A 72,089-nucleotide genomic window follows, 5' to 3' on the forward strand; every position below is an offset into this window, starting at 1 on the left:
CCATATTGTATGCTATGACATTTGTTGTTGTTGTTGTTTTCTTGTTTCAGGTATTCGAAGGAAAGAAACAGAAGATAGCTGGAGTGAGGAAGTAGGATCATCACCAAGCAGAATAGTGTTCTAAGAGGTAGGCCCTCTTAATTGATTCTAGCTTAAGGATATTTTCCATAGATTGTTTGTTTGTGGCTAGACCTGCTCTCTTGGGCTAGAGGAATTGTTTGTGTCTGCACTGAGAATTTACCTGCACCACAAATTGGTGACCATACTGGGGAGCCAATCCTTCTATTTGATGGATTGTCATTTTATGGTTTTGTGTGAACTTTTCTAGTATCACCATTTCACTTTAGTGTTCTCTGATTTGCCCGGTTTACTTCTCTAAGCCTGAAATTTATAGTGGCAAGTCTGGTCTTAGCATTTGATTTTTTTTTTCCTCGAATCCTCAGTCAACGCGTTTATTTTTTTGACAGTGGTGCTGATCAGGGCGAGTTTCTCAAAAATAGTCGTGCCGACCCCCTTTTGGTGTGTGTTGGTATTTAGGCCATCGCGTCGATTCTTGTAGGCGAAGATCAGGGTTTACCCTAAATCATACCTAGTGTGTCTTTCCCTTTTGATTTCTGTCTCTCAGCTTGTTTTGACTGTGTTCTCCCTGGCTGGAAAGCTCTTTTAGCTTAGTTTGTATGATTGGTTGATTTGCATTTTCTTCGCTTGGTTTCTTGAGTTATTGGATGGTGTATAACTCTAGGGTATCCAGGTCATCACCCATTCGCTTGTTTTCCTACTCAGAAAGTCAAGCTGATAGTCAAATTTTCTCCTTGCATTTCATTTGATTAGTCCTTTTGTTGCTTTGATTTCCATTTAACAAGTTTGAAAAGTTTCATTTAGTGTTTGAGCATCTCTTTTCGAGCATAGATCACATTGCCCATCTTGTTTTTGGTTTAGTCTTTGCTTCATTAGTTTTGAAAGGAATTCTCTTTTGTGCTTTGTGTTTTATTGTGATTGATTGTATTGAGAATATTTCATTGAAGTGTTTGTGAAAGATTCATTCCGTCATTTTAGTGAAGAATACATAATTCTAGTTTGCTGAATCAATATTTTATGTTAGTTAGCATCATTGAAGGCTAGAGTTGCATCATCACTTGCATTGGAAGAGAAATGAATTCTCTTTACTAGTGAAAGGGCTACTTGAAGTGTATTTGATAGGAAAGTTAGGAATTGGAAAGAGTTTTTTTTTCTCTCATTTAGCTGCATATAGGTGTTTTTGAGTCACATTGGTAAGGCCTAAAAACTGAGACATAATTTCAAAATAAACTCTAAAATGTACACAATTAACCTAAGGCGCATTTGAAATCTAATGATCACATCTTAGAAGGTCTAGGCTAAAGACATGTTTTGGCGTCTTAAAACCTAGTAGTTGTCATTCGGTTTGGCACTCGACAATGCTAGTACAGACTTTTTCTCCCCGTACTGTCAAGGGAGAACCCATTAGGCTGCAATTATTTATCCATAGGAAGCTGAGTCTACCGCATTGTAAACATGATACACCAAACACATCATTCGAGGAGATTGTCTACCCGTACTTCTCGGTTTGCCTCAAGGTATTCTGCAGTTCATGGTTACCTAGTAATTCTTTTTACCTAGATCATCCTGAGTAGTCATTTTGATATTTTTGATGCCCTAAATATAAAAGATCACCTGAGTGCTTTTCCTTTCAAGCTTGTTTCAAACCGAAAGTAATAGAGTCACCATTGCTTCTTTCTCGTCTCTTAAAACATGAAAGAGCACCAGTTTGTTTTTGCATCTTAAAAAATTGTTGCCCACGATCTTTTAACATCCATGTTATTATTTTTTAGACCACATCATGAGTATACATTTAAATACATTTTAAAGCCCTTGAAATCAATCTCTCTTTGGGTTATTTGAGACAAAATCATCGTGGCTGAACCAATTGGTTCACCTAGTTCCTCTCCTCTATCTAAATGATTGTCTGAGGAGCCTTTTCCTGAATTTCCATAGTTGCTTGAGTACCAAGGTGTTGAGCTTGGAATTGTTGTGAGTATTCAACCTTTTTCATCTCGTCCTCCCCCTTCAGATACTGGGTCACTTTCTGACATTAGCCCAGAATATCTGGATAACCCTATCCAGACTCTCGAGAGTCCACCGACTTCTAAAGGTCAGCTTGGACTGGTTGTTTATCCTCTAAATCCTTTGTTCAATCCTGTTGTGATATCACTATATCTTCATTAGTTCGTTGTCGTCTGTTTTCACCCATGGAATCAGAAGGTGACATCCTAGTTTCCTCTCCATGTCACTCGAAGTTTTCCACTCCACGCTCAGTCGAGGAGCAAGAATATCCCTTCCCTCCTGAAGGTTTCCCTTACACAGGAAGCATTCCGACTAGTGTTCATCCTGAGTTATCGCGTAATTACGCGACTTTAGCTCAGTTGGTTTCAAGCATGCCTACTGCCTCATCATTGTATCACTACCCTATTTGGGCATCTGGCGCTATGCCTACCACAGGTCCATTCATTCATATTATGCCCTCCCAATAGATGATGATTTATGTAGTTACTTCAGTATATGTGCAACCCACCATTCCCAATCCTCTTGTTTCGCCAATCAATGTAACCTGTCCGGTTCAACTAATGATCTCGAGTCATGTCATTGTCAATTCTTCGATCCCTCCAGTAAGTGGATAGGCTATCCCACTACCTAGGGGGTAGAGTCCGAATGTTTCTATGATGTCTGGCACAACCAATGTGAGTGGCTCACAATCTCACATGGTTGGGATGAACCAACCCTCTTTGGGTGCCATTTCAAATCTTGTTGGTCCTGCTAGATCAAGTAATGTCCAGTACCAATAACCCAATGTTGGTTTGTCTGGGTCAAGTCATGTTGAGTACCAATAGCCCACTGTTGGTAAGTCTGGATCAAGTCACATCCAGTACTAGTAGCCCAATATGGCTCAAGGTCAGTACCAACTTCCTTATGTTGAATATGGTTCACAAGTGATGGCTAATCCATCATACATCCCTCAGCCTGGACCTTATGTCCAGGCTGGTCCATCTGCCACGCCCAGTGGGTATACAACTCCTGTAGTAGCAAGGGCAACCTTCATTGCAGCAAGGGCCATCCATGTAGCAACAAGGCTAGATCATGACATAGCAAGGACAATTGCAACAACCGCAGGGGCAACCCTCACAACAGTTACAACAGACCATGCAGCTGCAAATGTAGTATGCACTGAAATCCTCCCAGCCTATGCCTTTGCAAGGTCAACCTCTATAGCTGTAGGGATAGCCTTTATAGCTGCAAGGTCAACCCTTGTAGCCACAAGGTCAACCCGAGCAGCAGTAACCCTTATACTCTTATCAACAGGGTCAAACCTTGCAAGGACAAGGCTAGGGTCAAGTCCTGTAGCAATAGGCGCAGAATCCTTATGTCCAAGGGCAACAGGTTCAGCCTTGTTTTGTCCAACGACAGAAAGTCTAAAATCCTTATGTCTAAGGACAAAAATTGCATAATCCTTAAGTCCAAGGGAAACAGGTCAAAAACTTGTTTGTCCAGGGGCAGTAGGTCGAAAACCCTTATGCTCAGATACGTCATGTGAAAAATCCATATGTCCAAGGTCAGAAGGCTCAACAACCTTTTAGCCAGTATGTTGCTAATCAACAGCCTTGGGTTGGATAGTTTCAAGGATTTCAAGGTTAGAATACTCCCTACGGGTAAGGTAACCTACAGTGGGGAAAAAATCAAATGCCTTATGGAAAAAATATTTACCAGCAAGGATGGGCCCCCTTATCGACCTCAAATGCCTTTCAAGACTTAATTGCCATCGTTGTCTACGCTGGAATTACTAGATGTGTCTAGACTCACGAATGACCTGATTCTTCATTCGCCATACTGGCCTCCAGTTCCATCCAAGATTCTGAGCGATTGTCCGAAGTTTGAAGGAAAAGCGAAAGAGGATCCTCAAGCCCACGTGATGACATATCACCTCTGGTGCTCCTCGAATTCCTACGTTGATGATTCCATTCATCTTCGTCTTTTCCAACGAACTCTTATAGGGGCTACAACCAAATGGTATATCGAGCTACCTCGGAATACCTATCATGACTTTAACACTCTCACCATGGCCTTTCTCACACATTTCCAGTTGTCGGTTCACTATGAAACTGGCACCCATCTGTTAACGTCACTCAAGCAAGACACTGCGACTCACATCTCCAATCACATCCATGAATGGAGATGTAGGTGTCATCTGATTAAGTTTGAAATTGCTAATCAGTTGTTGACTGATTGGTTCACCAAGTCATTTGTCAACAAAATTGTTGAGGACATTGCTATGGGTGGGTACGTCATTGAGGACAATCCATCGCACATGCCCAATTTCTAAACCTTGTCTATTCACAGTCTGGCATGTTACATGATGTGTTACCTGATGCGCCCAAACCATCATCTGATCTGATGACATCTAATTCTCCAGCTACCCATCCTGTTGATGGAGTATTTGGTTCAGTGACTCAGACCCCTGCAAAATATTCTTCCAAATAGAAGTCGGTCTCCACCACTGCTCCCAATGATTCCTCTCGCAATGCATATGGCCTTGGTAAAACCTCGGAGGTTCACGTTGTCTAGTATACTGCAACGGAATAATCCTCTAAAGGTAAGAAGAAAGGCAAAGGCAAGAGTAAAGCCGAATGCCCCAAAAAAAGGTCCTCCTAAATCATCTGCTGGTGATGTTTCCCAACGGAAACGCAAGTGTCCATGCCTCATCTCTGAGGAGGATCACTATACTAAGGATTGTCTGAGATAGTCTGAAGTTAGTCGTTTTCTCAAAGGAACCCTAGTTGTCCTGAAAGAGCCCTTTCCATCCCAACAGACTCAAATGGTAGACCAGCCTCATTCATCCGCTTCCTCAGGTTCACAAGTGTTCATGATGAGTACCCCGATCAACATGGCTACCAGGTCAAAATATTATCAAACTCCTACCCCGTCAGCAGGGAAAGAGAAAGAAGGTACCCCTTCTTCTTCCACCCTGTCTAGTTCTGGTCCTCTCCATATAGAGCGACCTAATCCTAATTCCACCATTTGACCACCTTCTCAAGGTGTGCTTCGAAAGTCCTCGTACAATCCCAATGCTCGAGCGCTCAACATTATAACATAGTTCTAGATTTGGCTCAAGCGCCATCATCTATGTTTTCTCTCGAGGTCCTTCAAAGTTGTCCTTCTCAGTGGAAATCGTTACTGTTGGCTATTAGGGGTATTGATCCAACTGCTTCTAATCTCATTTGTTTTGACCTGGAAAACCACGTTCCACATTTACCTCATCAAATTACCTTTCTCATTCAGGTAATCATAAATGAGAAAATAATTCATAGGACCGTCAGTGATGAAGGTGCTTCTACCTACATCATGTCTGTCACTTGTTGGAAGGAAATTGGTTCTCCTACTCTGAACTAGTCCCCTAACACTTTGGAAGCTTTTGACGGGCGCGATTCATGACCATTCGGTGTCCTTCTCAACCTTTCCATTACATTGGAGGGCAAGATGGTACATGTTGAAGTAGAGATCGTTGAGGGTAATCTCAACTACAATCTCCTACTCGGATAGAGCTGGACCCATGACAAGCATGCTGTAGCCTCCTCCCCTTTTCGCGTGATTCATTTTCCCCATCAAGGGAATTTTGAAAATGCAACAAGATGATGGAGCTTAGTGGAAAGGAGTCGCCTTCACTAAGTGGGCTCGCATGCTATTTTTGGCGCAAATTCTATTTTTAGACTATGTCTATTTTTAGACATATGGATCATGGTCTATGAGTTGCAGGATGCTATTTGTGGATGATTGTTCATGTTGGTAAAAATAGATGGACTTCTATTTTTAGACATATGGGTGGAGTCTATTTTTAGACTGCCAAGCTAAAAATAGAACAGTCGAATATTATTAGCCCTTAATAATATTTGGACTATAAACATTATCTTATCCTCTTGGAGCACTTCAGTTTGAGCTACGGATGTGGCACATGCAACTGTAAGAAGGAAATACGCTTTTCTTATGGGTCGGTTAAGCTATTGCATGATGGACTTCAGTTAGAATTCAAGTGGTTGAGTTTGGTGGAGTTGATGGAGTTGTGTTCAGTTTGACTTGGTTGAACTAGTTGTATTTAGTCTAATTGCAGAATACACTAGTGATGAGTGATGTGAATTAATTATTAATTAACTCACTAATTATTAAATCATAAAGAAACTAAAGAATACATCAGTTCACTCAGTGCACAGACAGTTCAGTGGAGACAAGTGTTAGAGGTGGGTGAAAGAGTGAAACTGCGATTAGTTGTGACTATAGTTGTGCATGAGATTTGCAAATGCATTGATGGAGATTGCCAATGAGGATTGTGCAGTAAAAGCCAAGGAAAACGAGCTTGGATCATTCCTATTCTTTCTTTGGATTGCGCAGTAGAGGCAGGTAGACAGCGGAGGAGATTTGAACCTGTGACTTGATTCAGATATGAGCTAGTTTGTGTGTAGCAGGTGGAGAGAGTACTGAGTACTTGTGAGGAGTATTGTACTATGTATTGTTACATGTTCTTTATCATTATAATATACAGATAGTTGGAGGTTTTCAGCTATATGCTTTCCCGGGGTTACATACTGTGTTAATGTGCGCATGCGATTGATGTTTCATTGTTTTTAATTCCACAAAATTGATGATCAACATAGAGGAGGTTATGTATTATGCATGCATTCTGCAATAGTGTATAATCAGGATAATCTCTGTGAATAAGTGTCATATTATTCAAAATTTCTACGGGGAAGATAGTCACAGTCGACCAACTATCCTTCTTTTCCTCTCCCTCCTCGGATGGCAATGTTCCATATGTCAAGCACATCGGTGCCCCTTATGAGAGTGTGGGTGCAGGAATTTTCAAAGATCCTTCCTTGATGGGCATATCTTGCTCCCACCTTCTCATGTTGCCCCTGTCAACATGATTTCGGTCAAGTTTGATCCTTGGGTCATTCCTTCGCCGGATCTTGTTGATACATGGGGTGAGGTTATGTCGTTAATTCCCACCAAAATTGATTATGTGGAAATTGTTTCGGCTTCACCTTTGATATCCTATGATCATCATGTTTCGAGTTCATCTCTCGACATGTATTCTCATTCCCCATGGCTTAGTTCTGGCCGAAGGTCATGTCTATGTGTCTTGAGAGGCTCTCTTCTCTGCTGCCAATTGACATGCCAGTTTCTCCTGATTTTGTCAAGATCTTTCAACTGAGAGCACCTTTATCTCTTCATGGATTCAGGTTTTTCCCACTCCCCAAGTTTTTACCGATTGCCGATTATTGCAATGGGGTTGTCATCTTCTGACCCGTAACCCTCCCTCACCTAGGAGGCATGGGGGCACAACCTTATATGAGTTCTACTCCATTATTTGGCCGAGTCGATGCTTACTCGTCATGTCAATGGTAAAACTATAGTTTTCATCTGTGTTGATTGATCAACTGAGTCTGAGCATGGAATCTCTCAAAAAGTACTATGCTTAGGTCATCTTGCATGGTTACATTTGTACAATACTGTGTTATTCATTTTTGTACAGTGTGTTTTGGTGTGTTATTTTGCAAGTAGCTTTCCTTCTTATTATGTTTTTCCTACTTTGCAGATGTCGGTGTCTCCTCACATCGATTTCGCTGATGGCGCTTCCGTAGTACCCAGTATCTATCATCCGTGGCGTGGGCCATTTATGACCCCCATGATGAGTTGATTGATCTTCAAGGTATTTTTCTAGGTTGAACAATGAATAACATCGCTGAGTATAACACAGTTATCAGATTATTTTCAGAAGCTATGACTCTTGGCATTTGACAATTGTTGTCAACGTTGATTCACAACTTGTCATCCTTCAACTCAAGAGGAAACATTCCATCAGAAATCCTCAGATATTGAGAATGTATCTACGTATTCATCTACTAGAGAGAAATTTTGATTTCATTACATATCATCATATTCCTAGACACATGAATACGTTAATAGATGCATTAGTTAATTATGTGCTAGATAGACATTTGTGAAACATGTAAAAACTCAAAAAAAAACATTTTTACCACAGTAAGCAAGGAAGTACAACATATATATACATGTGTGCCGGTAATTTTTGTCATACATCAAAACCCCAAAAAATAATGTGTGTTCAAAATACATCGGTGACTTGCAGGCCTAAAAAATGTGGAATGCTAGACCTATGCACTAAACAGCATGATGCTCATGATAGCATGTAACTTCTCAGATTACGTGAGTCAGTAGTCGGTGGATCTAATCTGGCACGCCCACAGTATGTCTCTGGTATTGGCGTGGGACATCACCCATCCAGGCATACTCTGGGATCCCATGTGTTAAACCCTTGATATTTAGCGCAATCTCCTCCTCGTTGTCGCTTCCCTCCTGATAAGGAAAGACATCAAACTACCAAGCGACATGCCTGGAGATCGAGGACATCCTGGTAGGGCATTCTGGTCCAATATCTGCATTCATAAAATCAAAATTTGATGAACACATATATCTCAAAAATAATAAAAAACATCAAAAAATTAAAAATTGTTTGTTTTTTACCTCCATCATCATAATCCTCCCCCTCTAGGAGAGGCATATCTGGATCTTCGTGGAAGTTGGTACCGCTGTAAGACCAATCCTCCACTACGATCAACTATCGTTGTAGCCATGAGAAAAAGGCAAGCTTATAGGACATCTGTTGGCCCCCGGTAACCCTGGGCATCAACTCACTCCAATGGACCATCCGTGGGTCTCGTGACATCGGCGGTTCCACCTCAGTCAACTGGTATTGGAACAACGGAACCCTCTCCAAGAAGAAGATCACTAGCACAAAGCCGAAGCAAAACTACTTTATCTCCTGCAATCTGCTCCGGAAAAATTAGGGCACAAGTGGGTAAAAGGATCTTCACACAAAGGTAAAAAGGTAAATGGTAAAAAATAATTACTTTTGCCTCATTTTATTCATTTTTAATGAAATATTAGGGTTTTTGAGTATTTTTTTTTTACCTATTTTTCCTAAGAACTGGATAATGCATTTACCTTTTTTATGCAGCGACAGGTGATGGATTGTTGATGATGGTACTGGAGTCGCATTTCATCTCTTTTCACGACTCATACAACTCAAATGAAAATATCACCGAGTATTTTTCCCTTTTGCACTCATAAAAGAGAATAAAAGGTGGGGTATGCTTTCAAGCTCTTTTCCGGATCTTTAAACATGAAAAGATTGTTGAGCTCTTGTCATTTTGAACTCATTAAAGGCTGCAAAACATCATTCACCTAGTATACATTTACCCCTTTTTCGGGTTGGGATGCACTATTTATGAAAAAGGTACTTCTTGACTAAAATGGTCAAGCGGTTCTCTCAAGTATCGTTTTCTACCTTTTCGGGCTCGAGAGACACAAATCTACGAAAATGGACCATGTGGAGTTTTATTTTCAGTGTCTTTTTCAAACTCTCTAAACATGAAAAATATATCGAGTTACCCCTTTGTCGAACTTGTTAAAACTTTAAATGACACTGGATTTGTCGCCATGACGAATGTGCGATTCTCCTTCCTAGGGCTAATAAAACTTACTAGGTCAGATTCGTATGAACGATGAACTTACAGGTGCAAGCAAATTCTATCCCCTTCAAGCTTGCGATAAAAAAGAATTGGGGTACCTGCCAAAAATGGTGGGGGGAAATTGGAAATATTATCAGTCGTGTCGACAACTCACTCTTGAACATGACACTTTTTGCTTTGTGGTGGGTTGGGATATCCTCCTTTTCATCATTGACCTTCCTGGGTTGGGCTGTTTCATTTTTTCCTTCCATTTGATCTCTGCCATGTCATCATGACCACCAATACTATGGATCCAAAAACTGCCAAAATATGAAGTCATGTCGCGTTTATGTTCAAGAGTTAGTCCTTCTGTAGTTACACTTACTCCCGATTCTCTGTATCATCTGAAATCATTTGCATCCATTTGTCTTATGTCGATGATGCAAGATACATCACGGCCTTCCTTCAACATGGTTGCTTCTTGTCGACTTCAACTCATTATCCAGGAAGTTGGCCGAGAGACTCCCTTCCAGCACCTTAGAGCTTGCATGCCCTAATGGTAAGTTCTTCACACTCGACGTAAGTTCCATCATTGGCTTTCGATCGTGTGATTTCACGAGTGTTTGACATCAGTTCCTTTATTCACATTTCGTGAACTATGCGGCCAGTACCTTGAGATCCATTGTCATTATTGGTGGTTTCTCTTGCACTTGTTAACGGTTCACATCATTGACCGATAATTAAGTGACTTCCTAGCATGTTCGACTTCAACACATTCATTCACGTGTCCAGATTTGTACTTTGATTATGTTGTTTGGAGCGCAAGACCCTGGGCTAAGATTACACAAGTCCAGGTTGTGAGGCGATGTGACATGGTCATGTTGATATACATGTCTCGTTTAGATGGATGCCTGAGGCCATACCATGAGTTGTTATATGTGATACTTCTCATTGTTGGATGGTTGCGACCATACCTTGGTTTCGTTATGATCCTTTCTATTGGAAGGATGCGCCCATGCCTTGGATCCATTTACATGATCATTCTCTTGATGGCTGTGTCCATACCACGATTCATGTATAATTATTCAAATATTTCAGTGATGTATATGTATCTATGCTTGCTTGCAGATTTTCTGATGACAGAATTCAGTTCCCCAAATCACAGAAAAACCCAGAAAGAGTTTCCCTTGGTTCCCACCTTCGAAAATTGACCCTTCATAGCTTAGCCCTCCTTTAAATATGAATTTTGTTGCTGTGACTAATTGTGTCAATATCTGCACTCCCAACTCTAGCAATCCTCCTCAAATGGCCCTCCAAATGATCTCCCATCTCCCCAGCTCCAAAATTCCCGGGATAATGTTTTCCCAACAAATCTCACTCCAATCACTGCGTAGTGGTGGCTCCTGAGTTGTGGGTTATGCTCCAGAAATGTGTATGACCTGCAATTGATGCTTCTTTCAGTCTCGGTGGTGAAGGAAATCCTTCCTTAGGTGGCACTCAAAGTCCACTGAAAAAGGTTGAGCTTCTCTCCCTGGGAAGCTCTTATGCTAAACAACACAATGTTGGCTTAGCTGAACAGTTAAGGTAATTTCAATTTTCAAATAGACAAAAGACCCCTCTTGCTCCCTCATTCCTTCCTTTTATAAGTGATGGCCATGCATTCCTTGTGGGTCCCTCCACAATTTTGATTTTTCCTTAAGGAATTTGAATTCCCTTCCTCCAAAGTGTGTATTTCAAGTGGGCTCCATATTCCACTAGCATGCAAATAAAGCATTCCTCCTATTTTCTCCACCAAAATTTGCCTTAGGCTAGTATTAACCAAAATTGTCAAAATTACTTTTCCCAACATTAGGAAAATTTAGGAAGGAACATTACAATATCTATATTTCCACATTGACAACTTCGGTAACATAATCAAATAACACTTAAAAATAGGTTTCTTATGCATATAACTAAGATAGTGATTTATTTAAGTCAATGACATTTCTCTTGCGTCTTGCATGGGTGAATGAGTTTTACAAGATATTTCATTTCTTTCCTCCACACTTTTACAATGAACTAACTCTCAAAAAATAACTTCTTTACTAATTCCTCTTTTCATTTTCATATGTGTCAAAGTGAGGGTCCATGGAATCCTTGTTTATGTAGATTGTCATGAGTAAAGATTTTGTTGTGAGCAAGAATCAAAATGGATATATGGATATGTGGTACTTAATATCTCCCTTCAACTAATTTCTAGATGAGGGAATGGGGTGATAGGTTTTCGTTAATTAAATATTTCAAATATTCTATGCTCATAAATAGGTTCCCCCTTGGGGGAATGCATCCTCTTCAATATTTGGCTCATTTAGTCAAGGGAGATGCACCCTTTAGTTGAGATAGATGCTAGTTCATCTTATTGCGTAACTCATTAGGGGCATTTAAATACTTGCATATGGTCCATTTCGAACTTGAAATTAATTAGAGTTGTCCCATTATTTATTTATTTTTATGTGTGGTTCACGAACATTGGAGATCAGTGGTTGTTACATCCACAAAAAATATTTAGGCATATCCACCTGAAGGGATCACTTCCCACCAACTCAGTAGTAGAGCCTAACCCCAAGAACATCGAGGATAAACAACCATGTGATGTTCCATTACCGAGGTGCTTTAATGATGAGAACTCGAACAATTGAGCTAATCCTTGGGGCTATTAGAGTTTTCCCATTAAGAAAGATCAAAGAGAAATTTGATACCCTCATTTAATATCTATACTCTTATATATTCAAGGAAAATCCCTAAAGAAAGGGATGGAAACCCATTATATTGTCTTCCCATACTTTGGTTTGTTTCATGATACCTAGAATCCATGTGAGATTCTTTTGGATGGAGGGATGAATGCTTTCTAGAGATACTAAATATGGAATCCAAAGATCATTCCACTTGATCATCCAATATGCTAATATGTTTTTCTCTAAATTATCTACACTAGAGAACTTCTTCCCACTATTTATATTTTACTTCTCACATATCCCCATAAAGAGCTTGGCTCCCTTTGCTTCATTAGACAATATATGATCTCTTATTTCCAAATAACATCTATTTGAGGGACCATGAACTATTTTATAGTTGACTAGATGGAATTTCTTTTTCTTTTCTTTATTTCCACATGAATATTTTAATCTCTAAATTCTTAAAGATTGTGTGAACCATATTGGGGCTAGAGCAGTTGAATTGAGAAAAATGACTAGAGTGGACATGATGATAAATTTTACAAGGATAATCCAATCAACTAGATTGTGCCACTAAGTTCCTAAATTGATCATCTTAATCGTAAAATTTTAAAGCATGGGGGACTAATATGAGATTCTTTGATGGGTTAGCACTACAGGGATGCCCAAATATGAATGTCTTCCAATGACCTGGAACTAGGAATACCATCTCTCTTACAATATTATGGAGGGTAAACGTGGAGCTATTCCAACTGGATATGTTGCTTTTGTTGTTATTTATTTTCTTTGTTGAGGCCTCTAATTATAATCTAATGCTAATTTGAATCTTTGTGATATTTTCACTAAGGATTCATTAAGGAGGAGAATATCATGTACGAGTTGAGAGTGGTTTATCACTTTTGTTCCAGTAACGATTTCCACTCTAGGGAGAATTTCTATTTCTCTTTCTTCTTCAATCCTTCTACCAAACAATTTTTCCGTTAATATGTACAAAATGATTAAATAGGAAAACCTTCTTCTGGGAAGGTATGCAAACTAATATATAGGATTACATAGCATCTTGTGATGCTTTCTAGAGAAGTAAGGGAGAGATGATGAAGATATTTCAACCTCAATCAATCCTAATATAGATCTAGATAAACATTTCAATGGATTTTATCACAGGACTATCCAAAAGTGAGCAATAAATCAACACAATCAAGATTTATCATCCAAGTAGAGGAATTTATAATAATGTATTTAGATATACTTATTAGTCCTTCTAAGAGTTTCTTGACTACAAATACCCGATTTATAGTAAGCGTCCAACAAGAACAATCAAATTTGACACACTACAAAGTAATAACATTCTTAAAAGTCTTCAACCATGAATTGACTATGAATTTGTGCTCACCAATCATAGAATTCCAATAGTATGGTATTATTTGTAGGTAACATAGTGCCTTCCTTAGAGAGCTTGTCCACTATTTGGTTCCATTCCCTAAAGATACGTGAAAATTCTATTTGAAGAAATAATCCAACAATATAATGAATATGGTTTGCAAATGGCCTAAGTTGATATTCTGTTGTTGGATGTTGCTAGATACATGGTTCATGACAAGTCCAAAATCTCCATATACTCTAAGTGTACCAAATCATGGAAGAAGTGATAATTTTAAAACTAGGAAGAGAGAAATGAAATCATAGAAATTCTTAGTACCCCTCCCTACATTTACTTTGAGTAGAAATAATTGGTAATCAGATAAATATAAAACTTTGATTTATATCAAAAGTAGTTTGCCTAGATTCTTGCCCCCCTACCAGTTGGTCAAGAGGTTGAAGAACCAATGGCCTTCAATCCATGATATTAATAGGTCCAAAAATCCCACATACACCATATAACCCTATTTTGAAAAAAATTAGAAAAAGAAAAGACACCATAAGTTGATAAAACATAAATTAACATCTTGTCATTTCCTATCTGCATAAAGAAAACAAAGCTTAAAGGCCCTACACATTTTTTATATCTTAAATAAATTAATATTATTGTTAGAATAATATTATAATAATGATAAAATATCAATAATATTTTTGTTATATCGTATAATAATAATGCTAAAATAATAATGAATTTAATCATTATCATATGATGAGACATAGGACAAAAATCAATCTACTATTTAAAGGCTGAGAGAGAGTCATCACTGGTTTCTAGGGTAGTACAATAGTATTCAAGTGAAGAGAGGGATCCACGATCTCATTCTACTTCTATTAGGATACCTCAATTGTTCAATCAAACATTGATGGATTCTCATGTGCATGTTGAGAGTCCTAATAGCGCTTTTAGAGAGAACAATCCTTTAAAGAAGTTTCCAAACTATATGACATTGATGAGAAGCATTCTATATTCCAATTGTTCTAGTTTTCAAGAGGCAATAGAACAATATGTATGGCAACATTCCATGTGGAGGAGCACACCTCCATCATGAAGAATGATTTTTGGGACAAGACCAAAAGGGAAGACAACTCTTAGTTCTTGGTGGATCTACAATATCGAGCATGTTGTAGATGGTAGCATTGAAATGTTCAAGGTGATGTTTGTGGTGAGAGGGTTCCTCGAGAGAAAGGGAGTCAACTATGGGGATAAATTTTCTCTAGTCGTCAAGTACACTTCTATTATTGTTGTTGCATCCTTGGTTTCATTTATGGTATGGAAAATACATTAGTTGGATGTGATGACAACTTTCCTTAATGGGATCATTGGGTAAGAAGTGTACATAGAGCAACCTCAAGGCTTTGAGGTAAATGGGATGGATTCCCATTTGTGTAGGCTAAAGAATTCCTTATATGGACTCGAGTGGGCATCAAAAGCATGGTATTATAGGTTTGATGCATATTTACAGATTATGGCTTCACCAAAAGTGAAACAGATTCTTAACTTATACTACATATTTGTTCATATTGAAATATTTACTTTAGTGTTGTATGTAGATGACTCTTTTTTATAGGTGTAGAGAAGCTTATTACATGGTGCGAAACCAATGTGGTAGTTGAATTCAAGATGAATGATACTAGGAAGATGCATTAGTTCTTGGGGTTGGTGGTTTGGTAGAGACTATGGGAGGTCTTCCTTAGGTTGGATAATGATGCAATTCAAATTCTAAATATGTTTTAGATGGAGGATTGAAAACCAATGGCCACACCCATGATAACTAATTTGAAGAAAATGAAAACTTTAGATTCGGAGTTGGTGGATCCCATGATGTGCACATAACTATTAAGTTCCTTGATTTATTTGGTCAACGCTAAGCCAACATATGTTTTAGACTGGACACCTTGAGTTAGTTTGTGGTGGAGGTAAGACAAGAGCATCATGTAGCAACAAAATATATGCTTAGATATTTGAGGAGCACACTAGAGTATGGTCTTAGATATCTTGGAGATGTTTAAATGAAGTTGCATGGTTATTTCTCAAATTGGGTAGGCATTGTTGTAGAGAGGAAGAGCACCTTAGGGTTTTTCTTTAACATGGGATCAATTATGGTATTGTGATTCAATAGGAAGCAAACTTCATGAGATTTTCCACTATTTGGTTTTGCTCCCTAAAGATGACACCTTTCCTTAATGTGATCATTGGGGAAGAAGTGTCCATAGAGAAATCTCAGGGATTTGAGTTAAATGGGAGGGATTCCAATGCGTGTACGCTTGATCACTCCTTATATGGACTCTAGTGGGCATTAAAAACATATTATTCTATGATTGGTGCATGTTTACACATTATGGGCTTCACCAAAAGTGAAACAAACTCTTAACTTATATTACATATTTGTTCATACCTATCTATTTACCTTGGTGTTGTGTGTATATGAATTTTCTTTAATAGGTGTAGAGTAGCCCAACATGGAAATTGAATTCAAGATGAATGACACTAGGATGATGCATTAGTTCTTAGCTATGGTGGTTTGGTAGAGACCATGGGAGTTTTTCCTTAGGTGGGATAAGTACGCGAAGAGGTTTTAGATGGAGGGTTGAAAACCAATGGCCACACCCATGATTACTAATTTGAAGAAAATGACAAATTTAGATTCACAGTTGGTGGATCCCAGGATGTACACATAACTAGTTCTTTCATTTATCTAGTCAACACTAAGTGAATAGATGTTTTGTACTGAACACATTGAGTTAAGTTAGTTCGTGGTGGAGCTAAGCCAACTGCTTATGGTAACCACAAAATACACATAACTAGTTCTTTCATTGCTCCGATTACGCTCACCGAAACTTTTGCAAGGTCTCCAAGAAAAGGGAGTACAATACATTTCTTTATTCAACAACAGCACTTGCAACAAAAATGCAACACCAATTGGCGCTTAGGTAAAACATACACAATGAAAGAAAGAAAGAATAAAGAGGTCTCATGCCATGAGGCCGACCTGTAGATCTAGAAGTTCAACGTCGTCATCATAGACCTCTTTCAACATTTGGATGGCCTCCTTATCGTCTGTGAGGTCTTCCCATTTTGAGATGGGAATCATCAGCATATTCGGCCGGAAAATATTGTATCTTGCTATGCTCCTCTCCCTATCACAATAAACTGAAAAAGTACACTCTATCAAATCTGCTACTTCACATTTTAATTTAACAAATTTAAAATAGGATGAAATTAAAAAAAAGAAAAGAAGAGTGCAACCAGTAACTAAAGTAATAAATTTTTTACTCTCTAGTGCGGGCATGTCTACAGGATATGGTCTCTCATTTCCATCGGGGTCCTGAGCGACAATGTCTCTCATCCGTAGAGGGTAGTTCCACAGATTAAGGGCCCCACAGGCTTGATCCCCATTGATACAATGTGACATTCCTTACCAATATCTGATAACGTTTCTTCTCCTGGAATATATCCTGTGAGTCACATGAATGGATGACACCGGATATTTAACTACGATTTGCTTTTATCATAGTCTAAAGTTCGAACTACTTACAAAATAACCAGAATGTGAACAGAGTTCCAATCTAAGTGATGCTGTAAACTCAACTCACTCTTTGAGAATTGGAGGGGTTTTGTTGTCCACTGGAGCTCCATCAATGTCCCTGACGAGGATGCTGTCTGGCAACAGACTGCATTCGATAGACACCCACAAATTCCTCAGTGAGAGAGTATGGGACCCCATGATTCTGAGGCTTCGGCATTCCTATATAGCCGCTCAGAACAGAACTTCCAGTGTGACCAAAGATGTTCTTCACCTTCTTACCCAATAACCCATACCTGCACATAGTGAAAGCTTCGTTCATTAATAAGAAGAAAGCCTGTATTTAAACATTTTATAAAAAAATACGAATTCCTTTATGTTTTAGCTCTGATATTTTAGCCCTTTGCCTTAAATTTCAAGATTGCAAGCTGTGTAAAACAATATGTAATATGTACCAATTGGCGTTCATTCCAGCAAGGAGGGTGTCCGTTTTGATGAGCTCCACCGTCCAGTCAATGGCGTGGATCTTGGCTATCACGGCTGAAGTCACTAATCTTGCATGGCGATACAGATCCTCATCGCTCATACCAATATAGTGAAGCTGCATTTATAAATTAGTTGACCAAATTATATTAGTCTGCAATGAGATTGATCTTAGTGCTGAAATATTCTCTAACATGAGGGTCCAGATGTGAATTTCAATGAAAAGCTTTCATAATCAATGGTCATAGTCAAGTAACATCCATAGTATTCTATAAGTTAGATTGGATTATTGAGAGTTTCTGCAATAAAATATAATTACCTTCAACATGTCGCAAACGGAATTATGTTCTTGGATAAAGAGAGCCTGCATAACTGACACCCCTGCCCACGAATTACGATCATCTCCAGAGAGGGCAATTCCGTCGCTGTCGTGAAGAAGAAGGCAGGTTTTCTTACCACCAGGCGGTCCTCCTATTTCGTGATCCTGTTTTGATGTCACAGCTACCAGTAGGCACTGCTTTGCCTTCCAATAATTTGAATGCCTTTAGCGGACATTGCGGTGCAACGTTGGGTGGGGCGCTTAACTTTGCCTGAAAAATCATGAATTAATGTTAATGTTATATAATTTCTGGTATAAATATAAAATATATGGTGTTTTCTATTTGTCAGATTTTTTTTGGAAGTGAAAAAACCGTGATCAAATCTGTTTAAATTAATATTAATTAATGTTAATGTTATATAATTTAATATTAATGTTAATGTTATATAATTTCTGGTATAAATATAAAATATATGGTGTTTTCTATTTGTCAGATTTTTTTTGGAAGTGAAAAAACCGTGATCAAATCTGTTTAAACTAATATTTTTTTTTTACTATATATAATTCCGGTACCTGAAAAGCTTGAGAACGGTTAGATTGTAAAAAATGCACTCCTCAAATTTATGATTCTAACAAAATCACTACAAAATTCTAGGCAAATTATACCAGAAAATATACTCAAAAAAGTTTAACAGAGAGCATATGCTAACATAAAGTTAATGTTATATAATTTCTGATATTTGCATTGAAAATTGTGATTGAAAACGTTGAACACGTCAGAGCCCTTTAAAGGGTCTTTGGCACGTTAAAGAAGTAGGGAAAAAATTTTACTAGTCAAAAAAAATTTAAAAATTGATTTTTGTCATTAAAAAAAAATTGGAATAATATCTTAAAATTTTTTAAGTAGGACTGACATTTTTTTAAATTTCTTTTTTTTTTCTGAAATTAGAATTTTAGGAATGTTGAATTTGTAAATTTCTTTTCATGTTAAAACTTAAATCCCATTTCAGAAACTCCCATTTCAAAAATAACAGTTTCCTTTTGAGTTGTTTTTTCTAATTGTGCATATGATGTAAGTTCTTATTAATTGTTATAGATCTGATCCAAAAATATTATAGATTGATATGAAAATATACGACAATGCAAATAAACCCAGAAATAATATGAAATGATTCTTTATTGATCAAACCCTTAAGGTAGGGCAACACCATACATTCACTTCTTAAGGAAGGAGAACACTCCACAAGCCATATGCCTGTTCATACAATAATTCTTGACACTATTCCTTGACATGGAGTCTCTAGGCTCTATATAGGCCTCATACATACAATACCATGGGTCATTACCATGGTTCCCTCATACCATCAACTAATACCATGGGCCCATTACATTATTATTAACTACTTGTGGTCTCTTACATGATATGGGTTAACCACCTTATTTATTACTATGGGCCATCTCATTATTATATTATTATCTTGGATACCTCCCTTGGTATTCCATATTATCCCCCATATGTATATAACACTCCACCCCCCTTAGCATGTTTCGTCCCCGAAACATGGGAATAACACAAATAATAAGATCTACTCAAAATAGTAGTCCACTGATACCATGCACGTACATCTAGCCATCCAAGAGAAAGGTGGACCCTCGATCTCGCTGATGCCTCGCTCGCTTGAGATGGAAGTTGACTATGGTAGCTCTTCTGTGTTGATATATAGTAAGTGGATCTTCGCTCCTCGCTATCTGTCATACGGGGGTTGTTGTCCTTGTGGCTAATTGGTTGCCATCTTGTTGGTTGTTTTTTTGCGGGGTGATGTGGGTGATGATATGTTGAAGTTTTAACCCACGGTATCTTTTTCTTTAATTCACCCCGCTGTGGTGCCTGTTGTGGTGTCTTCTTTTCCAATATGATTTCAACCACTGAGCTCTCATATGATGTACCTATAACCTTTTCTGCTTCAGCCTCTGTTTGTGTTTGATTGTCTATCATCACTGGCTCATCATCTAATATGTCAGACTCTGGAACATCTTCTGCTTCAACGTTTGTGGACTCTACCTGTTTATTGATGGAAATATCCTGTAATGTAATTTTCTTCTTTTTATGCCATAGCTTCAGGAATTTGTTTTGCACATTAATATTGATAGTACCCACAGATTCCATCCAAGGATATCCCAAAACAACATACATATTATCCATCTCTGAAGTATAAAAATCACCATGCAACACATACTTATCCATAGAAAGCTTCAAATCCTTATAAATTTGAACATCCTCATCATCAATCTGTGTATTTTCAATTTGTTTTGCTGGAACTTGCAATTTGTTTGCCAAATTAACATTGATGAAATTATGCTTGCAACTAGGATTTATAGAAACAATGATCTTCTCTTTCTAAATCAATCCATGAACCTGCAATAAGAATATACCAGTATGAAATAGCCCCATATGTTTCTCCTTAGCTTGTTTTCTGGCATGAGACCATCTGTCTATAAGTAATTTTCCAAATTCTTCATCGGGCAGGTTGTAACACTTCATTTTGTTAAGTAATCCCCACCATGTGGCTGCCTCCTCTCTAAATAGTTCCACTACCCACCATTTCCAATTGTTTTTCCATAATGATTTCTGTCTTTTTATATATTCTTCAATAGTAGGACCATTATCTTTTCCTGTAAAACCTAGACCCACCATGAAGAGGGTTTTGAAAAAACTTGGTGAAAATTTGAAATTGTCACAGTTTAGTCAATATTGCTCAGAATCCCTATTATGACCTGTTTTCAGAAATGGAACAATCATTCTGCATTTACCCATGTGATAGAAATTTTGATCCAGGCACTGGAATTTCAGATCTGCTCTACAACTCTCCCGCTATCACCAAAATTTCTGCAAAACGAGCTGATTTTAAATCAACTATATCTCCCTCATCCGGACTCCGATTCGACCGATTTATTTTTATTTTTAAATTGGCTATTTTTTCACATAGAATCCAAATATACAATTATATTTTGCAGATCTTGCACCAGAACGTCCATATCTACGCCGCAAACTCGCTGCCCTGAAAAATTGTCTGCAACCCCACTGATTTTTAGATCACCGATATCTCCTTCATCCGGACACCGATTCAACCTTTTTTTTTTTGAATTCGGCTATTTTTTAACAAAGAATCTAGATCTGCTATTAGATTTTGTAGAGATTGCACCAAAATATATAGATATGATCTGCAAACTCGCCGCCCCCGAAATCCTGCAAAAAATAAAAACAATTCTCCACTTTTGTGCCCAAGAAAGTGCTCTGGTACAACACCCCCGCAGGACAGAGAGAGAGGATCAAAGATCCACCTACTACACATCAACACAGAAGAGCTACTACGGTCAACTTTCATCTCAAGCGAGCGAGGCACCAACGAGATCGAGGGTTCACCTCTCTCTTGGATGGTTAGATCCATGTGCATGGTACCAGTGGACTACTCTTTTGAGTAGATCTTATTATTTGTATTCTTCCCATGTTTCGGGGACGAAACATGCTAAGGAGGGTGGAATGTTATATACCTAGGGGGGATAATATGGGGTACCAAGGGAGGTACCCAAGGTAATAATGTAATAATGGGATGGGCCATAGTAATAAATAAGGTGGTTAACCCATATCATGTAAGGGACCACGAGTAGTTAATAATAATGTAATGGGCCCATGGTATTAGTTGATGGTATGAGGGAACCATGGTAATGACCCATGGTATTGTATGTATGAGGCCTATATAGAGGCTAGAGACTCCACGTCAAGGATTATTGTATGAACAAGCATATGGCTTGTGGAGTGTTCTCCTTCTTTAAGGAGTGAATGTATGGTGTTGCCCTACCTTAAGGGTTTGATCAATAAATAATCATTTTTATCAATTTCAATCTTATTATTCTTGGGTTTATTTCTATTATCACATATTTTTGGGTTAGATCTATAAAAGTGGTATCAACGTTATAACATTAATTATTATGTCACAATTACCTTTTGATACCATACATTTGGTAGTTTCTGAGTTGCTCCCATTTCAAAAACAATAGTTTCTTTTTGAGTTGTTTTTTCTAATTGTGCATATGATGGAAGTTCTTATTAATTATTGTCACAATTACCCTTTGATACCATTACATTTGATAGTTTCAATTGAGAGCGACTAGATGTCAATATGGGCCATGTATTAGGTCTGTAATTTCACTGGGTTGTGCCTGAGGGTTGCCCAAAGCAAGGTTTGACGACGATTTAAGCTGGAGAGGAGCATAGATTCATCATTCAAAAAACACCTGTCAAGCAAGGTTTAAGCATGATTTATGCTTGGAGAGGAGCGCATTCAACAGACTTCCTAACATACTGGATTTGATTTGTTTGCGGATTCCCAATTCCTGGTATGTTTTCATATTAAAAAAGGAGATACCAAAAACATATACACCTTTGTACACTCTTTTGTTGAATCCTAAACCTGTTTAGAATTTTACTGAATTTTTTCATTCATGCAATAAACTTAAATTTAATTGAGCTACTTGTATATTAGCTTGAACGTTCTGGTCACAAAAATTTCCAAAAAAATTAATCCTTATCTGAACTGGAGCAGGGATATAGGTCTCCTGGCTATCCATTAATGGTAAATGCATCCGATATATTAGTTGCGGCTCATATCAAACCTACCTTATACACAACATCCATGGGGTTGTTGTTCCACCATTCTCCTATTATTAAAACACATGTAAAGTTTTTTTTCCCTTTTACGTTTTTTTTAGGACTAGATCTAGCTTAGGCTAGCACTCACCTAAAACGATTGTAGTTTCCTCTTCGGGTTTAGGAAAAGGATATGAACTGCGTTTCTTTGGATAGATCACGATTGCTCCATGGACCGTAGCTTGGAGCCATGAGACATGAGCGTGCCACCACAAGGTTCCTTCCTGATCAACAATGATGAATCTGTATGTGTAATTTCCACCCGGTTGAATTGGGCACTGTGTAATATACTCATGTACATCGGTCCAACACGTATGTAGTTGGTGTATTCCATGCCTATCATGATTGGAATATCTATCACTCTTAGCTTTACATTATTTCTTTCATATAGTCAAAGAGGTAGGTTAACACCCCAACGAATTATCCTTTTCTACGAGTTTAAAACACTGAGAGGTTAAGAAGTCAATTTCAAGGGATATTCAGCATAAAGTATTCTTGTTTGCTGAAATTATTTTTGTTCATTGAAATTATACACAAGACTTATTTATGCACATATCAAAGGCAATAGGGACTTCGAAAATGGCTAGATTCATTTTTACAATCAATATCTGCAATTTTAAGAGATGGTAGATTTGAATTGAATCTGATATTTTAAGAATCTGTAATGGATATAAGTTAATAGATGGTAGATTTGAATTGAAGTGGATATTCCAGGAATCTATAATAGTGGTAAATAGTAAATTTGAATTGAATAAGATATAATCTGCAATCAATATAAAAAATTGAATCTCCAAAGAGATGGTAGATTTGAATTGAATCTGATATTTTAAGAATCTGTAATGGATATAAGTTAATAGATGGTAGATTTAAATTGAAGTGGATATTCCAGGAATCTATAACAGTGGTAAATAGTAAATTTGAATTGAATAAGATATAATCTGCAATCAATATAAAAAATTGAATCTCCAAAAATCTGCCCGCAGTAAATTTGAATTAAATTAACTTCACCAAAGATTGAATCACCATATTCTAATTAAGGGATATTGAATAAATGAGGACAAACAAGTGAATAGTGGAATCCCACACTGTCCCCATTGCTTACAAAAGAGAGTTGGTTCTGGTAACTGGCCATTTATAGTGACTATATCATGCAACTGGGATAATCTCTAAATAGGGGTGATTTCAATCTGCTCCAATAAATTGAGATTGTAATAATATAATGAGACGAAATTTAGTTCAAATCATAGTTTGATATATGCCCATTAGTTTATTCATCTCCTTTCACTCAGAAATATTATATAAAATTTTCCCACTATATCAATAGAGAGTTACCAGAACAAGAAGACATCACAAATAGCATTAGAGAGTCGTTGTTTTAAACAAAAACATACAGTGAAAGTATGATGGTGCATGTGTGACGAAGAATTTCTATGGACCAGATAGTTTGCAACGCCCACCACTATGAGTATCAGTGACCCAACTGAGCATCCTGTCCAAAATACTCGTCCCACAAGCATTGGGATTCATACGATCCCATCCTGAGTTGAACAAAGTCTCAATATTCAGCACGCAGTGTTAGGCCGCAAAATTGTTTCAAGCGATTTGGTTGGAATCGCTTGACTGGCCAGGAAAATAATGAATGAGGATTGGAGATTTTAAGCAGGGTAGGAATATTTGGTGATACAATCCAGATCAACTTCCGTAATGCCATAGGTTTGCCATCTATGTTACAGACCAAAAAAATGGGTTGATAAGTGGTCTAACATAACTTTTTAACTTTTTAATAGGGAGCGCGTTATTTCTATCTTAATCTAAACTTTTTAACCGGGAGGAGGACGTGTCACGTTATTTCTATCTTAATCTATTTTAAAAAATCAAGATAAATGGTATATGTATTTATTACAATATAGTTTTATAAATAATACAGTTTTATACAAGTGGAAAATTTATTATAATTTAGTTGTCAAATCAGAAGCCAGGACAGCTATCTCTGGCTGCGATTCTCAAAGGACTCATCACAGTTATTTAAGGAAAACCACGCCACCTGAAATAACCCGCTGGTGGTAGGCTTTCACCCTTGCCAGATGCCACTGGGTTTGGGGTCGTTAACCTCTTTCCTTACGTCCAAAGAAGACGAGTTCTTACTCAAACAGGAGCAGTTTTACAACATACTCCAGACTCATTATTCATCATATTTACTCTTAATTTCTAATCTATTTATTTTTATTTTGGTTCAAGGAGTATTTTAAAATTGGATAAATAAGAAAGAGGTCAATTTATTGTTAGTTTCTTTATTTATGGACAAGAAAAAAAATCAATAATTTGATCGGTTTTCTAAAAAAAACTATAATTTAAATAAAAATAACCATTTATTAATAACTTTAACATGTATAATTAAAACTTTTGCCAGCAAAATGTATTTTTCAAAATTACAAATGGTAAAGATAAATAAAATTGTAAAAATAAATAGGATATACATGTGTTGTGCAAACACTATTCCTTATTCCTTTTATATGTACTAGTGGTCCAAAAGCACACAATTATAAGATTGATATACCTAGATAGGAAATTAGAAAAAGTTGAACTAAAGAGACATTAGATTTAAAAAATAAAAATGTTTTATATTTATAAAGATTTGTTCCGAATTTTACGTGAATTTTTTTTAATGGAATGTTACAAATATGTTATTAATATATATTTCTATGTTATTAATATATATTAATAAAAAATATAAAGTTAGAATAAAAATATGTAAATGAGAGTAAATGTTTTGTTTAATTTTAGATTTATTAAATATTAGTTATAAATTAATTATTTAAAAAAATTATAGAGGCTTTTTTAATTTTGTGAATTTTTTTTAATGAATATTTGTTATATTATAGAATTAGCTTAATGCCTAATAATATATTGATGATAATTTTGGACTAAGTTAAGATGAATCTATGATATAATTTTGGACTAGGTTAAGATGAATCTATGATATATTTTTAATGTATTCAAGTGATTTTTTTTTATTATTGTAATATTGACATTAAACGTAGATGAATTTTTTTGTCATTTTTTCAAGGAAAATTATAGGGGCTAATGTTTCCAAGTGAGCTAATTTTCCATGGTTTTCTCAAAAAAAAAGATTTGCCAATTTCCGTTTATTCTAAAAATGATTCGCCTAAATTTTATACTATAATTTATTTATTTATTTTATCTTAATAACCGCCAAAAATTTAGAGACTATAAAATCATTAAAAATTTTAGTATTCTTACAAAAATATTGCTAAACATTTTTTAGCTTAATATTAAGGATTAATAATATTTTCTAACATTTTTAAACTTGGAAATTTTTTTCCATCCTTCAAATTTTCCGTGTTCAATTTGAAGAAAATTTTCGGTCTTTAAAATTTCCATACTCATTTTAATTTAGACACATAAGTCATACATCTCGTTAATTCAATTTAAATGCAAAAACACCTCATTCTCCTAGCTACAATTAAGCTTAATTTATTCAATTTATAAGAATTAATAATAATTTCAAATGAGTGGCCATTAATTTTTCTCATACATTGTGTTGACTATGAATGTATGCTCCAAAACATAATATCCCAAAGTCTAATTGGTGAACCCCTACCAAAGTGATACATTGATTGATTTAATAATAGCGCAATATAAGAGATTTAAAGGGACCAAACATTGAAAGATTATCAATTTCATTAACATTGTATCCCAAATGAATTATGTATCCCAAACTCTAATTCATGAAGCTAGACCAAAGTGATACATAAATTGATTTAATAATAGCACAATATAAGATATTTAAGGGGAACAAACATTGAAAGATTATCAATTTCATTGCCAATAAAGTTAAGGGTAAAGAGATTTAGAATCAATTGTCTCTCATAATAACTTATTTTGAAGATAAAAGTTTAGTTAATGAAATGAACATAGAAGAATAATGAGTAAAAAGAGAATAATAAGATATAAGTGGAAAAGATTTAACAACCATTTTTTGTTTTTGTTTTTTAATATGTCAATCATCTTTTTTACTAAATGTAATATGGATTTTAGTTTTATAAATCAAGAAGTAAGAAAATAAAATTTTTATATCTTTTTAAATTAAACAAAGAAATTTAAAATGTTATATTTTAGAGTAGAAATAGAAGTTTTTGGTCATGATATACAAAGCAATTTAATTACACTAGAAAAACTCACACTCATGAGTGCATTGGTTATTGTTCATTCACTTTATTTATTCTTACAAAAATATAAACAAGCATTTTGAAGGATAAAAAAATTGGAAGTTATTCAATCAATCAAAGTATTGTTTAAATCCCTATACAATAATGACATTGATCAAAGTATATCTACCTATATTTTAATCGTAGAGACATCTAATATCACATGTTTGCAATAGTGAAATGAATAATGTTAGTTTATTATAGAGAAATCCAACATATGAAAAACAATAGATATAAATCCATATAGGACAATAATAATTAATAAGATAGAATGAGTGATGGCTTTACAATGTCATATGATAATATGTTTATATGTGTTGACTAGTCAATATTATGTTCATTAGAACAAGTTGACTTGAGATGCAATGGAATGATTTGAAACATCCCAAACCATTGTACATTGTTCAATGCATTTTTTTTATTGTATAAAAGAAGGATAAATAGATGAAGAAAAATATTCCACTAATAAAGGCATGTAACAACTGAGAGAGAGAGAGGCATTTGTTGTTTTTATTTTCCCAAAGCAAAACACACAATAAGAGTAATTGAAACAATTGAAATGCACACTCTTTCATGTTTGTAATTTTATCTGAGATGTAATTAGAACCATAACATTTAAATGTACACACGGGCATGACTGTAATTTGATGTGTGATGTAATTAGAACTATAACATTGAAATGTATAGTTGTTGAGCATTGAAATGTGGACTTCTAGTTTCCCACCTCCACTGTCAACCATATGTAGTTGTTAACATACATAACAATCATGGAACCATGCATGTGAATATTCATGGCTATCCTAATCATCTGGTGTTAGCAGTGTTGGGAGATAATTGTGCGTGATTTTTATTCATTATTTATTATCCAGCCACACCACCTTGTATAGTTGAATTATCTTTCCAATTTCTACCTTCTAATTATGGGTGGGTGTAATTCAACTGCTAAGCATCACTTTCTTCATTTGAGACAAAAGGAAGCATCTTCATGCTCTTCTCTAATTGGAAGTGTTTGTCAACTCTTCTCAAGAAGTATCCATACATGACGCATGCTGCATAGACTTGCCCCACTCGAACTGCTAACTGTTGGTGTGTTTTGTGAATCCCATTTTTTGTGATTCTTGTCCTTGTGAATCGTGATGCCTTCTACATTACAGTTACTGAAAAACAATTTGAGATATTCCTTGTTATAGAAGAAATTTCATTTTGGTGATGGCAATGTGCATAACCTTCCATGAAGATCAATGTTCATTTTAATTTTCAATGATCAATAGACCTATGTGTGTGAGATCTATTTGTTTCTTTTCATTAGTTTTCATATGAATTTTGTTGTATATTGTCTTATTTTCAAATAATATTATGTATTTTTATATAAATTTATATTTTTATATTTCTTGTTTTGTTGATTATAGGTATAAAATGCCACCTCTTGGTCGCCCCAAAAAGGATTTGAAACAACTTTCACTTTCTGATGCATTTGGTATCTCTCAATGTTCTAATCAACTGCATATTTCTTAAAATGAAGTATATGATCATGTGGATGAGGACCATGAATCAAATAGTGCAGAACTTCTTGAAGAGGAACCAACATCCAAGAGGTACAAAAGAACATTCAAGTCCAAATGGAAGCTGAGATTTCCATGGGATTATGTTGTAAAAGATTTTAATGGTGTTGAAAGGATAAAATGTTCATGGTGTGTAAAATTTAAAAGGGAAACTCCATTTGCTAAAGATGGAAGCACAACCCTTCAAGTTAGTGCTTTAAACATCCATGCAACATCAGAGACTCATAAATTTTCTTTGCAACTTGTAGAGGAAGAAAGTAAATGGAGTACTCTTCCAATTACAAAACATGTAGAACTAATGGTTGATGCTTAGAAAGAGAGAATTATATCAATTATTGAGAACATGTATTTTCTTGCAATACATGATTTACCTTTGGAAATATATAAGCCAATTTGTGACTTGAATAGGTATAAAAACACTCCTCACATGCCTCTAACAGATGAATACTCAGCATATACAAATACAACATCTGGAAAAGACTTTCTAGAAGCTGTTAAGGAGGTATATTGGAAAAAATTAAAAGATGAGATTTTCCAAAGTTGATATTACTCACTTTTAGTTGATGAAATCACTGATCGGACTATGGTGCAACATTTTATTGTTTATATTACATATTTGACCAATGAAGGAAGAGTTCCATGTGCTAAAAAATTCATACAATTGCTACAAATTAGGGATGGAACATCACAGTCTATGTATGATGCTGTGACATCTCTTTTAGCAGACATGAATCTATCCATGAACAAGTTAGTTGGAATTGGATCTAATGGAGCATCATCCATGAGGGGTATTTGTGAAGGTTTATCTACTAAGCTTCGTCGACATTCCCTTCATTTAGTAGATATCCAATGTATAGCTCATTGAAAAGCATTAGCAGCTAATGATGCTTTATCTTATTTTGAAGAGTTGCAAGCTATTGATAAGTTTGCAAACAATATCTATTCATGGTTAGGGAAATCTACTAAAAGACATGGAGAATTGAAAGAGCTAATGGAGTCATTTCAAATCACAAGGCTAAAAGTGTTACAAATTCATCATATTAGATGGCTTTCTAGAGAAAAAGTCATGGAAAGACTCGTTAAGCTCATGCTTGCTTTGTTAAGAGACTGAGAGTTAGTGGAGAAAAAAATGTATGATATGGCTACAATATTTCAAGTTCAATTTTGCATCCACTTACTTGCAGATGTGCTTATTGAGTTAAATAAGTTGAATCAAAAGTTTCAAGAGGATCATGTTGACATTACATCTATTGGAACAACTTTGGATATCACTATTAGCTTGCTTCATAAGCGATTTCTAAGAGGCACATTTGGGGCAGGTGCAATGCACACATCATCCTTTTTAAGTAAAACACAACAAGGAACTCTTGAGTTTGCAGATTGCACAAGTATAGTACATGTACATGAATTGAGGTTTGAGATTTTACCAAAGTCACAAAGATCAAGGACACTAGATGACTGCATTATGCTGGGAAAGGCTTTTGTAATGAAGGTGATTGACTCTCTAAATGCAAGGTTCACAGATTTACCTATTTTTAATGTAGCTAAGGTTTTTAGTCCTTGTAATTATTATGAGGATATGGATGACAGAGACTCTCAAACAAAAAGATGGTTGACATGTTTATGTGAAAAATTTAGTGCTGGGGGCTTGCTTGTTGTGGACAACATTAAATGTATGGGTGTAATAGATGAATTTATATGTACTATGTATAAATCTTACCTAAAAAAGCATATGTTTGGAGCATGGGATCTATGTGGAGGTGAAATTGAATGGTTTGAAGGATTTCCTTGCTTAATGCAGCTATGGCAAGCAATTCTTGTTATTCAGGCTAGTACAACAGTTTGTGAAAGAGGTTTTTCAAAATTAAATCGGATAAAAAATGAGTATAGGTCAAGACTTCCTTTAAAAACATTGGATATGTTAATGTTTATCTCTCTCAGTGCACCTCATGCTCTAAATGAGGTAGATTGGGATGCTATTTATGATGAATGGAAAGAGATGAAAACTTGAAAACCTCTTCCATTATGAAAATATATTGGAAGAACTACTAAGTTTCAGTGTTTATTAACATCATTGTCTTGTTCTATCAAGCACTTTAATGAACCATTTTGGTAAGTGAAATTTTTTAGTTTTATATCATTTGACTTTTGTAAATGAAAGCATAACCATATTTTTCAAGTTTGCATGTAAATTTTTCTGACGCATATTGAATGTAATCATTGCAGGATATTGCACAAGATATCTTAAGCTGGAGGACCACAACTGTCAAAGTTTTATAATTGAAAGAAGAAGTTATCTTAGATCAAATTTGCGGCCAAGTCTAGGGACTGTAGTTCCAATAATTTGAGATGTGAAAATATTGGAAGTCTCAGCTTTCCAAAAGAGTTTTAATAGACAATAAAATAGTGATTTGGTCAAATCTGAAGTTTATAAGCTAGAATTACAATGATACCTCCTATATAAGCTAGAATTTATTTTTAATTTTATAAATGAGACCTTCCATATACTTTTAATATAAATATTTTTGTTTCTTCATATTTTTATTTTTATTTCAATTTCATTCAGATGTAATTATTTCTATATGTTTATTTTTTGTACTCATATGCAGTTTCCCAACTATGATTTTGTCCCTATAGTTGGTTCAATTGTTGTTGAGTTCAAGGCCTCTGCAATATGATCTTATGTGGTTACATTTCTCAATCACACATGTGTAAGAGTAATGCATTTATTAATGCAACCTTTGACATAGTATTATCTTTTCGTTTGTGAAAAAATAAAAAGAAATTTGAAAATAATTTACTATTGTCAATTGAATTGCTCTTTTTTTTTAATGCTTTTCATTATGGAAGTGTGACCTGAATGTGTGCCCTTCTAAATGAAATTAAGACCTGCCCTTCAAATTTGATCACTGAGATTCGGGAGTTCTATCCACTGCATTATATCTTCCTCCCTTCCTCCCTGCACTGCCGTAGTTCCCACGTAGATAAGATTATAACGCTGGTGCAATGACCGCCTTATCTTCAGTTATAGGAGTTCTAGGCAGACAAGTAATCTATGCCATGCATAGAATCGATCCACCAAATGTATAATCTTCACATTACCAAAAAACAAAAAAAAACCAAGTTCATAACCCCTCATTCATTCAGTATTCTACATTTACAACATTTCATTTCATGGTGATACTTACTAGGAAGAGGAGCCTGTCTATGAAAGTCAATCTTGAATATTGGGAGACAAGGTTCCGGTCAAGCAAACGCATGATCTCAAACAGAATACAACTGCAATTAATACGCAAGATTGAAGAGGAGGGGAATGCTCTCTGCGCTGGAAGAAAGAACATTGGAGGCCTTTATATAGAGGGCTGAGACCAGAGTAGTTGAAACCTAGAATGGAGTCATTCAAAATTCAGAACAAAGCCACCGCCCACATCCATGAACTTACAAATGTGATCGTCAGCCTCATATCGTGAGATCCTTCGCCCAATGTGAATTCTGCCAGTGACGCATGGGGCTCCGCGTTGTTGACATTGCACAGGAGCGACCCTCCGCCACCCCGGCATAAACTTACAAATGTGATCATCAGCTTCATATCGTCAGCTCCTTATCTCAATGCAATTCCCCCAGCGTCACAGGGGGCTCTGCGTTGTTGCCATTGCACAGGAGCGACCCCCTCACAGTCGCCGATGGTGCATTTCCATCTTCCGTCCTCATCAAATGTGCACAACGTGCCTCTCCACATGCGGCCCGACCATCCACTAGGAGCTTCAACTGTCATACTCGGCAACGCCTATTTCTACCCTTATAGATCCATTAAGAGACTCTAAGGACAGTCTCGGGAGATGGGTTCTGACATCGGCTTTGGTTGTCGACTGGTGTGCATCATTTCTCCGGCTAACAGATTCTGATTAATAAAAGAATGTGTTGGTATGTATTTGCATTCATCAACCATGGCTTATGTCGATGCCACATGATCCACCATGCGCATGATAGATCCTAGAAATTGTGTTGACAGTACGCCATTTGTTTGGAGGTTATGGCATGGAGCATACATGAGATTGTGCGTGGGCGAATAAAATTCAAATTTGAAATCGCTCTGAAAAACCAACCACGCCATTGTAACTGGGCGAATAAAATTCAAATTTGAAATCACTCTGAAAAACCAACCGCACCTTCATTTTATTCAAAAACCCAAAGCTCTATGCGAACTATGCCCATTATCGTCGACATAAGAACTCTAGAATTGGTATGGAGAGAGCAGGGTCGGCGTAAATATTCGAGTGGGGCAAGGCGGTGCGGTTGGTGGCGGGATGGTTCTTGGCCACTACGCAGAGGCCACCACTTGCTGGTCCTGCAGAGAAAGAGGCACCGATACTCCAAGAAAGTCTGGAGCGCCGTGCCAGCCAGGAGTGCCTCCATATGTTTCCACGCGATCTTGCGCTTGACGGCGTGGTAGAGCAGAACATTGTGGGAAAGAGGCGCCGGCTTGGCCGTCTTGGCCATCCGCGAAAAGGCGGAATCGCTGGGGATGAAGAGCGTGCCTGTCTCGTTCCACCATGAGTGAGCTTGTTCAATCCTATGGAAACCTGTTAGAGAATCTTCAGACCCACAGTAATCTTCAGTTTCTCTTTAGTTTTAAAACCATTTTCACAAACAAATTCCTCTTTAGGTTTAAAACCATTTTCACCGACAAATTCCTCCCAGTGCACTGTCAAATTTGTTATAGAAAAATAGGGTGGGACGAGTGCACCTTATCCGCGCCAATTTCAACGTGCTTTCAAACACAACGTGTCCACAGATCATATAGTCCTCTCATCTTTGAATATGCATGATAACACTCATGATACTCTCTGAGAAGGCGAGGCGAACGATATGAATTCAAGAATAGTGGCTGCAAACGCTCCTCATTACAAGTCAAGGTACACAAATCATGGCTCCAACAACTCAGCTGCTGTGCTCTGCCGAGGCCTTAACAATGCCCAGAGTAATTTCCCCATCTCCTCCATTAATGCGATCATTATTCCTTATTTCTCAGTATCTGTGTGTGTATGAACTGAATTATATGATATTAATAACAATATTGTAGGTTCAGGTGATTGTTCTGAATGCTAATATGTGCTGCCTAGAGTGTCGTGACAGGGTTTCCAAAGTGCTCTCCGAAATGGACGGTAGGTTAATTGTTACACCACATTACAGAAATCTAGACATTGGCCATGAAACAGTTCACCAATTATTTTTTTTTAGGTTGCTCATTTGGGTATGCCTGAATATTATCTCTGCTATGAAATTCATCTTCGGGATCTATCATTTGGGTATGCCTGAATATTATCTGTACTTTGAAATTCATCCTCGGGATCTATCATTTGGGTATGCCTGAATATTATCTCTGCTTTGAAATTCATCTTAGGGATCTATCAGATTGACATTATAATGGTAGATGTTAAATGTGGTTTATCAGTTTGTCTCAAAGATGAATCACATTTTATAAACGTGGTTCATCAGGTTGTCTCAAAGATGAATGACACTTTATGGATTGACATTATAATGGTAGATGTTAAATGTGGTTTATCAATTTGTCTCAAAGATGAATCACATTTTATAAATGTGGTTCATCAGGTTGTCTCAAAGATGAATGACACTTTATGGTTCGACAATTGTTTATGTTTCGAACCATAAATGCGATTTTTTTATTTGTCTCAAAAATGAATCACATTTTATGGTTGGATAATTGTCTAGGTTTCAAATCATAAATTTGAACTTTATGGTTGGACAATTGTCTATTATTTGTCACAAAGATGAATCACATTTTATAGTTTGTTAATTGCAGATGTTTAGAACCATATGTTCATCCATTTGTCCAGAAGATGAATTGATGAATTACAGTTAAAAACTCAGACCATTATAATCTCAATGTGATGGATTCAAAAAATGAATTTTAAATCAATTCTAATCACAGAAATTATCTTTACTCGTCACTGTATATTTAGTATTCCATTAATGAATAACTGTATATTGAGTCCTCCATTAACGAATATGCTTTTTCTGATTTGCTGCTCATTATTTTTTGTAATTCTAATTCTGAAATCTGATCTGTGTTGGCATGTGGTATGATGAATAACTGTATATTGAGTTCTCCATTAATGAATATGCTTTTTGTGAGTTGCTGCTCATTATGTTTTGTAATTCTAATTCTGAACTCTGATCTGTGTTGGCGTGTGGTATGATGGGCAGATTTGCATAACTATGTGGTAGATGTGGCACAGAAGAAGGTAACGGTGAGAGGGCGGGTGAATCCCAAGAAGAGGAAACAACGAATTCGGTCATTCGCCAACGATAAGAAGAGAAAGACCATAGATCAATTTGAGGGCTTGGGATATTCAAGCAGTGGTTGCTTACAGAGGAATGAGTCCTGCAGTAATAGGTGGATGAAAGCAACCTGTAATTTAATCCCAGAGGTCTGTTGTTTTTGTTGTGCCTGGTATTAGCGTTTATTATGTAGTTAATGAGAAAGCTTCTCAACCCTCCACACCGTCGAATTGACAAGGAAAATATAAAGATTCTTGTTGTTCACAGAAATATCGTGGAAAGTTCTTAGTTTGTAGGTGAGAGGAAAAATCACCATTTTGTAAAAAAATAAAAATTTATCTTATTTAAATTGTACCACGTAACAATTTTGATATATTTAATTATATTTATGAAGGTCATTGATCTTTTAGCATTAATCTTTCAGGATTATAAAGTATAATTTATTTGTGTTCACATGTAAAGGGTTTATACTTTACAATCAATTAATCTTTTTAAAATTAGTGCAAATTTATTTATGTAAAATTTAAATGCCATATTTTATCGAGAAATAAATAGTGTTATTTTATTCTTGACTAAATTCAGATGTTATATTTCATGGAGAATTAAAAACAATATAAAACTTAATATAAAAGATAGGTTGTAGTTTTTATATATCACAAATATTTACATGTTGATTTATGGTAACAATAAAAGGTGGTCAATTTGTTATACTATAAATTTGATTTTATGAATAAAATTAAGAATAATTTTCTCACTTAAAAAATGATATCTATATCTATATATATATATATATATATATATATATATATATATATATATATATATAGATATATATATATATATATATATATATATATATATATATATATATATGAATTAAGATTTATTTTACCATATAAATTAAAATAAATATTTTATAACTATATTTAAATTTAATCAATAAGCACATAAAAATTTCATACTTACAATAAACTTATCATATAACAATATTTTTAATCATGGATATTCACTCCATTTTACCATATATATTACTAACTTGTAAATAAGCTTTGTTACAATACCATAAATATCATGGTTTATCAATATCATATGCTCAAAAACCATAACTCATTTCATAATCAAAATATTTTATAATTTTTTTTTTTAATTTAATTTTACAATATTTTTTAATTAAATCTAAAAGTAAAATGTTTATAGTTACTTTTGAGATATATCAAGGTTTTAACAAAATAAAAAATAAGAATATTTTTATATATAGAGATGTGAAATTTATATAATATAAATAATATTATTAAAAACCAAGATTGAGCTATCTTAAGTAAGCATCTATCAATCTATGAGAGGAACAAAACTTTCAGAACTTTGCACTAAACAAGAGCTTTTCACATTTAGAGATTTGATCCCTTTCAATTTTTGGTTGATTCTGGGTTAAGATGGATATACTCTCGTAGAAAATAAATCTATAGTTTAGTTGATTTTTCTAATTATAACAATAAGGGATCTCTCATGAAATAAGTATTTTGATGTTTATCATGTATTAATGCCTTTTAGTATTTACAATCGATTTAATTTGTAAAATTGCACTAGTTATGTGTGGATTTCATTTTTTTCTCTCTTCATCTATTTTTGTAATAGCCTTTAAACAGACTCCATGATACTAGAGATGTTCTTATAAGCCTTTCGTTATATTTAAACAATAATAATAAAATACTTCCATTAAAAAGAAATACAAATAAACTTTAAACTAAAAAATACCTTAGTTTTAGAGTAAATTTACATTTATATTTTGGAATTAAAATTAGAAATAAAAAAATTTGTTGATTTTATTACATTATAATAATAATAAAAAAGAGATTTTCTTTTTAATTATACATTTCTTATAAAAACATATGACAAAATGTGTGCTTAGTTTATGACAAGAAAATTCATAAAGACTTATTTATGCTCATAAGTTATTAATGGTTTTTCTTAACCATTATATTAGAAAAATGTTTTTTTTATTGGTTGACAATAAACTAAAAAAATTGGAAGTATGTAGGATGTGTTCATAGTTCATTGCATAGATAGTAGTGAGATGATCTACAACATAGTATGTAGGAGATGTTGTCACATGTCTAGGACAATAATAACAATAAAATCATAAATTAGTGTGTACATATGTCCATGACTATATTTAAAAAACTAAACCAACATAGATCTATCTTAAGTCTATATCTATGAAGCACCAAAGATGGATCAAATTTATTAAAGTGTAATTTTTTTAATCTTTTAATATGAAGGAATTAATACATGGCATAAAATTAATGATAAAAAAAATTACACCTTAATAAATTTGAATTTCGTATGGATTTGGGTTTAAGATGGACATGATAATAATGTGTATACACGTCAAATATCTCTCTATTTTTCCTCTTCTCACGTCACCTATTTTCCTCTTCTCACTTTCTCCTCATTCTCCACTCATGCACCTGCGACCCCCTTGCGCCCACATCTCTTTGTCTCACATATCCTCCTTCTTCTTACCTCTCTCAACTTTTCCACTCATGTCCATCCACTTTCTCTCTTTGTTCACCTCCTCTACCAAGCCCTTAAACATAAGTTATCCTTCTACACCTCACCTACACCTTCTCCTAAGAAACAACATTTTTCATTCCCCTCTTCCTTACCCTTACCTCCTCACCTCTCCTTCAACTTCCGATTCATCCTATCTCTCCCTTCCCATTGGCTCCTCCCTCCTTCCTTCATCCACACCACCCCCCCCCTCCCCTACCCATCTATCCTTCACCTATTTTCATCTCCTTCCCCTTTTCCCATCTCGCTACACCTCATGATGTCGTCGTAGCCTAGTCTCGCCTATCTACCTCTCTTCTCCCCCATCATGCTTTGCATCTCATTCCCATTGACATTTATTTTGCTATCACCTCCTATCCTCACCCTTCTACATATTTTCCCTCATTTCCTCTATTCCCACCAATCTGCCTCCCTTACCCGTCAGTCCTTTACCTCTTCTCAAGTCCTTAGTTCGTTACATCTCACCTCCCTCTTTCCCTCTCTCACCTCCTCCCCACAAATGACTTATTAAGGGAATTATTTTCCTCTAATTGGGTATATAGGTATTTATAACCATTTTTAGCAGTAGGTATGGGTGTTCATGCCTTATACATGGTTGTGGGTGGAAAGAAGAATGCTAGGCACTAAAGGAATCTTCTACCCAACTAGGGCGAATACAAATGTCTCAAACAACCACACATCACCTCTTGAAAGTATCATTATCCTATTATTATCGATGTTACTGCACTATTAGGTGGTTTTGAGAAAGGATGTGGCCCAAGGCCTTGGAAACTATAACGTCCCTATTTTAATTCCCATAAATTGTATTGCTATTGTGCAAATTTTGTTTAGGTTGATGAGATAGTTTGTTGTGGGTTGGAGAGCATGCCTTTATTGATATGGTTGAGGCCCAAACTTGGCATGTAAATTGTACGTTGAATTTTTTTATAAACACAAATCCTTGGTTATGATACAAGATGGATAGTTATATTCGGGGGCTATGATCCAATAAGACAAGGGTCTAAAGTGGGGCCCATGGGAATAATTACACATTCCTAATAATTCAAGCCTTTTTTTATTAATGTTTACCTTCTTTGAGTTATCAAAATAGTTTTTTGGTACATGTTGGAGTTTGGTGAGATAATACATATTACTAATTTATGATGGGCTAATTGTAGCCACTTTTTGGGAAATGTGAGAGTCAAAGAATGCATGAAAGAAAAGAAAGTTTCAGTAGGAAAAAGGGACAATTTTTTCATCTTGGAGAGGAGAGCATGAGGAGAGGTTGGTGATTATAAAGAGAACTAGATATTCAAGGAATGGAAAAAGTAGCTCTATTTGGATGAGTATAGGTTTAGAATCATATTTTTTTTCTTGTTAATGAATTTATTGTTGATGAAATTACTCAAGAATATTGAGAAGGATATTGTGAGCACTTATATGACAACTCTAAATTCTTGGAGTCCCCAACTAATAAATTTTCTAGTGGACCATATACCATATTTGTAAAGGGGGGTGTGATATACTAAGGGATCACATGTAAAAGAAGAGAATACCATTGCTTAGGATGTGTAGGTTATCAGGAACAATAATTGTTGGATTGGAATTTTTGTTTGAGTAAAAAATATGGACATTATGTTCTTTATTGTGGATAATAGATAGCCAAAATAGCAAGTCCTCACTGTGGAATCATAGACCCAACTCAAGGGTGCCTTGTTATTTAGAGAAATGGAATAAAAATCCTATGCTTGGGAGGAAAAACCCTTGTATGTAACTAGATGGAAACAATTCCCACATCATGTAAGTGTTATGGTTATTTTTTTATCTACAAAATTAATGCCATGTATAATTCTTATGATTTAATGCTAAGCTTTTACTCTATATTTGGTGAATTCATGAATGATGTGTAAGCTTAATAATGTGCATCTATGAGTTAGCTTTTTTAGTTAGTTGCACAAGAATTTATTTTATGCTTCATGCATGCATTTCTTTTAGTGGGAACCAAAATTTTTCACTTTGTTTGGTAATGGATAATTGAAATTTGGTGTTAGAGTATAAGTTTTTGGTAATGGCCCTTTATGTGGGACATGAGGAAATTATAGAATGATCAACCTCTTCTCATCTCCTCCCCATTTGACTGTTTAACCCCAACCCTCATTCCCAACTCTCTTAGTCTAACCTATCTCCCATCCTTGTCCTATCTATTTCATGGTGTCACTTATCTCCCTTCCCTACCCATCCACCCTTTTACTCTCTTATAGCACCAACTCATGCCCACCTCTCCTTGTTTCACCTATATACCACTCTCTATTCCCCTCAATCCTTTCCCATCCATATCCATTAACCTTCATATCCACTCTTCTCCTCTCCCAACCCATTTAAGAAGTCCATCCCCTCTCCCCGTCATCTCCACTCTCCCTTATTCCACTACATTTTCCCTTTCCCTCTAAGTCACATTTTCCTCCTATCTCCTCTATCATCTCCTTTATGCATCTTTACCCTCCCACTTAGCCCCTTCCTCCTATTGTTCATGCTCACTACTCCCCTCTCCTAACTATCTACCCTTATCATTTTCTCACCTCCTCCTCCTTTTCCCCTCTTACCACAACCCTTCATGCCCACCTCCCCTAGTCTCACCGATCTCCATTTTTTCTCCCCCCACATCCTCTACCTACAATGCCCATGAATATTCCTTCTCTTATAGCCTCCAATCCAAAATCTATGATGAGTTTTCCCCCTTTCCTTTCTTTCCAACCATTCCCGATATCTTATCAATCATTGCTTCACCTATTCTCACCTCCTTATCCCACCACATCCCCCCTTCCCCTCTTTTCCTCCCTCACCTCCTCCCTCTTTAGTTTTATATGACCTACCCCTTTTCTCCTCCATCCTATATTTTATTTTCTCTCTCTCTACAACCTCGTCGACTTTTTAAACATTCCCAACACTTAACCCCATTGAAATTCTAATTGTAGTTAATTAGGTTATTGATCCTTTTAAGAACACCTAAATGTAAATGGGAAAAATACTCAAAATAATTGTAATTATAGTTTGAACACTAGATAATGAAGCAGTGAAGGATTGATATGATATAGACCATGAGAATTCATGAGGAGAAGGGTAGAAAAAAAAAGGATAGCTAGCTTTCCTATCCTTCTTGAAATTAATTTGATAACCCATGATGTTTTAGTTCGACTACCCAACATCCAACAAAGTTACGAAAAGGATAGGGAAGGAGGTACCATGCTACCCTAAGCATGGGTTGTGTACCCTGTAGCAGGTCTTGTTTGACTCCACAGTCTAAGGAGGGACCTTGGAGCTCTCATGCAAAGAAAATGGTCATGAAAAAGGAAGGGAAAATGTTCACTAGAGATATATTGTGTGTGAATTATGAACCATCACATGCTATAAAGCGATAATGACTTATGAACCCATGAATTGTAGTTCGCCGTTTGAATACTAAACTACAGGACTTGTGGAAGAGTGACCTGAACAAAGGGAGAAAAACAATCCCTTAGGTCATGACAAGCCTATGAGGGAGTCCATGTTTAAAATATGTTAGCGGTGGAAACTAGGAAGGGATCCATCAAAATGAGTCAATTAGACCAAGAGGAAATCAATTGTTTGGTTGCATTATGTGTGCAAAGAAATGGAGAGAAGGAGATTCATCAAGGTATTCTAGGAAGCAATGAAGGCATTTTCTTATGCTATGCATTCCTTCAATGGGAATATTTTGTTGTGTCATGATCCTAGGTTCAGTTCTTGAGAGGTAGCATTCATGTTTCTTGAACATGACGGAAGGAGAGTGGCCTTCATGCTTACACCGCTAGTAGCAAGGGAGATGTTTCTAAATTCTTGTTGTGTAGAACAAATGTGAAACCACCCATAGAAACTAGGAAAAAATATGGGCTTGGTGATAGCGATATGAAAGTATCTAATGAGTTAATATTATGAAGGAGAATGGACTCCATGGATCCACCCTATAATATTGAGTAGAAAATCCTTCATGGCTTCTTCGTGTGGTTGACTAAAAGAAATCTTGGAGTGAAGTAGAGCCTATAGTTGGGTGAAATATGGGTCACATTTCATAGGTTTGAAAAAACATAGGATATTAATCATATAAGTACCCTCATGGACTTCATATTTGTAATGTGAACCATGTTAATAAGAAATAAATGGTCATTTCTAAAATGTATTTTTTTGTGCTTGTTTTCTTAGTAGGAGGTATGGTCTATATAATGTATATTTATGATGTGAAGTCGTAGATCAGGCTAAAATGGATGTATAATACTCATATGCCCCATAATCAATATTTAACATACTTATGCTTCATACCCTTTATGTTATGGATAGGACGAAAATGACACATTAAGCATGTGATTGAAGGACATCTATTCCTAGCCATGACTAGCTTCCATGGTCTTACATTAGTTAGATTGGAAAATCTCTAGGTGAACTGGAGTAATTAGAGGATCTTGTGTATGATGTGGAAGTCACTTGCATGAACATAAGTCGTGCTGTCAAAAGATTAGAAGAAGTATTCTCAAAACATCTTATGGACAATATCAAAGAGCTCCCTAAAGGAATCTAGAGTTTTTGCAGACTAGCTAAAGATTTAAAAAAACCATAATGTGCACTAGTTTGGACTAATAACCAATTGTGAAGTCCCTAATATAAGATAGAGGAAATTTTGGGTTGACTCTTAATTTTTTATAAAGATAAATATGGGTATAAAATCCTTTACACAACATTCTATGAGAATTTTTGGTTTGGATGCCTCAGTCTTAGCACCAAGTCCCATTACTGAAATGAGGGATTACTCAAATATTTTTCCATGGGAGGTCTTAACACTTTGTGTAGTTGTATTTGAACTAGTGTATCAGATAGTATTTAGAAGATAACTATGTATTACCTAACGCCATGAGAGGGTCAATGAACCCTTTGCATTGATGATAAATGCATAAAGAGAATGGAAGAATTGATGTTTGGTCAAACTCTGGTATGAAAAAACTTCAATGTAATGGACTTCACTCAATGAAAAATTATTGATCATCAGGCATGTCAACAAATAACACTGGAGTATCAAAGAATCTATACTTCTAAAGAATGATGTCACAATGATGTTAAAAATGATGAAGTAGAAGTCATAGGTGGAAGAAATGCATCTCTTGGATTTGGAGTTTTGGGCCTAATAGCTAGGAAAATATGAGTAACATGTGGCACACATCAGTGGTGCCACATGGTATGGAAGAAATCATAATTTTCCACATTACAGGGCACACATCAACATCTTCCATATGTCAGGTGGTGATCGAATGTTGAATAATGAGGTGGCATGTTGAGTTGTATATTAGTAAATTTTCATATTAAGGTTTTAAACCCATATCAATATATTTGCATATTAGGGGTTTACACCCATATCAGTGTATCAACATATACTTGTTTCAAATTTGTTAGCTTATTGGAATACCAAAACCCTAGGGATTTGGACAAGGAACATATTATGTAAAACAACGATATGGTAGAGCTCCAATATGATAGGAAAGATGAGGAAATGGACCAATGTGGTATCTAAGAATGGCTAAGGCATGCCATTTATCAGCCACATGGCTTGTACAAATGTTAATGTGGCCCTTAAGGGGTAAATATTTAAATGGGCATAAATTTTTACCCATAGCTCAAAATGAGATGAAATTTGTATCGATGGAAATATTTCAACACGCAGAAGATGATGGAACTATTAGAAATATTATTTGAGGTGATGGAGGAAAGAGGAATTTTTTATAACCCAATATTCATAATAAAACTTGAATGTTGGGGTTAATTATGCCTTATAGCCCCAATATGACATTATGGGATGGGGTTTGTTATAGAGATATATCAAAGATATTGTTCAAACACTAGACTTGAATAGGTTAGAGATACACCACATAAATGAAATTTGAGCTCTAATACAAAGTGGTATAAGAGTTATGGTTCAAACACTAGGGCCAGATCGCAAAAGACACTACTCTACTACAGAGTGGTATCAATGTGGCTTATAGGGGTATTAGTCTACTACATAGTGGTATCTACTACTACTCCACTACAAAGTGGTCAAAGCAACAATTAAACACTATAATTGGATGGGCCAAGAAGATAGTATAAAAGGGAATATTTTCTAGATTAATAGAGTAGAGGATTTAGAGCAAGGATTATAACAGTAAGGGTGTACAACATGGAACTAGGATCATTGGATACAACATAGTGGTTGTATAGAAGAAAAAAATGTGATATGTACATGGGCTTTGGCACAAGAGTAGAAAATATCTATTAAGAGATTTAGGTAGGACTGTTGAATATGAAATGAAATAATAAATCATTAGAATACTAGTTTCCAAGGTTGTGAAAGAGGACATAGTCAGATACTTCCTAGACATCTCTTGAACAAATCAATAAGTGATAAAGATAGAAGCATATGGCTAAGAGATACAACCACGATTATGAGGGGGAATCTCTCAACTTATCTCTTGGTAATTTGATTCTTTATTAAATTATGAAATTATTGTAATATGATGATAAATAAAAGCATAGACATGATGAGATGGCACAATATTGAATTGCTAGATTATATATGCACTCACAACCATAAGGATAGTGAGATGTTAAAAGCATACATTTATGTCATGGTGCATGTAAATAATGGTGGAACATACATGTCATATGCTTGTCGACTCAAGTAGTCTATTGTCATAAGATGATTATCATGAATAACCATGAATTAATAAAAATGTAACCATAAATAGGTTGATGGTATGGCCAAAGAAGTTGATTAGAATTCTACATAGAGTCTTGTTGGAAAAAGGCTAGGGATAATCAATTGTTAATCAAGACTTTGGTGAAGAGGAGTGTAAGAACCCTCCCTAAGACACCAACTGATTAGGTAGCATCCAATCAATACTAACAACCAAGACAATGTGTTTTGGTATGCTCAAAATATTGAGAGGAAATCAAGTAAGAATTTCCCTGGTAAATAAATAATAGTAGCAATGATATGAATGCATGTATGGAAAGTAAATCAAGAGGTGGCATTAGCAATGCTCATCATAGTGTTAATGGTCACTTGATCATTTGATTTTACTTGGAATAAATGATTCCTTTCCAACTACTATTAAATGAAAGGGGACAATGTGTTTTTCCTATGAGACATATCATTAAATGGTTGTAAGTTCTCATAAGGTGGTTTTTTTCACATTTCATGAATGTGTATGAATAATGAGAAAGGTGCAAGTAATTCACAAGAATGTTGAAGTGTGTGATTGAGATATTGTTTGAATTCAAAATATAAATGTGTGTTTATAATTATGCATCTAAAATGGATTGGTAAGTAGCTCAAATTATTAGAGTTGGTACTAACTCGCAAAACTCAGATCATACCATGGCTACTGGACATTACAATTAAGGAAGGGTGCATGCTAATATGGTCACTTGTGAATTGACTATTAGAAATCTATGACTTTGGAAAAAAGCTACAAAAGTTGAACATAATAGATAAAATGATGGGTTGAATCCAAGACGAGATGGAATGAGTGGTTGAAAGTAACTTCTCAAGGGAAGTAGTGTAGAATTATATGAATTGGAGATATGCAATGAAATTAAAAATGGAGAACGCTTGACTTTCTCCCTATTGATATTTTATTAAACAACTATTGGAATGTAAAATTATAAAAGCCTGTGAATACTTACATAATTGATATCAAAAGGGTAATGGTCTTGGTATACCCATGATTGAAACAACTTGTATGCATAAGAGTGTAAGTGGGAGGGACCCCTAGGATGTTATAAGAAGAAATTTGGTTGCTATACCTTTCTTCTAAAAGAGTCTGAATGGCAAAGTACCTTTTGCTTGAGATTTTTGATTTTTTAGTAATATATGATAAATCATTAACGAATGATTGTACATGTCAATATATTAAATTAGTTTCTATTTAGAATTGATAAAGCACATGTGTGGAATTAATTTGACTAATAGTTGGTGTCTGAATGTCTTTGTGCATCAAGAAATATGTAAAATATTATTTGGATTTGACACAAAAGAACCACCAGTTTGAAGTTGGATAAAAGGCTAAAAATTACCCTCATCAATTGAAATAATCATCAGGATAATGACAAGGTGATGCAATGCTAGAGAATGAGTCATATGGACACCCTTAAGAAAATCATCAATTAAATATCCATAATAATGGTATCCATGAAAGTATGGAAATTAGCCATGTTGCAACAATAGGTAATTTCAATGAATGGGTAAGCATTCCATTAGTATTAATTTGTACCTATAATGATATGGATAAATTCACATGAGTTATGAATGGTGAATAACGGTATAGTTAACACATAGAGCTACCAATAGAAATAATATTTTGAAAAAATAAAATCTTAGAAATATGTATGACCTATATTAATGGACAATAATGATATAGGTGACTATCATAGTTACCAGTGAAAGAAAATAGTGGTGGATTATGAAATGAAGAATGTGGGCTTATGAAAGTATGAATCCCATGAGAATGAAATCTATTCCACTTAAAAGGTTGTGAGTGTTACTCTAACAAGGGGATAGTTGAGAACCCATTCAGTCAATACAACTTAGGTGGGATTGTGATTTAACCCTGTTTAACTAGGGAGTTCAGTGAAGAAGCATTCAACATGATCAGGTCTCTAAAGGAAAGTATGAAATGTTGGTCTGATTAGGGAGAATAAAGCATTGGATGAAGGGAAGCACCAAGGGATTCTTAGCTTAGTGAAGGGATCCCTTTCTTGTTGTGTCCATTATGAGTGGTCATGTTGTTTTGTGTTAATAGGCTCTGAATTAGTACTTGAATTGGAAAATCTTGAATCCTATATGTAAAGGAGAGAGAGATAATGAGACTCTTAACCTAGAGATAATATGAACTATTGGCATGAAAATTTCGAGTGCCATGGTCTTTCTAAAATGGATACAACATGATACGTAACGAATTTTATAGTGAATTGAATGGATTTAAAAATGATTAAATGATTGACTATGTAATGGTTTGAAACAAATTTATTAACTATTGTAAATGATATATTAAAATGATTTTATCCAAAATAAATTATCATTGTGGATGAGAGTGAAAATGTAGATTATAGGTAGAATGCCTGGGTATGACATGCGTTGTAATCCATTGATGAAATATGGGAATTCTATCACCTAAAAAGAGGAAAATGTTAGGATAACAGTCTCCTCATTCTGAGGATTGGCTTCTATATGAAGAAAGTTTGGAAAATAATTTTTTTGATTAATTTTTTTATAATAAATCTCATGGGAACCATATGCATGTGATACGAGTGAGTTGATGTATCTATATAGGGATCATAGATGATGGCTATAAATTAGAGTGCCATAGGGAAATAATTAGAAGTATTTCATATAATGCCTCCTTTGAGCGATATTATGATTGCCTTAGTTGGAATTGTTAAGGGTTGAGAAGAAGAGAGCTTAAGGACAAGGCCACTAAAGTGACATTGGATCTAAGAGTAAGAGGAACTTGGTCGAGTATATCACTCAAGGAATGGGATTTCCTAGACATGAAAAAGGGATAAATATGGTATAATCCCTTGGCTATAATATTCTAATAGTCTCTTCAATATTACTGTGGATGGATACCTCGGTTAGGTTAATCACCCAAGGAAGGGGATTTCTTGGACATTTAAATGGTGAGTAACTGCTAGGAAGGGGAGACTTGTCACACATTGGCCAGGTTGGGGTGTGTGAATGGGTATGTCTGATTGAAAGCAGTGAGCTAGAATTGTTACCTATTGAAGCCTGGTGAAGCAAAGGATAACCATATAGGTAATTATTCTGTTTAAGTCAACATTTTATCCCTATTTTTGAAATTCAAGAAAATTCTTATACATAAAAATTTATTTTTAATACACCTATTCACTAATAATTATTGTTGCAATGCCATAAGTCCCAAAATTGACCAAGCCATAAAGAGAATACCATTTTTGAAGTAGTGTAAACGAAAAATAACATGAAGAATGATGTTGATATGAAGAAGCAAGGATATTGGTGCAAATTAAAGGTAGCAATCCATAGACTGTTGCAATGAACAAAAAAAACACTTGAAATAGTGAAATGTTACAGAAGATGACATTTCAAAAGGTGTGAACATTGAGGATTTTTTTTTTTTTTTTATCAAGGCCATCCCCATTAGATGAATCCATTGATGCTTTTCTATAGAATATTTACCAATTGTATATGAAGATAACTACAGACAAACACCCACTATTCAAGGGCTGTAAATTGTCTACTCAAGCCAACATCCTGATATTTAAAATCATCCATAACCATAATATACATATATACCAATGTGAGAGTGAATATAAGGAATACGATGAAGAGATAAACATGTCTAGCCTCATACATTCCCAAATACCCCCAATTAGATACCATATAAATGGTATAAAATTAGGAGGCACGAGGTGACATGTTCACCTATCAATTATCAAGGAAAATTTTAACCATGTGCAATGCAAAAAATAAAACATGGAAGTAGTGTAAGAAACAAAGATTTTCTAGAAAGACAAGAACCATGAGAAACATAAAAAGGGAGGTAAGTCTTCATGAGAACATGATAGCTAATCAAATCATTATGGAAAAAAAAATTATCTGTAAGTTAGCGTTTGATTAGAAAAGGAGCACCCATAGGTGTATAAACAAATCAAAATAGTCTATTGCATATCTAGTAATGAAAATCACAAGTTAGAGAAACCCGACTTCCCTTTGGCTTGAAACAAAAATGTTGGTTAAGGGAAAATAGATTTGTATGAATAAAAAAACTTGAATGGATGTATGAAACAATAAAAATGATATATTTAACATTTCTACCAATCAACAACCTGTTGTAGAGGCTACAACCACCATCAAAAGTTTTTCCTCTGATTTGTTTTGGAGCATCCCTTCTAAAATACACCAGCTTATCTCGCACTGACCCAAGTACTTGTGCTTTGGTTGAGTTTCATAGTTTTCATTATGGCTTTTGTTTTCTTACTTGGTTTATTGTCTAACCCATAAGTTGGTATCTTGACTTCATCTTCACCCGGTTCGAGGCTTTCCTTATTGAACTATGCAATCCTTGAGGGAAACCAACCTTGCTCTGGGGAATTGTGTAGTCCAAGCTGAAAATGAGCCTTCAACTCTAAAATTGTGTAGAGCCACTTGAAAACCATCCTTTAGCCGGGAGATTGCACAAAGCCTAAGAGGGAGCTCAGAGCTACTCTGCCAAGAAATTGCATAGTAGCTTCTTTGTCATAAGTTGCTTAGTGCATTAGTGAGTGAGTTGCCCAATCCTTCCCAGAACTACGCAATCTCTCAGGGAAATGCATGGCATCTTTTACAAAAAATTAATAAAGAGAAATATGAAAAAGAATCCCTAGAAAATAGGGATCTATTTTTAGGAGTCTAAAGGAGGCACTTGAGTTATTTTGGAAACTCTCGCCAAGTGTTGCTTTTTCCTTTACTTTTGGCCTTCAAGTCATAAACCCTAAATAGACCAAATCTATCTAGTCGAGACTGTCATAGCTCATTTGAAAATTTAATCTTGGAACTATGGCATTTGTGAGGATATCAAGGAACCTTCAGTGTGATTGTCATTGATTTTTAGGGTAACTCTTGTTTTTTCTAGTATTTTGATGCTTTTAATGTTGCTTTTGTTTGTTTAGCTTGTGAGAGTGTTGTTTCACTCTTTTTGTTGAATAAACAATGGTTTTTTAACTTGTTTTTTTCCTGTAGAAGTGTTGTTTTAAGTTTTGCATTGATTTTCCCAAGTGTTGCATGAATCACCCATTTTTTGCACCAATGGTCATTGTTTCGGTGACTCTATGCACATGCTTTGTTTTCCTTTAGTTTGATTGATTCCCGCACTTATTTCACTTGCATGCATCATCATTGACTTAGATATGCATTCATCATGACATTATCCTTCAAATGTGTTCAGTGTCACACTCCCCTTGGTTAAATCTAGACTTCATTGGCCCGAATATTGTTTTCTTGGCATGCACTGTGCAATTTTGGAGCTCAAGGCCTTGGCCTTCGCTTATGGAATTGCACAGAGGCTACCTAGGCTTGGCTCCAATTGTGCACTGCACAATTTCAAGAGCTAGTTCTAAGTCTTGGCCACTAAGATTACGCAATGTGCAGTCCCTCTTGGCCTGTTCCCAGACTGAATTGTGCATTGTGCAGTTCCAGTCACCAAGACCTCCCCACTGACTACTAGGATTGCATAATGCTCAGTTCCAGTAGGAATCTAGCCATCTTTGTGAACCAAGATTATGCAATCCCTCTCAGTATTAGCCCAATTTGTTGCTTGGTTTGTTCTTGAAGTTTATTTTTATTTTAACCTAACATTTGCATGCTATGAGTGTCCTCTATCTCTCCAGGTACAAACATTGTTGAGAAACTCTCTAGAAGTTACAGTTAACATGGCCTCTAGGAAAGTTGCATCAAAGGATAGTGTCAAGAGTAGTACTAGGGAAGCAGTGGAGCAGGTGTCAGTGAACTTGTCATTTTATGCAAACACTCAACTGTTCATCAAGAAGGGGATAAACTTGACATGGAAACAAATCAAGGATACCTTTGCAGAGGACTTCAAGGAATCTTCTAAGTACCAGACGATATTCTTAGTTGAAGAAATAAATTTATATATGTCTTGTTAGTTAGAGGGTTGCGTCATTTTTGTTGTAATTTTGTAATATGCGCTAAACAATTATAATTGTTTACTTATGTAATTTATCTTGCACTTTAGCTCTTCCAAATGGAAAATCATGCCATGGCCATGATGATCGGTGATGAACTGCATTTGTAAATCTAACACCGGAATATCATCTAGTCCTCCATGTCGGGCTGGAGACCGCAGTGGGACTGTCGAGCTTGTGAACAAAACAATCAAAACGATTAGTGTAATATTCATAGGCTCTTACTACAGAGGGTTAGCCTGACCATGGCGAAGTAAACAAGCCATGTGAATAGGTGGGGCTGCTCCCATGACAGCCAGGGTCAGGCCACTACGACGGAGATTGCGCAGTAGTAAAAAGAAAACCATCAACAGTTTTGTCAGAAAACCTGCCATGTGAATAGCGTTGTCGCCACGCCATTAGGGGATAGCCGCTAGGTTTCTGATAGTGGTTAGACCCCCACTATTCACATGCGGATAGTTAAACAAATCCCGCCTGATCAGCAAACCATATGGTTTTGTTTAGACTTTGGTTATTTTGGGTTTTTATGTTGTTAATTTGGTTATAAACTAATACAAGGACCATGACTATGACCCTTAGGTGTTCAACCAAGATAAGACCGAGCCCCTCAAACCTAGAATGCAACTCATTCATGCTATGTTTAGCCCAAAGAAGTTAAAATGTATCCACAGGCCTATAAAAGGCGGATTTGTCCTTTGAAGAAGGGGAGAGTGGTTTTCAACTTTTGTATGCAGGTTTTGGAGGGATAGAGGGGATTTTGTTTTCAGGGTTTCAGGAGCATTGGGAGTCGGAATTGGAAACCGTAAGCGGCGTTGGAAAGTTGGGTCAGAGTGCTATCTGATGACAAAGGTTAGAATTGCCTGTGTGCAAGTTCAGTCTATATAATTCATTGAGTAATCAACACCTTCTTCTCATTCCTAATAAAAATGGTTGCCCATCTTGAAAGCGGACCTGGAGACGTAGTCCATCAGGGATGAACTTCATAATCAATCTTGAAGTCTGGTATATCTGTGTATTTTTTGTTTTCACTTCTATTTTGCATCTTAATTATGGTTTATCAGATGTCATAAAGTGATCAATTCAAGCAGTTTTCCTTGATTTCCATGCTTTTAGTTAACATTCAAACTCATTAATGGCTAATCAATTCTACATCAGTTTTAAGTATATGGTCATTTCAGATCATATAATTTGGTATTAGAGTAGGTTGCATTTGTAGAATGTGACATTGAATGTTAACCAGGTCAAAGTCGCAACGATGAGAAGGAATCCTTGAGGAGATTGATCCAGAGATTAGAAAGCGACGAGTCATTCAGAAATTGACCATGCCAAGACTTGATGTAGGTCAAAACACTGAGACTAAGATGAGTGAAGAATAGTTTCAGCATGCATTCTTAACTATGGAGCAGATGTTGGGATAATTGTACGAAGATAAGAAGGCGAGAGATGCTTCTTCTTCAAAGGCATCAAATAAGGACAAAGGTAAAGGCAAGGCTGATAAACCTCCTTCACCTCCATCATCCTCTTCTTCTTCTTCTTCTTCCAGTGCAGAATCTGAAACAGAAAAGAAACCTAAAAAAACATCACTTTTAAAACTTGACGTTAAATTTGAGTTACCTGTTTATGATGGCAAAATGAATCCTGAAAAGCTAGATAATTGGATAAAGCAGTTAGAAGTGTATTGTCGTATTCAGAATATTTCTAGAGATAAAACTAAAATTCAGTTAGCTACACTTAGAATGGGGGGAACAACTTTAATCTGGTGGGAAAGTAAAACTCAGCTAGATGTCAAGTGTAAAGGAAAAGTCATCTTCATGGTCTAAGTTTTTGAAAGCTCTTAGGAAACAGTTCTATCCTTTAGGATACATGCAGCAAGCTATTATTGATTGGCAGCATCTGAGGCAAGGTAAAGGGCAGAGTGTTCAGGAGTTCATGAAGAAAGCATTAGCACTTGGTATTTCATTGGATACATGTCAAACTTTGTTAAAATACATCAGCAGTTTACATTCATATTTGCAGCAATACTTTATTGATGTTTAATCCTGATGATTTTGACGAGGTGTGTGTTCAGGCCATACACATTGAATCAGGTGGCAAACCATTCAAGTTTTCATCGCAGTCATCCAAAGAGTTGGAATCTAGAGATTCCAGTGACAGTAAGGGGAAGAACGTTTCGAAGAGAAAGAAATTAGCGATAGCTCAGAAGGAAAGACATACTTGTACTCATTACCATAAAATCAATCATGATGAATCGAAGTGCTGGAAACTTCATCCAGAACTTAAGCCCAATAAGTTCCTTAAGGCAAAGGATGAAAAGGAGGCCATTGCAGCAGTCTAGCAAGATCTGGGTTCAGATTCTGGTGATGAAAGGAGGATAACCACCATGGTTACGACAGGTAAAACTCTTGATACTGGTTCAAGTTCGAAAATTAATGTATCTTCTTCAAACATAAATCCTCCACATGAGGATAAAAGAATTGAACTCTTCCACATAAAGATATATGGAAATTGTGCATATACAGAAGATATGTGCATATCTTCCGTATATGTGTAACTTTCCTATATATGACTATTTTTCATATATGTACATCTTTTATGTATGTGCATCTACCGTACATGTGCAACTTCCATATCTACAGAGGTTGCACCTATATAGAGGCTGTATTTTTGTGCATATATGGAAACTGTGCATATATGGAAGATATGTGCATATCTTCTATATATTTGTCACTTTCTTATATTTGCATATCTTCCATCTATACACATCTTTTATGTATCTTCATCGTATATGTGCAAATTCCATATACAAAAATTGCGCATATACGGAAATTGTGCATATATGGAAGATATGCGCGTATATTTGGTATATCCGTAACTTTCTTATATGTGCATATCTTCCGTATATGCACATTGTTTATGTATCTGCATCATCTATGTGCAAATTCCATATACAAGAATTGTACATATATGGAAATTGTGCATATACGGAAGATATGTGCATATCTCCCGTATATACATAAATTTCGTATATGTGCAAATTCCATATATAGAAATTGCGCATATACAGAAATTGTGCATATACGCAATATATGCCCATATCTTCTATATATGTGCATCCTTTGTATATGTGCATCCTTTGTATATGCGCATATCTTTCGTATATGCGTAAATTTCTTATATGTGTGTTAGGCCCCTATACTACTAGTGTAACCCCTTATTGTTATTAGTACAACCCCCTTATTATATTGTTATACCCATGTAGTCCCCATATTGTTACTATTGTGCCCCATAGAAGCCCGCTATTGTTATTGTTATGCCCTTATATTATTATTGTTATGTTGGCTCTGATTATATTATGACCCCTTAGACTCCTATATATAGAAAGGAGGTATTTTCATTTGTATCATCCAAGAACTATTCATTTGTGTAATATAAATGAGGTTTCCCCTCGAAGAGGCTTATTTCTAAGGTGTTCATCTATCTTTTCTATATTTTTGTGAGTTGGTTTCATAACATTTTGTATCAGAGCTTTGGATTCTAGGGTTTCGCTGCTCTAAATAGGTCATCGTGGAATTTTATCTATAACTATTTTGCTATGAAGTTTCAGAAGCTAAGAAAAAATCCCATTTGAGACAAAATTGTTCTGAACCTTGGCTCCGAATTTCAGATCCTATATCGCTATATTTTCAGAGATATAGTCTAAGGAAGTCAGGGTTTTTGCAAACTCCTGAATTACATTCCAAACAGGTGACCTGGGGACAATTGTCGTAACTTTCTCTCTAAGCATTGGATTGAAATTTCATAAGAAGTTTAAGAAAGAGGACAGATTGTAGTTTCTTTTGTACATGGTTTAGATTGAAAGGTTGAAACAGTGACACGTGTCACGTCGTACAATTTCACTCTACTGAAGTATTCTATAATCAGGTCACCATGGGAGATTTGGCATAACTCTCCCTTGGATAATCCAATTTGGATCAGACTAGTGGCATTGGAAAGAGGACACAAAGGGATATTGCAGGTCGCGATTTTAGAACTGGAAGATCCAAAATTACAGAGTTACAGTCGTTTCAAGATCAAGCTCCTAAAATCAAGAAAAAGCGAGATGAGGAAGTTTGATGGCAAGGATCTGGTAAATTGGATACTACAGATGGAGAAATATTTTGATCTACATGGTGTACCACTATTACAAAAGGTATGTATTACATCTATTTATTTAGAACTAAATCAATTTTTATGGTATAAAGGGCTTTGTTCTCGTAAACCACTTGTCACATGGTCAATTTTCACAGAGGAAATGATAACACATTATGAGGATACAAAGAGAAAATCCTTCTTTAGCCAATTGATAAATCTAAAACAAAATTGTCCAACGGAAAAGCACATTGAAGACTTTCAAAAATTGAATAAAATGGTACATTATATTCCATAGAAGCAAAGGATTGATGTCTTCATAGGGACTTTAAAGAATAACATTCAACATGAGGTTCATTTTTGAGAACCTGATTCATTGGAGGAGGCATTCGAGTTGGCAAGAAAAATTGAAAGCTAAATTATGAAAACAAGGAATCCCACCACTCATGTCTATAATTATGGAAGTGTTTCTTCTCCTAGCCTTCCACAACCTACAAGGATTACACCACAACAATTGGAAGAAAAAAGAGAAGAAGGGCATTGTTACAATTGTGATAGAAAATGCACTAAAGGTCATAAGTGTGCTGAGAAGAAATTATTCTACATAGGGTATGAAGAGGAGTAAGAAAAGGATCAAGAAATATCAAAAGAAGAGGATATACGCCAGGACCCAAACCTAGAGAAAGAAGAAGTGAATCCGACCATATCTTGTAAAGAATTGGCAAGAATTACCACTCAAACTCTCATGTTAGAAGGACATATGAAGAAGAAAAAGGTTGAAGAAGTGAAAGATCACATCGAGAAAGAAGAAATGAATCCAACCATATCTTGTAATGCACTGACTGGAATTACTACTCCTCAAACTATCAAGATAGAAGGACATATCAAGAAGAAAATTGTTCAAGAAGTGAAAGATCACATCGAGCATCAAGAAATGAATTCGACCATATCTTGTAAAGCATTGGAAGAAATTACCACTCTTCAAACTCTCAAGATAGAAGGAAATATCAAGAAGAAAAAGGTTCAAGCAATGAAAGATCACATCGAGCATCAACAACAAGTTCTCCAACTTTTAAAGGATAACACCACTTTGGCGCAGAATCGAATGAAAAACAGGTAGATCAACATCGTAGTGAAAAATGTTTTGATGTAGGTGATTGGGTATTTTTACGGTTACATCTCAAGTAAGCTATTTATGAGAAGGAAATGTTGGCAATACCACATGCACTTAAGAAATGGCAACCTTACCCAATGGGAAGACACTTTAAGGTAAAAATGGATCATGATAGTCTTAAATACATTTTAGAACAAATATTATCATTAGAAGAACATAAAAAATGGGTCACAAATATGTTGGGTTATGACTTTGACATCATCTACAGAAAAGGGAAGAATTTTTTTATTGCAGATGCACTCTCAACAAAGGATGAGGATGTGGAAGCATTGTTTTGTGCTATTTCTATTATCCAACCAAATTGGATAAACCAAGCAAGGGATGAATGGAAGAAGGACAAAGAGTGGTTATTGGAGGGCACTCGGTGAGGGAGGAGAAAAACGGAGTGAGAGAGTAGCAAGGGTTCAAAGAGTTGCAGAGACTATTTCTAATGGAGGGCGGCAGAGGAGGGAGCTCATCTCCCTCCTACAAGGACGCGGTATCCAACAAAGGTAAAACACCTATGATAAACAACAAAGGATTGGCTGAGAAAAAAATAGAGACAATGAAAAGGGGATAGAGGGGACCAAGACCAAGGTAAACAACAGCATAAAGGACAAGGAGGAAGAAGACAAAAATCAGGGTTCACGACACCAAAAGAAAAAGGGACCTTGCAAACCTAAAGCAAAAATCACTCCCAGAGTAATATTAAATGATCCTACTCTACAAGCGCACAAAGAACACATGGGGAACTAAGCTATCATTTTTATATTCATGGGACTATGGCCCACTGAAAAAGCTTTACAAACGTGGATCAAGTATCACTGGAAACCCAAAGGAAGCATTGACCTACATCTTGGGTCAGAGGGATTCTTCACAGTAGTGTTCTCTAACATTGAAGACAAAGATAGAATATTGAAAGGAGGACCCTACTTTTGTGCAACAAATGGTCTCTATATGAGGCCTTGGATGATGAACTTTGTCTTGGAGTGGGAGACCTTCACCTCGGTTCCAGTATGGGTAAGGCTCTATTCTCTACCTCTTGATTATTGGCAAGCTGAATCGCTAGTAGCTATTTGCAATAAACAAGGCATTTTTTCAAAGTTTCTGAAGCCACAAGAAGAGGGAAATATGCCTCCTTTGCAAGAATATGTGTGGAAATGGATCTATCAGAAGCTCTTCCAGATGAAGTTATTTTGGAATTTTTTGATGAGGAGTGGGTGCAGACAATGGACTACGAGCATATCTAATTCAGATGCCCTAGATGCCATGAACATGGACATCTGTTCAGAGATTGCCCTCTCAACAAAGCAAACAACAAAGGGAACCTCAATACTATGAAGGATACATAGAGCTTTCAGAAAGTGGCAAGTAGAGGAAAAGGGGGAAAAAAGGGAATAAAGAAACAAAAAAACAAGAGGCAGAAGGTTAGTCAGAACAAGTTTCAAGTGCTGGAAGAGAATGAAGAAAACACAAAGGAAAACCAATCTCAGGAGGAAGATCCTAATGAAAAAGAAAAGGAAGAAACAATAAACAATCTCACGATATGGGTTATCAGAATGAGACTTTTATGAGTGAAACAGAAATGGAGATGGACCAGGAAATGACCCAAAGCGAAATAAATCTGGAAGATCATGAATTACAGGAAAGTCTAGACAAGGACAACCTAGACCTGGAAGGATTCTTGAGGTAGGGAACCAAGGGAGGAATAGATTCAATACCTCAAGAAGAATGCTCCAAAATAAAATAGTTGTTTTTATGGAAGACCCAGGAAAGAGGGTTGGATAAAGGAAAAAATATTCACAAGCAGGAGCACAGAGGTGTGAAAACTATGAAATCAATTCCAGGATTAGCAACTAGAAATCCAGGAAAGAAAAGCAGTAGGAAAAATAAAAATGAGGTCTTGATGGAGTGTGGAAAGCTAATGATGGATTCGAGTAAGATAAAAGACCTAACCAGTTACTCATTTACAAATATTTAATTATGAAGTTCATATCTTGGAATATCAGAGGTCTAGGCAGTAAAATAAAACAAAGAATTCTAAGTAACAAAATGAAACTAGCAACACCAAATATAATATTTATTCAGGAAACAAAATGCTCCATTCAAAATATAAAGAAAATCCATAGCAAATGGATGGATAGATTTGAGTTTCTCAAAGTGAAAGTAGAGAACACAGCGGGAGGCATCCTCACTCTATGGAACCCCCAAAAAGTCAGCATATTAGATGCGGAGGCATCAAGAAATTATTTATCTGTAATTATTCAACCAGTGGGAGTCGTGGATACTTTCCTGGTCACAAATGTTTATGGTCCTCAAAGAATAGATGAGAAACTCAGACTCTTAAACTCCTTGGCAGAGCTCAGAAGTAGAAATGAAGAAATACCTTGGGTCTTGGGAGGAGATTTTAACATGATTAAATCACTTTTGGAAAAAAAAGGAGGTACCAGATTACTTAATAAAGACTCTGAATTGTTCCAAACCTTCACAGATGATATGAATCTGTTTGACTCGGCAAAGCATAATGGCCTTTACACTTGGAACAAGAATAAAGGAGGTGAGGCTCAAGTCGCCTCCAAGTTAGACATATTTTTGATCTCAAAGGAGCTTATGCTAGCAAATAGAGAAATAACAGCTAAATTTCTCCCCTTTGGAGGCTCTGATCACTGGCCGATTCAATTAGAACTCAAGGGGTTTGATTCTCCTAGGAATAGACCCTTTAAGTTTGAGAATACCTGGCTCTCCCACCTAGACTTCATCAGCAACATTGAAAAATGGTGGGTAGAAGATCTGCAGATCCAGGGCACTAATATGTTCATCCTACACAAAAGACTTGAACATATGAAATTCAAACTAAAAGAATGGAACAAGAAGGTTTTTGTTAACATTTTTGTGGATAAAAAGGCAGTGGAAACCAAAATACAGGAACTCAATCAAGCATTGATCACAGAGGGTTTTGATAAAGTCAAAAGTCAGCAAGCTGATAAACATCATCTAGAATGGGAGAAATTATGCAAAAAAGAGGAAATCGTTTGGAGACAAAAGTCTCGAATTCAATGGCTCAAAGAAGGTGAACGTAATACTAAATTTTTTCATAGATCCACCATGGCCAATAGAGCTCACAACAGAATCTCTTCGATATTGAACGACAATGGGGAGCTCCATACCTCTCATAAGAATATCAAAGATGTGTTGGTACAACATTTCAGAAGTATTACTAAGGAAAATAATCCAAATAGAGAGAAATGCATCAAATAAATTACAAAAAATATCCCTAAGCTAGTGTCAAGAGAGGACAATTTCAACCTGAATAAACCAGTAACTGAAGAGCAAGTTAGTGAGGTTATTAAAGACATGCAGAATGGCAAAGCTCCAGGTCCAGATGGTTTCAATGTAGACTTTTTTTATGGCCTGCTGGAACGTTTTCAAGTAGGACGTTCTGAATGTTGTGGAGGATTCCAGAAGAAGTAGGACTATTTTGAAAGCCCTCAACATCTCCTTCCTATTCCTAATCCCCAAACATGATTCAGCCTTGACGACTGATAAGTATAGACCCATTGCTTTATGCAATGTGGTATACAAGATTATATCCAAGGTATTGGCTAACAGACTCAAACCTCTTCTTCCTTCTTTAATCTCAGGTGAACAATCTGGTTATGTGGAAGGCAGACAAATCCTTAATAATATTATTCTAGCCCACGAGGCAGTTCACACGCTAACCAACAAAAGACAGGCCAGTATGATCATGCAATTAGATATTGCCAAAGACTATGACAAGGTGAACTGGATCTATATCAAGAAGGTCCTTTCTTCTTTTGGGTTTGATCACAACTGGGTCAGATGGGTTATGGCTCTGGTAACCTCTTCCAGCTTTTCTAGTTTGGTGAATGGCTCACCCTCTGATATCTTCACTCCTTCTAGAGGCCTCAGGTAGGGTGACCCTCTCTCTCCCTTTCTCTTTATAATCATGATGGAAGGATTGGGCAAAGCCATTAATCAGGCTAAAGCCTTGGGTAAAATTAAGGGCCTTCAATTAACAGAGAATGGTCAGACAATGACTCACCAACAATTTGTGGATGATACAATGTTGCATGGAATTCCTACAGTTAAAGAAGCTTCAGCGTACAAATGAATCCTGAATAACTTTGCCTTGGCTACAGGTATGGAAGTCAATCTCTCCAAATCATTTTTTTTTTCTTAAATACTAACATTGCAATTCAGAAAAATATCTCCAAAATTCTGGGCTTTCAAAGGGATTCCCTCCCTTCAAAGTATTTGGGAATTCCCCTTACAGCAAGGCCCCTGCACAAAAGTATTTGGGAAGAGGTGCTCAACAAGATGTAAGACAAAGTTAAAAAATGGACTATCAGATCATTGAACCTAACTGGTAGGTTGATACTGGCAAAAGTCATTCTTCAGTCAATCCCGATTTTATTGTTATTAGCCCTCCCAGCTCCCAAAGGGGTCTTACAGCGATTCAAGAATATCTAGAGAGACTTCCTATGGGGCAAGGAAGAAATGTGCCCTTGTTTCTTGGGACGAAATCTGTAAACCCAAGATTCACGGGGGTCTAGGCTTATATGATCAGGAAATTTTAAGTAAAGTACTAGGAGCCAAACTCTGGTGGAGATGGGTTAAAGAACTAGAAGCTCAATGGGCTAAAATCTGGAAACAAAAATATGCAAGTTTGTGGCAAACAAATGATCTTATTAGAATGTCTGGAAACATAAAGGGCTCTTATATCTGGAATAAAGCCTAGGAAAACAAAAACCTGGTACAAGACAATAGTTTCTGGAAAACCAGACCAGGAGACCTTGCTCTCTTTTGGGAGGACAAATGGCAACAAGAACCAATGCAGTTAAAGGAGGACTATATGACCCTCAAGCAAGAAATAGATTCCCAGGATTAACCAAAGTTAAAGATTTCTGGAATCTTCCTCACAATTCTGGAAAGTGGAGAAATTGGAGAAGCATAGACTGTAGAGATGACAGCTCGCTAAAAATAAAATCCGTGGAAATTATGAGCGTGTTAAGACAAAGGAAAATCTTGGTAACAGAGGGGCAAGATCAATTAAGATGGGGCCTCAATAAATAAAGATCCTTTAATATTAAGGAAGCTAATATTATCCTGAACCTAGATTCTACTGATTCAACGAATTCTTGGCAACAACGTTGGAGCCACCAAGGGTGGATGAAGATCAAGCTATTCATGTGGTTAGTTCACCACAAAAAAATCTTAACTTGGGACAACATTAGGAAAAGAGGGGTTATTGGGCCTTCTAGATGTCAGCAATGTGAAGCTCAAGACGAAACAATTGAGCATATTCTTAACAGTTGCACCTATACCACCTGGTTGTGGGATTCTTTTGCCACCATTTTTCAACAGATAGATAGATATAAAGGAAGCATCACCAATACCTTGAACAAGTGGAGAAGGAAATTTTTGGAGAATGAGTTTCTCAATTTGGCCTGGGCCTTCATGCCAAGCTTCATTATCTGGAATGTTTGGAAAGAATGGAATAAAAGAATTTTCAAGGATGAAAAAATTGTTCCTCTTCGCTTGTTGGATCTGATCTTGAAGAAGATTAAGGAGACAGTTAGTACCAATGTTCACAATTATCCCAAAAATCCTCCCATAGAAAATGAGATGAGAACTCTTAGGCAACTGAGAATGCAAGAGATCATTACCAATGGACTCAGTAGAAAAGAAAGAAATTTTGGAAAGGAAAAGGATTTTTGGTAGCCTCCACCAAAAGGATACCTAAAATGCAATATTGATGGGGCTTCAAAAGGAAACCCTGGAATAGTCAGATATGGAGGGGTTTTAAGAGATGAAGAAGGAATTATAATCTCCATTTTCCACTGCCACTTAGGTAAAGCCACAAAAAATATGGCTGAATTAATGGCTTTAGAACAATGCCTAGAAAAGCTGAATCTAAATCATAGCTCAAATGTCATTATAGAAGCAGACTCAGAGATCTCAATAAAAGCTGTTAAAAGAATCAGTTGCGGAGCAATGCTAAAGAAGGCCTCAAAACACTGGAGACTAATCCAAGTGTATCAAAGAATTCAAAAACATCTCCTGAGTCTGCGAATTGTTAGTTTCAGACATGTTAGACGAGAAGCCAACAAGCTTGCGGACACTCTAGCCAACTAAGGGGTGATTAATTCAGCGTGCAGATTTGAAATGAAGTGGTAGGAGATGCCTCAGGGCAGAGTAAAAGCTCTTTGCGAAGAATAAGCGACATAATATAGAGAAATTTTTAAATATTGGGCCAGACGGAAAGGCACAGAATGAATATGTCTAAACAGGTTTGATCTCAATTCTCGGGTCGATATCTAGAAGAAGGGCATGCTCAAAGTAGTCATATAACACCCTGGTGGAAAGTGACCAGCTCCCTTTCCTTTCAGATTGCACTCCAGGGTACTATCCACTGTCATCGGTGGTCTCTGTTGCAAGTACAGAGGAAAGCTTGTGCGGAAAAGGGTGGTTCTAATTTTATGGCCAAGGTGATTCCCCTACATTCCTCTCACAGGTCGGAAAACCTGGCTCAAGCGGTTTACAGGTGATCGCTCGGCTTTGGTACAGTAAGTGGTTTAGTTTTTTTGGGAGCGATTTCATTAGGCTCCTGCCACATGGCTATGGAGGGGTAATGAAACCACCCTCCATCGCGTGTTAAGCTTCGCACAACTTAGCTGTGCGATATTTCTCTGTGCCGTCCGATTTCGAAGTTAGATTCAACGATCAGATTTGTAAGTGCTATTTTGTGGGGCCACCGATCTTATCAGGCTTGTCACGATAGATATGTGGGAGATTAGTGGAACTTTTGATTAGGCTTATGATTTTTATTATTCTACCTAAGGTTTGATTTGAAAGATTAATATTGTAAGTTGTAAAGGGGTGGGATTTACTATGGCAGCACGCCCTTGGATTTCCTGAACCCATGCGGGGGTCATGGTTTTTGTATACTCTGTAAATTTATTTTTGGTTTAATGAAATAGAAGAAAATACTCTTGCTTAAGCTAAAAAAAAGAATGGAAGAAGGACAAAGAAGTGTGGCCATTCATTGAAAAGTTGCAGAATATCCCAATTCAAACAATATTGACATAACTTGAAGAGGAAGGAAAAATCATATTGGAACCTGCAGCAATCATAGAAACAAGAACCTGACAGCTAGGAAATCGATCAATTTCAAAGTATCTCATCAAGTGGAAGAACTTACCCGCTGAAGATTCCACATGGGAGGACAAAATTTTTATACAGAAGCATCAAAAACTACTCAAGCGTTGAGGACAACACTTTTTGAAGGAGAGGGGCATGTTAGGCCCCTATACTACTAGTGTAACACCTTATTGTTATTAGTATAACCCCCTTATTATATTTTTGTACCCATGTAGTCCCCATATTGTTACTATTATGCCCCATAGAAGCCCACTGTTGTTATTATTATGCCCTTACATTATTATTGTTATGTCGGCTCTGATTATATTATGACCCCTTAGACTCCTATATATAGAAAGGAGGTATTTTCATTTGTATCATCCAAGAATTGTTCATTTGTGTAATGTAAAGGAGGCTGCCCCCTCGAAGAGGCTTATTTCTAAGGCGTTCATCTATATTTTCTATCTTTTTGTGAGCTGGTTTCATAACAATGTGCATATCTTCTGTATATGCACATCTTTTATATATGTGCATCTACCATATATGCACAACTTCCATGTACAAAAATTGCACATATACAGAAATTGTGCATATACAGAGGATATGTGCATATCTTCCATATATGCGTAGCTTTCTTATATATGCCTATCTTTCATATATGTACATATTTTATGTATGTGCATCTATCGTACATGTGCAACTTCCATATATACAGAGGTTGCACCTATATAGAGGCTGCATTTTTGTGCATATGCGGAAGATATGCGCATATCTTCTATATATCTGTCACTTTCTTATATGTGCATATCTTCCATATATACACATCTTTGATGTATCTGCATCATATATGCGCAAATTCTATATACAGAAATTATGCATATACGGAAGATATGCGCATATATTCAGTATATCTGTAACTTTCGTATATGTGCATATCTTCTGTATATGCACATCGTTTATGTATCTACATCGCATATGTGCAAATTCCATATACAAAAAATGTACATATATGGAAATTGTGCATATACGAAAGATATGCGCATATCTTTACATATCTTCCATATATACATAAATCTCGTATATGTGCAAATTCCATATAGAGAAATTGCGCATATACGGAAATTGTGCATATACGCAATATATGCACATATCTTCCGTATATGTGCATCTTTTATATATGTACAACTTCTGTATATGCACATATCTTTCGTATATGCGTAAATTTCTTATATGTGCATATCTTCTGTATATGCACATCTTTTATATATGTGCATCTACCATATATGCGCAACTTCCATATACAAAAATTTTGCATATACGGAAATTGTGCATATATGGAAGATATGTGCATATCTTCCATATATGCGTAACTTTATTATATATGCCTATCTTTTATATATGTACATCTTCTATTTATGTGTCTCTACCGTATATGTGCAACTTCCATATATGAAAATTTTTCATATACGGAAATTGTGCATATACGGAAGATATGCGCATATCTTTTGTATATGCGAAATTTTTCTATATGCACATATCTTCCAGGTATATGTGCAACTTCTGTATATACACATAACCTCCATGTATGTGAAACTTTAGTATATATAACTTTTGTATATGTGCATCTTTTGTATATGCGCAACTTCCGTATATGCACAAATCTTCCGTATATGCGTAACCTTCTTATGTGTATATTTTCTGTATATGCATGTCTTTTATATATGTGAATCTACAGTACATGTACAACTTCCATATACAGAAATTACACGTATACGAAAATGTGCACATATAAGAAAGCTATGTATATACGAAGATATGCACATATCTTCCGTATATGCACAATTTCCGTATATGCGCAATTTCCATATGTAGAAATTGTGCATATATGGAAATTGTGCATATACAGAAGATATGCGCATATCTTCGGTATATCCCTAACTTTCTTATATGTGCATATCTTTCGTATATGCATGTCGTTTATGTATCTGCATCGTATATGCGCAAATTCCATATACATAAATTTCACATATATGGAAATTGTGCATATACAAAAGATATGTGCATATCCTCTGTATATACATAGATTTTGTATATACATAAATTCCACATATACGGACATTGTGAATATACGGAAGATATGTGCATACCTTCCGTATATACATAAATTTCATATGTGTGCATATCTTCCGTATATGCACATATTTTATATATGTGCATCTACTGTATATATGCAAATTCCATATACAAAAATTGTGCATATACACAATATATGCACATATTTTTTGTATATGTCTATCTTTTGTATATGTGCATATACTGTATATGTACTGTATATGCACAACTTCTGTTTATGTGCATATATTTTGTGTATTCGTAAATTTCTTATATGTGCATATCTTCCGTATATGCATGCCTTTTATATATGTGCATCTACCATATATGCGCAACTTCCATATATAAAAATTGTGCATATACAGAAGATATTCGCATATCTTCCGTATATGAGTAACTTTCTGATATGTGAATATCTTTCATATATGTACGTCTTTTATGTATGTGTATCTACTGTACATGTGCAACTTCCATATATGGAAATTTTGTATATACGGAAATTGTGCATATACGAAGATATGTGAATATCTTCTGTATATGCGAAATTTTTTTATATGCACATATCTTCCAGGTATTTGTGCAACTTCCTTATATACACATAATCTCCGTGTATGTGAAACTTTAGTATATACAACTTCCATATATGTGCATCAACCATATATGTACAACTTCCGTATATGCACATATCTTCCGTATATGCATAACTTGTGTATATGTGTATATATTACGTATATGCATGTCTTTTATATATGTGAATCTACAGTATATGCGCAACTTCCATATATAGAAATCGCGCGTATACGGAAATGTGCACATATAAGAAAGTTATGTATATATGGAAGATATGCACATATCTTCTGTTAGAAAATTATATATTACGGAGCAATGGAACACAATGAATATTGCAGAAATATAAACACAGAAAACGCACAAAACAAGAGAGACACAGATATACGTGGTTCACTCAGTTTGGGCTACGTCCACTCCGAACAACCATTCCTTCCTTTCTATTATCCAGCAAAATGAAGAGACACAACCTACAGCAAATCCGTTGTAATATCCTCTGTTTTCTCTCACAGTCTCACCTCTCTGTTTCTCGCTCACAGAATACACATCTATGTTTTAGCCTCCAATACAATACCCTCATACAAAGAGAGGGGTTGCCTTCTAGGGCAAAAAAACCCTAAACTAAACATAAGTTCTACTGTCAGATCATCTGCCTAATGAACGGCCCAGTTTGACTAGAAATTACTATACTTTTACAAGGCAATTTTACATTTCTTTTTAGCTTCGGGGGCGCTGCCCCAAGCCCCCGCCGGGGGACCGCTGGCCCCCGAACCCCCCAGCCGGGGGGGATCCGCCCCCTCGAACCCCCGCAGGGGGGGGACAAGTCCCCCCCACACCCTCCCGCGTGGAGGGGTGTACAAACTTCCTGGGGTATACATCCAGCTGAAACAAAGACCTCTGAACAATCATGCTCCACACACAACAATCTCCCACTTGGAGAATGATTATAGAAACTCCACCGCTGCTTCACTTGCTGGACAATGACTCTTCTTTGGACCTGGCTGTTTCTCATCTTCATCGTCATCCTTGAAGACCAATTGAAGCTGAGCATATTCTCAGTTTCTCCCTGGTTACAACTTTTGTTAGCATATCTGCAGGATTCTGGTTAGTGTGTATCTTTTCCAGCTTCAACTCTCCATATTCCAACACTGATCATATGAAATGGTACTTGAGCTGTATGTGTTTAGTCCTAGAATGAAATGCTGAGTTCTTTGCAAGATGAATGGCACTTTGGCTATCACTGTATAACGTGCCCATATCATGCTCCTTACCCAATTCACCCATAAACCTTTGTAACCAAATCATTTCTTTACTAGCCTCTGTAGTAGCAACATACTCTGCTTCTGTTGTTGAAAGTGCAACAACACTTTGGATTTTTGAAATCCAATTGACAGCTGTTCCACCAACAGTAAATACATATCCTATAGTGATCCTCCTGTTATCCCTATCACCTGCCATATCTGCATCAACATATCCCTATAGAGAAATGTTTGCACCACCAAAGCATAATGCTTGATTTGTGGTACCTTTCAAATATCTGAGAATCCATTTCACTGCCATCCAATGTTCCTTTCCTGGATTGTTCATGTACCTGCTTACAACTCCCACTGCATGTGCAATATCAGGCCTTGTGCAGAACATTGCATAGATTAAGCTTCCAACTGCTAATGCATATGGAACTTTAGACATATAATCCATGTCTTCTTGGGTCTTTGGGCACATTTCCTTACTAAGTTTGAAATGGCTAGCAAAAGGTGTACTAACTGGTTTTGCATTGTGCATATTAAATCTTTTCAACACCTTTTGTATGTACTCATTCTGAGACAATGTTAATTTGCGATTTTTCCTGTCTCTAGTGATTCTCATACCAAAGATTTGTTTTGCAGCTCCCAAATCCTTCATTGCAAATGAATTTGTCAATTTTCTTTTGAGTACATTTATTTCCTACATGTTAGATCCTGCAACAAGCATGTCATCCACATACAATAACAATATAATATAGCTGCCATCATTTTGCTTTTTCAGATAAACACAATGATCAGAGTGACATCTAGTATAACCTTGTTCAGACATAAACTTGTCAAATTTTAGATACCACTGCCTTGGAGCCTGTTTTAAGCCATACAAGCTCTTCTTCAACCTGCACACTAGTTTCTCCTTCCCTTTCACCTCATATCCTTGTGGCTATTGCATATATATCTTTTCCTCCAAATCCCCATGGAGAAAGGTTGTCTTTACATCTAACTGCTCAAGATGCAAATCTTCAGCTGCTACAAGAATTAAAATAGTTCTTATTGAAGTCATTTTAACAACAGGAGAAAATATTTCATCAAAATCAATACCTTTTTTCTGTGCAAACCCCTTCACCACAAGTCTAGCTTTGTACCTCTGTTTTCCTCCATCTTCTTCCTTCAGCCTGTAAACCCATTTATTCTTCAATGTAGTTTTTCCTGCAGACAACCTGACTAAATCCCAAGTCTGGTTATGCATCAAGGAGTCCATCTCTTCTTCCATGGCTACCTGCCACTTCTTCCTACTTTCAACCTGCATTTCTTCTTCATAACATTCGAGTTCACCAGAATCAGCCAACAATAAATAATATAATGAAGGAGAGTATCGTTCAGGGGGTCTATTTATCTTGGTAGATCTTCTAACACCACTTTCAGGTGTTTGGGGTGCCTGTTGCTGTTATGGTGGTTGCTGTTGTTGATTATTATTATTTTCAGGCACCTTTACCTTTTCAGTGATTTCATCAAGAACTGCGTATTCCTTGTTTTCTTTTTCCTGTTTCTTTTCCTGCAACTGATTCTTATATAAGACCTTTTCATTGAATATTACATCTCTACTCCTAATGATTTTGTGATTTTCGTAATCATATAAGCGATAAACAAAATCATTAACACCATATCCAATAAAGGTACATTTCTTTGACTTTGCCTCAAGCTTTGTTCTATTTTCTTTATCAATATGGACAAAGGCCTCACAACCAAAAGGCTTTAAAAAAGAGTAGTTTACCTTTTTACCTGTCCATGCTTCCTTCGGAACACCACCATCCAAGGAACTTGAAGGCCCTCTGTTTATTAGATAAACAACAGTATCTATAGCATCTGCCCAAAACTGTAAAGGCAATCCTGCATGCAATCTCATGCACCTTGCACACTCCATGATTGTTCTGTTCATCCTTTCCGACACACCATTTTCTTGTGGTGTTCTTGGAACTGTCTTCTCTCTGCGAATTCCATGTTCTAAACAGTACCTATCAAACTCTTTGCTGCAATATTCACCTCCATTGTCTGATCTAAGACACTTCAATCTCTTTCATGTCTCAATCTCAACCAAAGCTTTCCATTTCTTGAAAGTATCAAATACATCAGATTTATTCTTAATACAATAAATCCAAGTTTTTCTAGTTGCATCATCAATAAAAGTAACATAATAACGAGAGCCACCGAGAGATGATACCTGAGCAGGTCCCCATACATCTGTATGCACAAGCTCTAATTTTTCGCTCTTCTTTTCTTTCCCAACTCTGAGAAATCTGACTCTCTTCTGTTTTCCATAAATGCAATTCTCACAGAAATCCAAATCAACATTCTTCAAACCCGGCAACAAATTCCTTGAGTGAAGAATCTTCATCCCCTTTTCACTCATGTGTCCGAGCCTATGATGCCATAATGCTGCATCTGCTCCTTTGAAAGTTAAAGCATTAACAGAGTTAGAAATACCATTGCATAAATACAATGTACCAACCTTTTCGCCTTTTGCTATTACCAGGGCTCCTTTGGTGACCTTCCAAGCTTTATCTATGAAAGTTGTCACACAACCTTCACTGCCTAGCTGCCCTGTTGAAATCAGATTTTTCTTTAGATCTGGAACATGCCTTACCTCCTTTAATAGCCATTGGTTTCCATTTTGCTGTTTTACAAGAACCTTACCCATTCCAACAATTTTACAGGGTTTATCATCACCCAGACGAACTTGTCCAAAATCTCCTTGAACATAGTCATGAAAGTATTTCTTATCATGTGTGGCATGGAATGAAGCCCTTGAATCTACCACCCAGGAATCAGTAATATTTTCGAAAGAAAGAATCAAAGCATCTTGTAACACCTCACTTGTCACATTTGCTTCATGATTGTTTTCTTGCTGTGCATCTCCTTCTTTTCCCTTCCGAGATCTACAGTCTTTCTTTAAGTGTCCTTTCTTTCCACATTTCCAGCACACTATCCCCGATCTGGACTTGGATCTGCCTTTCCTTGATTTACTGCGATATCCTGAGCTCTTTCCTCTTTCCATTTTTCTTCCTCTAGACTCTGCACTCAAAGCATTTCCCGATGTCTCACCGGAGCTTTTCCGTCGCATTTCCTCGCTAAGGATAGCACCGACAACATCATAAAACTTTAAAGTACTAGATCCAGAAATGGAGTTACTAATGGCCATTACCAAACCATTCCAACTTTCTGGTAATGAGCACAAGAATAACAGAGCTCTAACTTCATCATCAAAGTTTACCCCTACAGAACTTAACTGACTTGTAACTGTATTAAAATCATTTAAATGGTTTGCAACAGATCCACCTTCCGACATATTCATATTAAATAACCGTTTCATAAGAAATACCTTGTTTGAGGCCGAGGGTTTTTCATATAGTTTCGACAACGTCTGCATCAAACCCTCTGTCGTGGTTTCCTTCGAAATGTTGAAGGCGACTGACGCAGCAAGGCACAACCGTATTGTTCCGAGTGTCTCTCTATCGAGAAGGTTTCAATCTTCATCTTTCATACCCGTCGGCATCTTTGTTTTTCCGCCCAATGGTAGGTATAGATCTTTCTGATACAGATAATCTTCCATCTGCATCTTCCACAACGAGAAGTTTCGGCTGCTAAATTTCTCGACCCTAAACTTACCATCTTCTGCCATTGCTCCCACTCAAACCAGGAACCCTTCTTTCCTGCGAGTTTATCAGCCAAATAGACCTTCGGCTTTGATACCAGTTGTTAGAAAATTATATATTACGTAGCAATGGAACACAATGAATATTGCAGAAATATAAACACAGAAAACACACAAAACAAGAGAGACACAGATATACGTGGTTCACCCAGTTTGGGCTACGTCCACCCTAAACAGCCAGTCCTTCCTTTCTATTATCCAGCAAAATGAAGAGACACAACCTACAGCAAATCCGCTGTAATATCCTCTGTTTTCTCTCACAGTCTCACCTCTCTGTTTCTCGCTCACAGAATACACATCTATATCTCAGCCTCCAATACAATACCCTCATACAAAGAGAGGGGTTGCCTTCTAGGGTAAAAAAACCCTAAACTAAACATAAGTTCTACTGTCAGATCATCTGCCTAATGAACGGCCCAGATTGACTAGAAATTACTATACTTTTACAAGGAAATTTTACATTTGTTTTTAGCTTCAGTGGCGCTTCCCCCGAGCCCCCGCTGGGGGTACCACTGCCCCCCGAACCCCCCAGCCGGGGGGATCGGCCGCCCCGGACTCTCGCGGGGGGGTCAAGTCCCCCCCACGTGGAGGGGTGTACAAACTTCTTGGGGTATACATCTGGCTGAAACAAAGACCTCTGAACAATCATGCTCCACACACAACATCTTTTGTATATGCACAATTTTCGTATATGTGCAATACTTTGATCATGCGGTGATTTTTCCTTAACCAAAATGCTTAAGGAAAAACCCACTAGCTATAATAATCTTGTAACATAACATAAAACTATCCAACACTGAAAATTGTGCCTTTGTAAATATGATGAATCACGACAGAATGCATAGCATGTCCTACAATGTTTTTGTATTCTTCATTAAAAAACTAGCATGTCTAAGTTTTATGGAAAGAAAGAAAAAATTAGGGGCATCCACTTGATGAAATTCAACTTTGTGCTTCTTCTACAAGTATTTCTGACTTGCCCCTCCTTGCGCAACTAACCCTTCATGCAGCCCGACCCGTTCCTCTGGAAAATTGCACAAATCTGGCTGCTCAGCCCCGCTACACGTTCGTTCTGAAAAATGTGCAGAGCATGCCTATATTTCCTTCTAGCAGCTTAGACTGTTCCTCCCAAAATTTGTGCAATTTTTCCTTCCAATAGAGCCAGTCCTTGTGGACAGTCACTTTCAACTCAGATTTCCGTCTCCATCTCTCAGTGACTCTTGGACAATTTTCATCAGCAGTTTCCCAAAGCTGTCATCCCACATCACAACCTTGCTGCCTCTCTTGGTCACTTGTATCCGAAATGATCATTTGTCATGGTAGACTAGGAGGTTTTGGATTTAATGTCATTTCGTCATGAGCGACTGTAGGTATAAGTACACCAACAAACATGACAAGACGATGAATGGGATGAATGAAGGGAGCACATGGAGAAGGACAGGTTCACCAACGGATGAACGAATGAAGCATGCGAAACGGTCGAACACGGCGAACATGCACCTTCATGAACAAATGAGCCTGTCAAGCCTTCCATCATGCAAGCAAGAAAAATAATGCTAAAGCTTCAGTAATCAAACCAAGGATCATCGAAGACTCTGTACACTTCGCCATGTGGAAGTGAATTTATGATACACGTAACACCATGTAGACATCCATCACCCAAAAACACTATAGCTCGACATGCACTACAACAACAGCAACAGGGAATGAGTCGATGGGCTTTAGGACCTCAATGGAGATTGATCTCGCACCCTAGAACAAATATGGGAATAGCGGCACCATTTGGTGGAGGAAATATAAATAATTGGGCGTGAAACACCTAGGGAAAGGTTTGTCAACACTTTGTGCTCACGCA

At 36.3% G+C, this 72,089-nt stretch overlaps 1 protein-coding gene and 1 pseudogene across 1 annotated transcript; one reads left to right on the forward strand and one right to left on the reverse strand.

The window, feature by feature from the left end:
* Nucleotides 1-16,695: 16,695 nt before the first annotated feature.
* LOC149154972 (alpha-dioxygenase 1-like) lies at nt 16,696-32,137 on the reverse strand (annotated as a pseudogene).
* A 1,338-nt stretch (nt 32,138-33,475) lies between these two features.
* LOC149154973 (uncharacterized) lies at nt 33,476-35,140 on the forward strand. The gene is made up of 4 exons (XM_089444272.1): nt 33,476-33,529; nt 33,632-33,713; nt 34,777-35,000; nt 35,045-35,140. The coding sequence occupies exons 1-4, from the start codon at nt 33,476-33,478 to the stop codon at nt 35,138-35,140; spliced, it is 456 nt and encodes a 151-aa protein (XP_089300398.1).
* The last annotated feature ends 36,949 nt before the right edge of the window (nt 35,141-72,089 follow it).

This window comes from Pinus tabuliformis, chromosome 9 (assembly GCF_031772625.1).
Source record: "Pinus tabuliformis cultivar Carrire ecotype Pingquan chromosome 9, CPIR1, whole genome shotgun sequence".
NCBI lineage: Eukaryota > Viridiplantae > Streptophyta > Pinopsida > Pinales > Pinaceae > Pinus > Pinus tabuliformis.

Bases quoted from the DNA above. Each gene is read 5' to 3' on its own strand.
- LOC149154973 (XM_089444272.1), top strand. From the start codon at position 33,476: ATGGCTCCAACAACTCAGCTGCTGTGCTCTGCCGAGGCCTTAACAATG. The intron at 33,530-33,631 runs GTAATTTCCCCA...ACAATATTGTAG, and splicing joins AGGCCTTAACAATGCCCAGA to GTTCAGGTGATTGTTCTGAA. The intron at 33,714-34,776 runs GTAGGTTAATTG...TATGATGGGCAG, and splicing joins AGTGCTCTCCGAAATGGACG to ATTTGCATAACTATGTGGTA.